Here is a 71,878-nt window from a genome sequence, read left to right as displayed (position 1 = left end):
TGAAAATTTGAACGAAAGACTTTAGAAAAGTGAAAAAAAAATCAAAAATTCTATGAAAATATTTTTTAAAATTAATTTAAAATTATTTTTTGAGTCAATTAAATAATTATATAGGTGCAGGGATTCCTCTTCTTATAAAAAAAAGAAAAAGGAAAAGAAAAAAAATTGTGATGCCTGCACTCTAAAGGTCAACTCAAGATCAAAATTGAGGACACGAGTTGCAAAGGCCAATGACCCTTGGTGCTTTGCTCTTGAACTTGGGACTTGGTTAATCGCTTTACCAAAATCAATTTAAGAGTAATTTGTTTCCAATTGGAATTGACAAAAAAAATCAAAAGGGGAATAAACGGATCCCACAAAAAAAATTACCAATTATATAACAATTCAATTCACCCAAGAGATTATCTAATGGAGATTAACGGCAAGCAATTTTTTCCCGCGCAAAGTCCAAGTGATGCAATTTGTTGGCCCAATTGAGAATCGCGCGCACAAGGAACACTGAACAAATGCACAAAATTTACATGCAATGAGGTTTTTCGGATGCTATATTATATTAAAATTAATTAATTAATAAGCTAAAGATGATTAGAACTATCTTATATTAAGTGTAATATGAGATAAGTTAATACGAACTAGAAAAAAAACGACAAAATTTGTCGACGAAAATTGGTCGCAAAAATTGCGAAATTGGCGGGAATCACTACGTGGATTCACTACTTCTGGGGCATGAGACTCTATTTCATTCAATACTTGCGTGAGTTCCCACGAAGACCTCTAGTTGGGCGCCAATAAAACATCTTTTTATTCCCTGACAAAGGCTGATACAATCTTTTTTTAGTCCCGGCAATTCCTTTTACGCGTAGCTCCGTTTTTCCTTCTCGGCTGGCAGGAACCTCCTTCTTCTTCTCCCTGGGTTGAAGCTGATCTTGGGCGCCAGTCCTCTCAGGACGTGGGAGTCTCCCTGATGGGGTTCTGTGGGCTTCTTCCTTCTGCCGATGGGGTCTTCTCCTCTGCTCTGGATTTCTGTGAAGACAAATAGACTTTAGTGAGGTTGTTCACTTGACTAGAGCTGGGACGAGACTGACCTGGACGATCACTTTCACTCTTCACCAAATCACAGAAACGGGACTTTTCACAAACATAGAACTGGTCGACATTCCCCTCTCGGGATAGATTGCAGACTGGAGACTTCAATTTAAATTTGTATTCCCCTCTTAAAAACGCACGTTACAAGTTCCCCCCATAAGTCGATCCAGTAACTTCAGTTTCAACCCAATCAATGTCTATTCTTCCCCTCTAGAGATCACTATTTTGGACATATCTTCAGATCGAAACCATCGATCCTTTTCATTTTTGGATATGTTTTAGATATAGCTAAGGCGAACATTTTGTCCTCAGACATCAATATCGTTCAGAAAATACTATTTGGAATGTAGGAGATAAGCTTTTAAACTTTTACAGCAGTGAATTTCAGCATAAAAAATTTAACCAAATAAACGGGAGGCAAAGCGTCCCAGGCTTGGCGAACCGCTCGAACACCAGAGAAAAAGCTTTGCCTTTATGCATTTTCGCAATTCTTCTGGTGCATATAAAATTATTGACGAATTTAATTTGTCTATAAATCACCACAAAACCGTCTTGAAGTTGAAAATTGTTCACGAAAAGGGTTTCAAAATTCAAGTTTTAAGTAATTAATTGACCAAATCGGGTGAAAATTAGACCTTTGACCTTTAAAAACTGACACTGACGATTTTTCCGGTAAAAGGTGTCAAAGGACGAAATCTTCAGCTGGACTACCTCTAATACATTTCCAAAAATGAGCGAAATCGCCAAGGCCAATTGTTTTCAAAGTTAAAAACATGTTTTTGGAGGGGATAAAGGGGTGGGGGTAATTTTGGTAAATTAGTTCGATAGAAAATGTTCACTCGTGGGGGTGGGGTCAGCGAAGGCTGGAAGTCAATATCTCTTACCGTTTGGTAACCAGGATCGAGATATGTTGATAAAACACGATTGTTAAAACTGTTCTTTCTTGACGTTTGAGCAGTTAAAATTGATCGAACGTGTGTAAAACTTCAAGATCTATCAGAAAAAACTACATTTCCACATTTCGTCTAAATCAGTTAAAAATACATACGGAATTTTTTCATTGGCCTTGAAAATTCCAAGTCGTATAATACAATGACAAAAAATGAAACTAATTTTCAAGCGCTCTTGCAGCAAAAAGAGAACAAATAAAAAAAACATTGAAAAAATTGAATTGAAATAATTACTTTTATTTATTTATTTTATTTTATTCTGTATTACTTTATTACTCTTACCAGGACCGAATTCGCGTGGGTTCCCAAGGATCTCTGGCACCAGATCTCCATATCTAATGTTTTATAAAAGCATGTAAATTTTGGTTTTTTTTTTAATCCAATGATTTCTCATTGAATTATCACACCTTCTTCCTAATTCCCCCAATTAGGGACTTGATAAACCCACGATTTTGAACGGATTTCTAACACTTCCTATCAAAATCTGGTAAGCTTTCAGATGTCTGACCCATTTTCCTGAGATTTGTCTTCAAAATTCCCCAGTATTTCTTAATCTTCCAGAGTGTAGCACGGGTTAAATATGTTTCCCATAGCATTGAAACCTTTGAAAAGATAAAGGTTGAGTTTCCGCAACCTTGTTTTAGCATTTTGACGCTGTTTGTCGGTCCAATGGGAACAGCATGAAGTTTGAAAGTTATCAAATCATTCCTCCTCTTGATTTTATGAACGAAGCTCCAATGTATTCAAATTTATTTGCCAACATTTTACAAGAAAAGATCGAATTGCTTCTCAAAAACCTCTTGCACTTTCTGTTACATCCTCTTGTCCTGAATATTAGAGGTTCGGCCACTTAGTCCTGGCTTCTCAGCAAAAGTCATAAAATTCTTGAACCGAATTATAATCTTTCAGATAGTGGTATGACACACCTTCCGGTTAATTTATCGATTTCAGCATTACTTACATTTGGACTCTTAAGATATCTGTCAACTTTCAATTCTCGCAAGGAAAGGATTTTGCGTTTTAGGACGATTCAAAAGCAGGATAAAAAAATATTTTGCTACTTGGGTAGATTAAAAAAAAAGCTTCGTGAAAAATTCACGTGAAAACATCTTCTGGTGGCTAAAAAAAAATATCAAGGACAGGTCTTTAGAGGAAAAGATTTTGTGGTTTAGGTCGATGTAAAAACAGGGTAAAAAAAAACAAAGATTTTGCTTCTTGGGTAAATTAAAGAAAAAAGCTTCGTGAAAAATTCACGTGAAAACATCTTCTGGTGGCTAAAAAAAATATCAAGGACAGGTCTTAGGAGGAAAAGATTTTGTGGTTTAGGTCGATGTAAAACAGGGTAAAAAAACAAAGATGCTTCTTGGGTAAATTAAAAAAAAAAGCTTCGTAAAAAATTTATATGAAAACGTCTTCTGGGGGCTAAAAAAAATATCAAGGACAGGTCTTACGAGGAAAGAATTTTGTGTTTTGTTTTAGGTCGACGTAAAGACAGGGTCAATTAAAAAAAAATTTGCTACTTGGGTAAATTAAAAAAAAGCTTCGTAAAAAATTTACGTGAAAACGTCTTCTGGGGGCTAAAAAAAGATATCAAGAACAGGTCTTAGGAGGAAAAGATTTTGTGATTTAGGTCGATGTAAAAACAGGGTAAAAAAAAATTAAAAAAAACAAAGATTTTGCTTCTTGGGTAAATTAAAAAAAAAAAGCTTCGTAAAAAATTTACGTGAAAACATCTTCTGGGGGCTAAAAAAAATTATCAAGGACAGGTCTTACGAGGAAAGAATTTTGCGTTTTGTTTTAGGTCGATGTAAAGACAGGGTAAAAAAACAAAGATGCTTCTTGGGTAAATTAAAAAAAAAGCTTCGTAAAAAATTTATATGAAAACGTCTTCTGGGGGCTAAAAAAAAATATCAAGGACAGGTCTTACGAGGAAAGAATTTTGTGTTTTGTTTTAGGTCGACGTAAAGACAGGGTCAATTAAAAAAAAATTTGCTACTTGGGTAAATTAAAAAAAAGGTTCGTAAAAAATTTACGTGAAAACGTCTTCTGGGGGCTAAAAAAAGATATCAAGAACAGGTCTTAGGAGGAAAAGATTTTGTGATTTAGGTCGATGTAAAAACAGGGTAAAAAAAAATTAAAAAAAAACAAAGATTTTGCTTCTTGGGTAAATTAAAAAAAAAGATTCGTGAAAAATTTACGTGAAAACATCTTCTGGGGGCTAAAAAAAATTATCAAGGACAGGTCTTACGAGGAAAGAATTTTGCGTTTTGTTTTAGGTCGACGTAAAGACAGGGTCAATTAAAAAAATATTTGGCTATTTGGGTAAATTAAAAAAAAAGCTTCGTGAAAAATTTACGTGAAAACATCTTCTGGTGGCTCAAAAAAAAATATCAAGGACAGGTCTTAGGAGGAAAAGATTTTGTGATTTAGGTCGATGTAAAAACAGGGTAAAAAAAATTTAAAAAAAACAAAGATTTTGCTTCTTGGGTAAATTAAAAACAAAACTTCGTAAAAAATTTTCTTGAAAACGTCTTGCGGGGGCTAGAAAAAAATTATCATTATTATATGTCTTAGGATGAAAGGACATTGTGTTTTAGGACGATGTAAAGACCGGGTCAAGAAAAATAAAAGAAAAATATTTTGCCACTTGGCTAAATTAAAAAAAAGCTTCGTAAAAAATTTACATGAAGATTTCTTTTGGGGGTTAAAAGAAATTTGTCAAGGACAGGTCTTAGGAGGAAAGGATTTTGCGTTTTAGGCCATTGTAAAAACAATTAAGTTGTAAAATCATTATCATTGTAACATCTTAATGCTCAAAATTTAATGTAAAGTTAAATTGTGGAAAGCCTTGTGTAATAGCACTGTAAAAGAATTAGAAATTAAGGCATTCTTTTTAAATATCTTGAAGTAAAGTGGAAAACAAAATTTCTCTAAAAGGGATAAGACAGATTTCAATTTTTATATTTAAGGTAACTCCGGTGACTCTATCCATGCCTTTATCACTGAAATGGGACCTTTTATATAATCAGAGCAGGAGTTCGTAGACAAACGAAATGCAGTACTATGTGTTCCTTACAAGAAGAAAAAGAGACTTCTTAAATATTTTATTTGAGTTTCAGTATAGAAATTGATTTGTTGACAATCGTACTTATTTTTCTTAATTTTTAATCAATTTAAAATCCATTGTACCACTTTTAAACAGCGCCCAATCTTTTTCTTATGTCTGAAAACATAAGAAAACATTAGGACATTTTTTGTTACTTTTTAGATCAATTTAAAAAGTGAGGAAAAAAAAGAAAATAAAATGTTTGGAACGTCCTATGTCCTCAAGAAATTTCCTTTGTGCTTAATAAGTAGATGTTAAAGATCAAATTGACGCTTGATTCTAATCAAGGTGGCCCCTTGCAGAATTCCACTTGATAGAGTTTCCATAGAATTACATTTTCAGTGCGCTCTAGACAATTTCCAGTGAATTTTGCTCTAAGCTAGAGTGTTTGTATTTTTGTAGGAAAAGCCTCTATCAGACAAATCATGTATTTATAGTGGTCGGAACGGGGGGTCATATAGTTAATAAGTAATCCTAAGTATCCTTTAAGATCAGCAAAAGACAATACTTCAATATTTTGTTAAGTTTTCTATAGATGAATTTTCAAGTTACCAACTCTAGGGTAAAATTTTGGCAAATTTTACTGACATTTCATGTTTGAGCCACCTTGCGGTGATTTTCCAAACTTGGTATGTTTACAAACATTGTAGTACAACTCATTACCTTTCCAATGAGCTATCATTAATTAACTTCTGATCACTAGAAGATGAATTATTAGCGAATATGTGAGTTGGCACATTGTTATTTCTTAAAGTTTTGAACTTACCAATTGTTTTTTTTTTAAATCTATTTCTTATCCGATCTCAATAAAATTTTGCAAAAACATTGTCTACTAAATAAGCAATATTCCACTAAAATATTGAGATAAAATACTCAGTAGTTTTCCGTAGAGAAATTTATTCCGGGCGAATTTATGAATTTTTGGTGATTTTCACTTTACCTAAAGTGGCCTTGGAGCACCTCTAAACAACGTCCGATATTTTTCATGTCTAAGAAGCATTTAATTGTCTCATCATATAGAACATTTTTCCGCCTGGGCCAAAAAGATATAAATTTTTTTTTTTTATTTTGAAACACCCTAATGTGTGTTCATCAATGAAAATAAATTGCTATGTGATGTTTTTGTTTAATAAATGAAGTATAGCACAGAGTCCTCTGATAATGTCTTTTTAATCTTCTTTTTAACTTTTAATCTAATTCTATAAAAAAAAATCAAAAAAATCTTGTATTATATTTTCCAAACGTTGAACAAATTTGAAAAATCCATTCCGATTACGAAGCGGCCATATGTTATTTTGTCTCCCAATCATCCGAATTACAAAGCGGGCACTGTATAGTTCAAATTTTAGAGGTGACAAATGTCAAAAATACCCCCAAGCTTTCGAATTTTTAAGACTACTACTGTACGCATTGAAATTATTGCAAATACACTAAATATCAAGTTCTTTTATGTATTGATATACCAAAATCTGTTAATAGTAGCCTATAAAATTATTATTAAAATTTATTGAAAAATAATTTTTTAGATTTTAAAAATTATTTGATCAAGTTATACCATTTAATTACGGAATAGTAATAAAGAACTGTCAAAATGTAGAATGTAGACTAGTCGGGTAATATTCCGAAAATTTCACCACCGTACTTTCACCACCCAAAAGTATACAAATCTAAATTTATTGATACTCTTTAATTTAGAATGGTGTGTACACAAAAATTAGTAATACACATTGATAAGAAAATGATAATTTTTTGAAACACGAATTTTTATCAAAATTCTTTTCAAGGTTTAAGCGCTCAACTGCTTGGGTGTATTCAATTGACACCATACTCGCTAATAACAAAAATTTACAGATTTCTAGAAAATTGGTATAAAAGTTAAAATTCTTTAGGATTTTTTCTTAATCTGATACTTTTGCGACACATCATTTTCATTTTAAAATGCAGTATGAATTTCATTCAAAATATTCTATTTTATTTTCGGTTATTTTGGTGAACTTTTTAATTTAAATTTTTCCCAAGGGCAACTCTGGCAACCCTGAATTTACTACGAGTGTATATTAGTCGTATCTGCTGATTTGTTCAAGCCAGTGATTTTGTGAATAAATGTGATAAAAAATGTCAGGGTCAGGAAGAAATTTAACATCCAAGTACAAGGATTTAAATTTTAAATTAATTGTCGACAATGGGGCTTATTTTGCCCTTTGCCTTAAATGTAAAAAAACTCAAGGAAATACGACACTTTCACGACTTAAGAATCATCGGGAGAGATGTGGTAAGGAAGATGAAAGGACGGAAAACGTTCCACAAGAGTCAGAGGAGGCACCTCTGCCTGAGGAAACCGTATCAACTTCTGATTTCCAAAGTGTGTCTCAAGATTCATCTATAACTGTAGTTAATGTACCTTCACAGGTAATTTAATAACGAATCTATATTTTAGAGGAATTTGAGAATTCTAATTTTTAAGTGTACATCTACGCAGTTAATTTTTAGTTCTAAGTCAGTGGTTTAATTTGTGCAATATTTCAGGTATCCGTTTCGTCTCAAACTTCATCAGCAGTGCAAACATCTAAACAAAAAGGAGGAACGAAGACAAAGACTCGTAAACTGGATAGTTTCATTGATACAATTTCCAAGGATGATGTCGACAAGATATGTCTAGCGGTTGCTAATTTAGTTTTCGAAACAAATTTAGCACTATCACTCGTTGAGAAACCATCATTTGTAAAATTCGTTCGACAAATAAGGCCAGCATTTGAAAAACATATTCTGTCGAGAAAAATGATATCCACTACTCTACTCGACTGAGTTTATGAAAAGAATATCGAAGTTTCTACAAGAGCATGTTCAAACAAATCAGCATTATTAATAGATTCCTGGAAAAATGCTTCCAACCTCAAAATACTGGCATGTCTGCTTCAAACCACTGAGGATAAAGCAGTATTTTTGGAAGCTTTTGACGTTACCACCGACGCAGAAACTGGAGATTTTCTGATGCAGCTGGTGCTTAAGGCCAAAGAGATAGCTCTAGAAAAATATAACAGCAATATATATTACGTGGTAACTGATAATGCCAGTAATATGGTGAAGATGGGAAGGGACGTTGCCCATGTCAAGTGGCATTCAACTTGCAATGCTCATTCCGCTAACCTCTTGGGAAAGGATTTAATGGATAAAGCAGTGACTAACGACGTGATGAAGATCCTGAAGGAGTTCAAAAATTCTGGATTGGAAGCTAAAATCGTAGAGAAAGGAGGTAAAAGATTAAAACTAATCTGTGAAACGAGATGGTGCTCTTAAAGAGACGCTTACAAATGCTTGATTAATAATCTGCAATATATGAAATCCACTTGCGCAGAAGTAAATAAGGTGCATCAAGACGTCGTTGCCCTTTTGTACAATCCTGATTTTATTCAGAAAGTACATAAATATTTGAGAATTTTTGACCCTGTCTGCGAGGTTATTAACCTGTGCCAAAAAAAATGATGTGTCGCTCGCAGATGCAGCTGACTTATGGTTGGGATTAAAGGCAAAGTTGCCACCAGAATCCGCTGATATTTGGAAAGCTCCATTGAAAAAAAGGAATGAAAAAGTACGAATTCATTTCATACATATGATTTTACGTATAAATTTATAAAAATTTCCTTAAATTTTAATTTGTTCTCATTTTGAAATTTTTTCAGGTGGTGAACGCTCTAATGCTCACGGCTCATTTTTTGCACCCTTGGCTGGAGTTGAAAGCCCTCAATAAAGAGCAAATGAAGACAGTTGATGCATACTTAGTAAAAATTTTGGTAAAATCATCTGATGGACTGCAGAGTCTCATTGACTATAAGGAAAAGAGAGGTCTCTTTGCAGACCTTTTTGAAAATAATGTTGGGAAACCAGACAATCCGCTTTTATTTTGGAAGACGTGCAAGACTGCCCATCCACAGATTGCTGATGTGGCTATAAAAATACTTAAAATCCCAGCAAGTACTGGGCAAATTGAAAGAGCATTTTCTCAATGGGGTTTTGTTCATGCGCCTGTGCGCAATAGATTAAATTTTGCGAGATCTAAAAAATTATCGCACATTTACTACTCAGCTGAAGTAAATGCGATTTTTGATAAAAACACATACGATGCCATTATGTGCTCCTCTGACTCGGACAGCGAGTAAAATTATATACAATAAAATTTGTTTGCGATTAGTGGAAAAATTGCATTTTTATGTCCCATTGTTTCATCTGATTTTATTAATAATATTAATAATTTTGTTTATATTTTTCGTTGACAGACAAAAAAATCAACATGTTCACGACTAAAAACAAGACGCAGTTCTTTTTAATTAGAAAAAAAGTAACGTTATTTTACCACAGAGAGAATGTTTTATATTAACAAAATCGTTAGATTACTTTACATAGGTTTTCAAAACGAAGTTCATGATTTTCCCAAGAATGTTACCTTGACATTTCATGCAAGCGATATCAATATTTATATTGCTTATATGAAATCTTTAAAGATTCAAAATTGCGTAATTTGCATTTTTTACATTTTTACATATTTTTTACATTTTTACATATTTTTTACACTTTTACATATTTTTTACATGTAAAATGTAAAAACATTTTTTACCATGTAAAAGCACAACCCTGCTGGGGACTAATCGGTGCTGTAGGTGGTGGTGGAGTAGGACTGTGGAGCACTATCTCAGCCACCCTCGGGAAGCATTCCTGCACATTAATTCCCGTGGTGAAGAGGTGCCGTAGAAATAATTCCTTTTGACTCCTCGTCAACACTGTACCGGCTAACACGGCGACCTCGATCTTTTTTATGATTGTGTACTGAAGGGGGTATATATCGCACCCCTTTAACAGGTTTATTAATTCCTGTACACTTTTTCCCTGCACAATTGCTCAATGCTTTTTCATCAATGCTTCAAATCAAAATCATCAATGCTTTTTCCTTTCACGTATATTTTCACTAGGTTTTTAAAAATCACGGCGTCACTTACAGTGTTTGCACTATTTACACTTGTCATTTTTAACTTTTTTTTAGATGTTTCACTTTCTGACTCACGAATAGAACTAGATAATTTTTCAACATCCAGTCTATTTAAATAACCAGGATATTTAATAACTATAGCCAGCCCATCGCTTTTTCTACATAAGAAAAATGTTGGATCTCCATGCAGTTATCGTATTAATAAATGAGCCATAGCTCATGGACTTTATGAAATATCATCCAGAATATACTCTCACTCAGGTATCATATAGAAATGGAAAATGTAATCTAAAACATTTTATGAAATAAAATTTTATTATAATTGAAGAGAATGTGATTTCTATCATATATCTGGTGGATGGTGTCAATTAGGAAGTCCAAAAGATCTATATTTCTCATTGTTTAAAAATGCATCCAAAAATTTGAAGCGCAGTTTCTCCACATCTCATTTTTACACATTCTTCGAATCTGCGAGAAAAGAGGTAAAAAAGTCATGGATAGATCGCAATGAATATTGAACTCCTGTAGCTTTTTTTACATCGTATATTTGTACGTCCTACGCGTATAATTTCGAATGTTGTTATTATCATAGTCATACATGCTTCCTGAACAGGGACAATGTATGTTCAGGAGATTCGACTGATACTATACAGAGTCGTTATGAGGCAAGTTTGACTCGATTGCAACGTATCGAAAATATAGGTTACAATTTGATTTCGACATCGGAATGTGATTTTCGAAGGTTTCTCAAATCAAATCCTGAATTAAATGCTACATTGAATAACCACCCTGAAATACTCGATACTGGATTTTATTTGAGAAGCGATGTATATGGAAGTAGAACAGAAGTATTTAAATTGTATGAAAAATGTGGTCCAGGGGATAAAATCTACTATTATGATTTTACATCATTCTACCCCTGGGCAAATAAATACTCTAAATACTTTGCTGGACATCCAACTATTGTGAAATCCCTCGAAAATGCAGAGGAAATATTGAAATATGATGTTGTGTCTAACCGGGCCATATCAGAAAAAAGCGCAATTCACTTTTATTACGGCGTGAGCCGGGCGAATTACCTGGAAATAGATTCCAATATAATTAATATATTGATCCCAGCTTCTGCGCCAAGTGCTATGCACTTCTTTCTTTCTTTCCCTGCTGGATAGGCGGCACCAAATAAATAACACGGTGTTGTGGGTGAGAAAAAGATCTTTTATTCACTTCAATTTGCACTTTAATTCACAGAGGTTAGATAGGGTGTGTTTTTGGTAGAGCGAAGAATGGTCAAGTGACATTTGCCTGGTTGTCATCGGATTTTCGGAAAGATGGCAAATGTGCTGCCATCTAACACCTCCCCCTCTTCGAAGGAGACGGCCCTGCGTCAGGGAAGCGATTGCTGAGCCTTGCTGGTCTGACGCGGGAGCGAAGACGACGATACACTGGAGTCAGTGCTTCAGGCCGTGGATGTCCTCGAGGTGGAATGTATGTTGGATCTGAGGGGCGCTCTGGAGTCGTCAACAAAGTGGTATCTTCATCATCCTGTTGGTCAGACAATTCAGGCTCTGAGTCTGACACTTCGATCACGTCAGGAGATGAATCACTTGTCCTCGATCCACCTGGCACTGGAGTTGCGTTCAGAGAAGACACTGGTGTAGATTTCGAAGGTTGTGTACCGGAAGGTTGTGCTGATGAGCGAGATGTCACAGTTGGTGCGAGGAATGGTGGTGGTGACCAAAAAGGTGATGGTGAAAGTGATGTCTGAGGAGATGATGAAAAGAGTGGCAGTGGCAAAGCTTGGGAAGTCGTCTCAGGTTTTCCTTCAGTGTAGCGACGTTTCAGCTGATTTGTGTGTGATCTGATGATGCCACCATCAGAAAGCCTCACGTTGTAGGATACAGATCCACGACGCTCGATGATCTTTCCGGGAACCCAATAAAACTTTCCACCTTGTACAAATTTCTTTGCGTACACTTCCTCCCCCCTCACAAAGCTCCTTGACTTCGTACCGTGACGTCTATTGTATTGCTCCTCCATCTTCTCGTTGCGGCGCACAGGTTCTTCAGGGCGATGTCTCAAGAGATCGAAAATTGTTCGAGTTTTTCGACCATACATCAATTCTGCAGGAGACTTCCCTTCTGGAGCGCTATCGTTAGGGGTAACACGATAGGTAGCCAGAAATCGTTGTAGGGATGACTCAATGGAGCCAGAAGAACTCTGCTTTTCCAATGCATGTTTTAGGGTGCCCACCAGTCTTTCGCATTGGCCGTTGCTTGCCGGTGAGTATGGACTAGTCCTGATGTGAGCAATACCATTCACTTCACAGAATTTCTGGAACTCTGAGTTGGTAAATTGGGTCCCATTGTCACTCACAAGCGTCTCCGGGATACCATGGCGCGCAAATATCTCCGTGAGCTTGGCAATGGTCAGTGAAGTGGTTGTAGAGGAGGTTTTGAAGATCTCTGGCCATTTCGAGTAAGAGTCCACCACAAGAAAAAAATTTTCGCCCTTGTATTTGGCATAGTCCATGTGTATGCGATGCCAAGGATACGATGAAAGTGGCCAGGAGGAAAGATGAGTTTTTACAGGGGTGCGGTCAGCTGTGGCACAATCGACGCAATTCCTAACCTTGTGTTCGATATCCGTGTCTATTCCAGGCCAGAATACGTAGCTACGAGCCAGAGCTTTCATCCGGGCCATGCCAGGATGGGCTTGGTGAAGTTGCACAAGGATCTTGGCTCGGAATTGGTCAGGCACAAGCAGCCGTTCCCTGTAAAATACAACATCTTTGATCAGAGACAAAGCATCTCGAATTCTATATAATTGTGATACTTCCCTTGTCTTGATCGATTTTGCTGAGTTTGGCCAACCTCCCTTGATGTACTTGATGACTTCCTGAAGCACGGGTGATGATTTTGTAGCTCTTTTTACCATGTTGAAGGTCACAGGGAGAACTGAGAGCGCTTCCTGCATCACAATGTCATCGTAGATCTCTTCAGCTTGAATCTCAGCGATTATAACCTCATCTGTTTGACGTTGTTGAGATGAAATCAGCCGTGAGAGTACATCAGCGTGGCCAAAACTCTCTGTAGAGATATACCGGATGGTAAAATTGTACCCAAGTAGCGTGAGAGCCCACCTCTGCAGACGATTTGCAGTGTGTACCGGTATTCCCTTTTTACTGCCGAAAATTGAGAGCAGGGGTTTATGGTCGGTGAGCAGTGTGAACTGCCGGCCAAAAACAAATCTATGGAACTTCTTGACTGCAAAGACAATGCCTAGGGCTTCCTTCTCGATTTGGCTATATCGACTTTCGGTGTCAGTGAGCCTTCTGGATGCGTGGTAAAATGCTTTGCGACTTCCATCAGGATACTCGTGATACGCAACACAGCCAATAGCATAAGAAGATGCATCCGATGCGATCAGGATAGGCATTTTCGGGTCATAGTGTGTCAAGAGAAGTTCAGAGCCCAAGATTTCCTTAAAACGTCGGAAGGAATCTTGACATGCCTTGCTCCATTTCCAAGATACTCCGTTTTTCAGTAGCCGATCGAGCGGAGCGCGAAGTTCACTCATCGATGGCACAAACTTTCCCCAAAACTGTAGGGCGCCCAGGTAACTTCTAAGTTCCTGAACATTTTGCGGAGGTGGCATCTGTCTAATGGCTTCTGTCTTGTCTGGGTCAGGGCGAAGACCATTTTTATCTGTTATGATACCAAGAAATTTTATTGACTCTGCAAAGAACTTACATTTTTCGAAGCGAACTTTGAAATTAAATTCCTCTAAACGTTTAAAAACTAATTTCAATGTTGCAAGGTGCTCTTCACTGTCTGCGGATGCCACGCAGATGTCGTCAAAATATGCCACCACTCCCGGAATCCCTTGGAGCATTCGCTCGACAATCTCCTGGAAAATTCCTGGGGCGCTGCGTATCCCTGGAGGCAGTCTGTTGAACTTGAAAAGTCCTCTTGGAGTATTGATCGTCAACAGATGGCTGGAAGCTTCGTCACAGGGTATTTGCAGGTAGGCGTCCGACAAGTCAATATGAGAGTAGACAGTCTTGTTAGCCAGTTGAGTAAAAAGACTGTCCGGATCTGGAATGGGGTGATTATTCATTTCCACTGCGTCGTTCAATCCAGTAGAGTAGTCACCACATATGCGAATAGAACCGTTAGGTTTCTTGGCTACCACAATCGGCGCAGCCCAGGCCGAATACTCCACAGGTGTGATGATGCCGGAGGCTTGGAGTCGTTGAAGCTCTTCATCAATTGTGGGCACAATGTGGAATGCCACGGGTCTTTTTGGGCGGAAAATTGGCACTGATTCAGGCTTTAAATGAATTATCGCCTTAGCCTTGGTGCAAATTCCAATCTTCTTATCGAAAACTGTTGGAAAAGAGGTTTGCAATTCTTTTACGGCGGCTGCAGTGTCAAAATCCTTTCGTACAAGATTGCAGTAAGCACTAGGTGCTTTATCCCATAGCCCAAAAGCCTCTATCCAATCAATCCCGAACAAATTGTCTCTGGTACTAGCAGATACGAGACATCTGAGAGAAATCTCTCGTCCCATGAAAGATTCACGACATTCAAACTCACCCAAGAGAGAGATGGGCTTAGATTGTGCGTCCTTCACGTTCAGGGATGCTGGTTCTAATGCAGGTTGCCCAAGACGTTCCCAGGTCGACTTCGAAATCACCGAGACATCTGCAGCACAGTCCAGCTGGAACTCTACCCGTTGTCCATTGAGGAACGGTGATAGGTATCGTCTTGAGTGTCGTTGTGAACCGAAGATAGCATTTGTATGTGCGGTTTGCTTCTTCTTCTTCTTCACAAACTTCTTCTTCTTCCCAGATTCCTGTAATTTATCATCCTTCTGTGTGGGTGGGCAATATCCAGACTTATGACCCACTCTGTTGCATTCCAGGCACTTGGAATTAGCATACGTACATTCCCTGACGAAATGCATAGCTCCACACAGGTAGCACGGGCGTGCAGGGCGATCTTTCTTGCCAGAAAGGGCGCTTTTGCGAACTGCATTGACAGTGGCGGGTGCCATGTCCAACCTGGCATCCTTCTTGACATTGCTCAAACGTCTTGCCTCATCGATGAGATAATCCACGTTTATTTTATCAGGTGCTTCAGTCTCAAGCTTAGCCAGTAGCTGTTCACGCACGAACAAATGCTTATCACTCTGTATACTAGTGCAGAAAATGAGTGCTTTAAAATGGTCTGGTGTGCACTCCGCAATCCGGAAATCCTCACAAATACTATTCACAATGCCCCCGTGAGTAGCCCAATCATCAGATTCATTCATCACGAGCTGGAGACATCGACGGCGGAGGCTGAACAGAGATTCTCCACGTCCAAAAAGCTTCGTGAGTCTCTCAACAGTTTCATTGTAAGACAATGAGGTTGGTTCACGTGGTCGGAGAATATTGGCATACCTCGTGTAGGCTTGGTTATCCAAACGCCGGAGAAGTAATCTCACACGTGCATCGTCATCTAGATTCCTTCCGTCCTCGAGAATCGTAGACTTATATCGCTGATACCAATTCTCAAAGGTAAGATTACTGTCTGGAGCATAAGTGAAGGCAGTAATCGACCTTGCAAGAGCATCGACAGATACCTCAGCAGGTGCACGTGGTGTTCCGGATGTGGACGGTGACGTAGTCACATTGGTGATCTTTGTCTCGATGAGTGCCTCGATTGCTTTAACAAATCCAGCAAAATCCGTGGGAGGAGTAGCCATCTCGTTCGCCAGATATTACGGCGTGAGCCGGGCGAATTACCTGGAAATAGATTCCAATATAATTAATATATTGATCCCAGCTTCTGCGCCAGATATTACGGCGTGAGCCGGGCGAATTACCTGGAAATAGATTCCAATATAATTAATATATTGATCCCAGCTTCTGCGCCAATTGCTATGCACTTCTTTCTTTCTTTCCCTGCTGGATAGGCGGCACCAAATAAATAACACGGTGTTGTGGGTGAGAAAAAGATCTTTTATTCACTTCAATTTGCACTTTAATTCACAGAGGTTAGATAGGGTGTGTTTTTGGTAGAGCGAAGAATGGTCAAGTGACATTTGCCTGGTTGTCATCGGATTTTCGGAAAGATGGCAAATGTGCTGCCATCTAACAACTTTCAATAAGCGACGATGTGTGGATAACTCTAACTCGTTACCGTTTGGTTATTAAATTACTTAATTTTAAAATTTTAAAATCTCATTTTTAAAAACGTTTCTTTTCTATAACAGTTTTATCTAAAATTATATTAATTTCTCAATTATTTTGTCATATCGTATATCCTAATTTCATTTTTAATACAATATTAGTTTTATTCAAAATAATTAATCTTATTATGCTAAGTTTGTATGTCATTTGTAAAAATCGATAAATACAATATGGTACAATAAAAAATAAATTTAAAAAAAATTAAAAGTTTTTTTGCCTAAATTTATAGATTGGTCTCTCATTAGGTTATTTAGGCTCTGGTAGATGCTTGTAATTTTAAGCATGAAGTCCTCTAATATTTTCTTCGAGTGGAATAAGAGTTGCAGATTTCTGTTGAGAAATGTTTAAGATGAAGATAAATGAACAACTCCAAGTCAGCTGAAATTGTAATCGTAGGAAAGAAAGTTTTATCCTTCATTGAAAGAATTTTGCATGGAAATTGGTTTTTTTTTGGTGTCTGCTCAATAATCGAGATCAGGTAAGAAAATTTACAGGATATAAAAGGTTTTCAGATATAATAACAGATCTTAAGAATCTCTTGCCATAATTAGACAACCCGTGCCATTAGAGTTCTCTAAATTGAAACAGTCTCTAACTCTTTGGAACAACTTTTAACTGCATCCAACCTCTTCTGCGCACGCTGCTAGGATATAACCCTGCAAACTTATTTTTTTGGGGTTACAAAATATTCAACCTTTGATGATACTTTTTCATAGCTATGCATGGGTGGTGATCATACCACTAAAATTGCGAAAAAAACGTCTGGCGTAAGTAAAATAAAGAGGCGCAAAATAGACTTCATTCAACTTAGATAAAAGATCATCCCAATGGAAGATCTCCCTTAAAAGGCTGGTAGAGTAAATTAATTTCTGGAAACATATCTGAAATTATATGAAAAGTACATTTTTCATTGTAAAAACATTTATCCTCTTTATCTAGAAGTCTTTAATAGCACTCAAAGGGAAGAAAAATTCCCACAGAAATTAAAATATTCCCACGACAATTAATTTATAGTCGCCCCCCATATGACATATTCCATGCCATTTTTGCAATAGGATGCATTCTTAAGTACGGGTCATATATCCAGAAGTTACCACGTGCCACTCTGAAACCCGAAACCCGAAACCCGAGATCTGTTTCTCGCACTGTTTTTCCCCACCAAGTGACGCGCGCAATTATTCCCACGGGGCATGTGTATGTGTATGAAAATGTATGCATGCATGGGAAATGTCTATATGGGATATCTATGCATGGGTGACGTCAGCCTGTGGACGATGCAACGGTTCACGATTCAGCGGGAACCCACCAACATGCCGCCGTGGCCGAGTGGTCTAAGCGGTGGTACATACTACGTTTAAGGCTTTAAGTACTGTCCGTTCAATCCCAGGTCTCGGCCAAAAAATTTTCACGTCGCGAAAAAATATTACGGAAATAGTTAATAACAGGAATAACAGAGGGCGCGCACAGAAAATAAGAACAGCGGTCGGTAATAAAAAATGACGGACAAAAATAAAAATGGCGGACAAAAAATAAAAAAATGGCGGACAGAAAATATAAATGGCGGACAGAAAATCAAAATGGTGGATGGGCATTCAAAATGACAAAGGGGCATTCAAAATGGCGGATGGCCATTCGAAATTCAAAATTGCAATCATAGATGGCGCTCCTATACCAACGGAAAATTTAAATTTAAATTTCCGCCCAGTGACGTCAGCCTCCCAGGGGGTGGGGGTGTGACGTCACCCCAAAATATTGCGTCATGCCTCCAGGGTGTGACGTAAGAAAATATGTGACGTCATCATATACGCGTGACGTCATCACCGGTTGACGTCACGCCGACTTGCGCGATGATGACGTCAGCGCGTGACGTCATCTACGCCAACTTGCGCGGTATATACTACTTGTAATATTCTTCAGGTTGATGGTAGGAATTCATAAGACGTGAAACTTGGTAACCGCAAAAATCAGAGCCAGGGCTTCACGTTCGATTTGACTGTAATTGCGCTCAGCTTTTGTCAATGAGCGACTCGCGTAGGCAATCACTTTCTCTGAATCATCCGGGAATTTGTGTGAAATTTGAGCTCCCAGAGCCTTGGATGATGCATCGGCTGATACTTCCACTGGTCTCTCCGGAAAATAATGAGTTAGGACGAGATCTGAGGATAAAATCTCCTTGAATCGATCGAAAGATTTTTGACAATATTGAGACCAATTCCACTTGGCATCTGACTTGAGAAGATCATCCATGGGAGATCTCAAGTGACTCATTTCCTTGATGAACTTGGAGTAGTAATTGATTGCTCCAAGGAACGACCTCAGTTCTCCAACATCTCTGGGTGGCAACATCTGAGATATGGCTTGAATTTTCTCAGGATCCGGACGACATCCTGTCTGGTCGATGATGTTGCCCAGAAACTTGATTTCTGGTAGGAAAAATTGACATTTCTCCAAGCGGATGTGGAAACCATAATCACGAAGTCTCGTGAGTACAGCTCTGAGTGTCTTCAGGTGAGATTCCTCACAGCGAGATGCAATGGCGATGTCATCGAAATAAACAGCTACACCGTCAATTCCTAGCACCATTTGCTCTACAATCTGTTGCAAAATACCTGGGGCAGCCTTCACTCCTGGGCATAGACGATTGAATTTGAAAAGCCCCTTGTGTGTGTGTATCGTGAGCATTTTCCGAGCATCATCATCCACCTTGATCTGTAGATAAGCATCAGATAAATCAATTTTACTGAATACTTGCCCAGACGTGAGTTTGTTGTAGACTTCAGTGGCTGATGGAATGAGATATTGACTTGGTTCCAAAACAGTGCCGCGGCTATCAAAATTTTGGAGGAGACAAGCCAAATTTTTGGTATGCCAACTGTTGTAGTGACCGATCGAGGCACCGCTTTCATGTCTTCATCGTTCGCAACATATTGTGAAGACAATGCCATAAGACATGCCCCGGTTGCTGTGAAGACACCAAGAGCTAATGGTCAAGTGGAGAGATACTTCTGGATTGTCACACCAGCCCTCAAAGCCATGATGCAAGGAGAAGATGGACACGATTGGGTAAAACATTTGAGAGCTGTTCAATGGGGGTTGAACAATATGAAAAATCGTTCTATGGGTCACACTCCCCAAAGACTCCTGTTGAATTATGAACCGCGCAATGTATTGGGTAACCAGTTACTCAATTGTATCCATGATGACGATGATGAAAGACAAAATGGGCAGAATCTTGAGGAGTTACGACAGGCTGTCAAGCTGAAGATGCAGGAAAATGAAGTAGCCAGGGCAAAAGATTATAATCGGTCACATTTACAGCCCACAAAGTATCGTGAGGGAGATTTGGTGTTAATTAAATGGGACTCCCCAGCTACAGGTTCTTCTAAGAAACTCGTTCCACGTTATAAAGGACCGTATATAGTGTCCAAGGTCTTGCCCGCTGATCGATACGAAGTGCAGGATACCCCGGCCACGCAACTGAGCCAAAAGTGGTTTTGTTCATTGTATCCAGTGGATAAGTTAAAACCATGGGGAACGAGAATCGAACTGGAAGAGGAAGTTATTGAAGATAATGATGATGAAATGGGAGTGGAAGTTACAGGAGAGCGATAAATTTGATGAGACTTTAAATTGAATTTTACCAATAAGATTTCGCGAAAAAAACTGAATTTCATATTAATTAAGACTCAAGACAACTAATGTTGGGTGAATTGTGGAAAAGCAAATTAAAAGAGAAAATAAATAAATAAATTCAAGAGGTCAAATTTGTCTGATATTTTATTCCATAACCACTTTAGATGATAACTAAGTGATTCATGGTGTGGATTTAAGATTGGATGTTCAGGTGAATTTGTAAGTAACGGGTCTAACCTAAGGTGTCATGAATCAGTATGTGCATGTGAGAGGCATGACTCGTTAAGGGACCAGGTAGGCCATTGTTGGAATTACACTGAATTACTATTCTATTGAGACATAGTCAATACTGAAACGAACACTGGCGGCAGGATTCAGGATCCTGACCTAGTGGACGTGAAGTGGAGTTGGGTCTCAGAAGGTTGTGTTGTAATAGTAAAGTGGTCATTTTGACATGCACTTCGGTGGCGGGATTCGAGCTCCCGACCTGAAGAGCGTGTACCAAAGATCAAACACCAGAAAACGTTGCCGGGGACGGCAACCTGGTCAGGAATGGCCGAATGTGGCACTATTTCCAAAAAAAGCCGCTCCTATAGAATTGCTCGCCTCTGCCCAACCAATGTTCTCCGAGCTATGTACTTCTCTTGTGTGGAGTCTAAGTTGCTGTATGGATTGCCATTCTGGGGTGGTACTTATGCAACTACACTTGCGCCCATACGCCGCGCACAAAGATTTGCTGTCCGTGCTATTCTGCAAAAGCGTAGGAGCGACTCACTCTGGCAGGGCTTCCTGGATCTCAGAATACTCCCTCTTAAATATTTATACACTTTTAAGACTTTAAAAATATTTTTTGGTCGAAACGGGTACTTCAGCTCGAGGGGTGGTCGGGAGTCTCGCCTGGGTTCGCAAATGCGGTTGCTTCTTCCGAGAAACGAGTTATTTAGACGTTCATTTCTATACCAGGTACCTGTCCTGTACAACAACCTCCCTAGAAATCTGAGATCCCACCATGCAAGCCACTTTTCCTTTTTCCCGCTCTTGAGGAAACATTTATGGCATACTTACGCATCCGAGCACTCTCAGGATTTCCCGGTTATTGTCCCGCCGCTCGCCACTCATGCTTCCTGTTTGTGGGGTGTTTCATAACTCAATTCAACTGTTGGGGTTCTTCTTTTCCGTTTCGCGTTCGCCTGGTCTATTTCTTACTGGACCGCTCTAGTGTGGGTTTTTTTCTGGGCCTTCTGCCTCTTTTTTACCCACCAATGTACAGGGCGAGCATGTACGAATTGGGTCATAGCTGTTATCCCTCTTCTCTCTTTTTTCTACCCCATGGGATACCCTATGGTCTGGGCCTCTGACTGTGGGCGGCGGAACGATCTCTGGGTGCCTTGGGGTTGTGATGCCTTCTTTGCCGAGGTGTTCTGTCCTGTCCTGTGCTGCCCTGTCTCTCTGTTCTCCTTACACTGCACTCCCTCCCCAAAATACAGTCACTATCCCCTATCTAATTTATTTTTATTTTTTATGTTTATTCTCATTCTCAGTGTCAGCAACACGTGCCTTTTAGGCCAAGCTGTCACTTATCCCTCATTATGCCTGCTCCTGTTGCCCTGATCCCGCGCAACAACTGCCACAATCTTCTACTTATAAATGTCATATTTGTAAACATATGTATTTGGCATATACGATCAGTGATTCAGTGGTTTCTGCCGTTTACCTGATGAGATCGGTAGTGAAGTCGGTCGGCAGCCGCACTAAGCATACTTGAGGAGAAATACATTGAAAAAAAAATATCCCCGCATTTCCCCTATTCACTTGAGAGTGAATAAAGATCCCGTTTCCCCTATAAATTTCCCTCTACTCTTTATATCGAGTGGCTGTACTACTGTGGAAAACCAGTTTGCACAGGTGGGAAACCTCTGTGTGACTGGACAGAGTAGAGCCGATCGTGGAAGAGATCGGGTGTTTTCCGCAGCAGTTCCGGCCCTGTCCACAAAATCCATCTCTAGATGTCCACACAAGAATTTCCGGGTATACTTGGTTGGTCGTAAATTTATAATATACACAGACCACAAACCTCTGACGTGGATTTTCAATATTAAAGATCCTACTTATCGAATTCTTAGATGGAGGATCAAGTTAGAATCAGATTTTGTATTTGAAATTAAATACAAAGCTGGGACTTCAATTCCAAATGCCGACACTTTAAGCAGAATACCACAGTATTCCGAAGATGTTAATATAATTTCGGCCACAACACGATCACAAACAAAGAAAAAATGCGAAGCTAACTTAGAGCTGTTTGATAATAGGAATGATATTATACTAAAAGCAATTAATAGAGAAGAATCGGTTTCTAATATCATTGAGGAAATTGAAAGTGAATCCTTATCTTATAATATCAAAGGCAATGTATTTCTTTTTATACCGGAATCTAGCAAACCAGAGGATTTTCCTACATTAGACTCATCTCAAGTTGAGCGTGTTGTTGAACATTCCCCTATTAATGCGATAACGAAACATCAAACTTAGAACACTCTTTATTTGTTCATGAAAACAAATCCTTTTCCACTCATGCAGCCACCACAGGTATTGAAATCTATGCAATCACTGCGTCTTTATTGTGAGAGCAAAAACATAAAAAGTCTTATTTTTTATAGAACTAATCTTTGCAATGGGAAATTTGAGTTTTCACTTATAAAAAAATTCTAAAATTTGGTTTTCGTGATTCTAATTTTGAACTTAAAATTTATCATAACAAGATTAGAAAAATTTTTGATCCGGAGGAATTCGAACATATTATTAAAGAACATCATATAGGCGGACACCGTGGGGTTACGACAACGTATCATCGTACAAAAGATAAATTTTTCTTTAAAAATATGAGACGTATTATATCGCGATACATTAATCGATGTGAAGTTTGTCAACGTAGTAAGATTTCCAAAAACACTAAAATGCCATTGTCTCTGACAACTACGTCAACGTCCCCATTTTATAAAATATCATTAGACATTGTGGGACCTCTGCAAACATCAATTTCCGGTAATAAATATATTTTGACCATGATGTGTGATCTAACAAAATACTTGGTAGCTGTACCTATACCCGATCAATCTGCTATAACAGTTGCCGATGCGTTACTTAGTCACTTCATATGTATTTTCGGCACACCAATATTTATTTGTACCGATCAGGGTACTAATTTCGTATCAGATATTTTTAAAAGAGAGATAGAGGTGACAAGAGTTACACGTGAATTGTTTAGCTCCTCAATTTTATTCCATAATTTGTGGTTTTTCGCGGCCAGTTTTGCTGAATTTTTGCTTGAAGTGTGCGTTAGTTCTCGCGGACTGATTGTGAGGCAACCTGTGTCGCCACCTGTGTATAATTGCATAATTTTGCAAATTATTTCTTGGGACTTTTGCGAATTTTTACATCTGAGGCAACGGTTTTTTTTCTATTGGAGTTCGATCTTGGTGTTAGTGTATCTCCGATACTGCTGGTGGAGATTGCTGGTGTATCAAGTGGAGTTGGAAGAGAGAGTACAAGTGAAGATTCTCATGGAGCACCTAGTGTGAGTGTGTGTGAAAAGCTCTGTAGCACAGTACCTGCCTGAAATTGTATGAGCATCCAGGCGGCACGGATAAGCAAATTTACTGCCTAGTGGCCTGTGGATACTGTTTGCTGGTGGAGGTGCTGATAAGCTTTGCCCCCGCCTCAAGGGTAATTTCCCCTATTAGCTCCTTAAATAGGACTTTTTCTGGCGCTGTTCTCTGTTGCAGTGTAGCTGAGGGCATCTGGGGCTGCCGGTGCGTCTGTGTGATTCAGAAGCTCCACACAGTACCTGCTGACAATATTTCGAGCACCTGAATCTAAGAAGAATTTCTGGTGGTTTCATTTGATCATGCCTGCGGCGGAGAAGTGTGGGCTTTGTGCGTCTGTGATCGATCGTCGGCATGGCTCGGGGCTTTTTTGTGCTGGAAAGTGTGGACGATGGTATCATGTGCGATGTGCTGATCCTCCGCTTGCACCGGGCTCTGAATTTGAAGTGCTTTTTGGGTCCTTACCATGGCATTGTAGGCTATGCATGGACAATAGTCACGACAACTCTTCAGCGGTGCGCAGTGTGTCTGCGTCTGGAGACCCTTCTTTGATAGAAACAAGGTCAGCCGACATAAGTCTCAATGCACTGTTTGCCCATCTATGCAAAGTCGAGAGTCTCTGTGAGGCTCTTGTTGAAGAGAAAAGTCGTCTTCGACAGCAGGTGTCGGAGTGCCTTGGGCTGAGGACCAGTGTTCGTGCGATGGAGTTTCGTCTCGACTCTGTTGGATCTTGGTCAATGACTCCTGGACCTTGTTCAAATCGCAATAAAGTTATCGAGGAATGACTGGAGTCTACGTGGCTGAATGACCGTGAACCTCATGGTGGGGATCGCCGTATTCTCTTAAATCATGCTGTTGCTCCCACTGATCCTAAACTGATTTCTGATGTCCCTGGTGAGGTTGGTGTCGTGTGTAGACCTGTGCCTTTTTTGGGAGTTACTGCGCCTCCGCTGATGGAATAGGTGAAGAGTGGTGCTCTCTCTGCGCAGTCTGGGCGTGATGAGAGTGATATTGCGCCTTTGCCTCAACCTGCACTGACGAAACGCAACTTGATTGACGGCGTGCCTCCACAACCATAGCAAGCTCATAAAAACGTGATGGTTGGTCGGGCGGTGTATACTGATGGGTTGCCTACTATACAAAAGTATCGATGGCTGATCCTGGCGCGTCTGTCGCGGGAGGTCACGGAGGATCAGTTGAGCATAGCTCTTTCAAAGCGCCTGTCATCTAAGCGTCGCCCGAAATGTATATGTTTGACGAAAAGGGCACCGGAGTCCAGAAAAAGTGCATCCTTCCGTGTTGCACTCACGGATCCGGAGTTTGAGGAGGCCAATTCTTCGGAGTTTTGGGAGGAGGGGATCTTAGTCAAGCCCTTCTTTTTTCATCCGGGGCGAAAGAAGCCGGGAGCCGCGGCGAATCTCGCTCCCTCAACAAATGATGCCGGTACCCCATCTGATGTCATTGCCGGATCCTCTGCCTAATGGATTTCAGCCTCGGAGAATCTCGTCGACTCGTCTGTAAATCTGTTTTCGGGGTCATCTCTTATTAATTCTCTTAACAGTAGTTTTTCTTCTAATAATTTACTTAATATTAATTTCAATGATCTCTCCTTAGTTTCTCAGGCTCATCTTGATGATGTAGCTGATGTTAGCTCAAACTCAATTTCCGTTTATCAGAAAAAACTCTCAAGCGATTCTCGTTTTTCCTGTGTTCTTGCACATATTAATGCACGAAGTGTTAGGCGTCACATTGACGAGATCCGTGCCCTTTTACATGGATTCTTCATTTCGGTGCTGTGTGTTTCCGAGACTTGGCTGGATTCTTCTGACTCCATGGAATCGGTTGGTGCTCGTGACTTTCAGTTCTTTAGATGTGATAGGTCTGGCCAAAAAAGGGGAGGTGGCGTTGGCATTTATGCTCGCAACTGCCTCAATTCTTCTCTGCTCTGCTCTGGTTCCATTGGTAAGTTGGAGTATATTGGCGTACGTGCGTCATCTCGTGGCGTAAGTGTCAGTATCTTCTCTTGCTACAATCCTCCACCAGTTACAAATCTTGTGGATTTTGAAAATCTTCTGGATTTAGTAACAACCTTTGACAACTTTATCATCTTAGGTGACTTTAATGTCAACCTTAATGTCACAACCTCTCTATCTAAAAATTTTATATCACTTTTATCTGCACATTCTCTATTTTACGTCCCATTTAATCCCACTCGTTTGGGATCTCTACTAGATCTAATAATTTTATCCTCTTGCGATTCGCAAAGAATATTTCAGCATCATCAGGCTCCTCTTCCTGGTATTTCTGACCATGACCTGATTTGTGCTTCATACAATCTGCGCTTGCCTAACCCTCCCAATACATATAAGATCATTGCAGATATCAAAAATTGCAATGGCTCTTTCGCTCGAGCTGTTGCTTCGGAGGTTTACTGGGGCGATGTGTTACATGCACCCACGGCCTCCGAGAGGGTAGAAAACTTCTCAAATTTAATTAATGATCTGTTTGAGAGAGTTGTGCCAAAGAAGCGCTCACTTATCCCCCCCTTATCGACTCCTTGGATTGATGACAGTATAGTGTCGTTAATTAAGCGCAGAGATGCCGCTTATAAAAGATGGAAACGCTCAGGTAGTACTGTGGATGAAAATGCATTCAAAAAACTGCGTAATAAGACCCGAAACCTTATCAAATCTCGCAAAAAGCATCATTTTGATAAGTGCCTGGACCCTAAGCTTCCATCGAAAACCCTTTGGAGTAATATTAAAAAGCTTGGTCTGCGATCTTCGGTATCATCCAGTGAGAGTAATTCATTTTCGGCTAACGAATTCTGCCAGTTTTTCTCATCCTGTGTTGCTGGTACTGTGATCTCTCCTTTTTTACCCCCCGCGCCCTGGGAGGGTTTTAGCTTCAGCTGCGTTTCCCATGATAACGTAGTATTCGCTATCTCACGTGTCAAGTCGAATGCTATGGGGTGTGATGGCTTTTCTCTTCAATTCATCAAAATTCTTCTCCCAGTAATCCTTTCAGTGCTCACAGATATTTTTAATTATATAATTACAACATCAAATTACCCTGATTCTTGGAAACGGGCTCTTGTAGTTCCTATTCCCAAAGTTACTAATCCCAAATCTCCTTCTGACTTCAGGCCCATCAGCCTTCTTCCTGTACTATCAAAGGCCTTTGAGTTTCTTCTTCATGAGCAGATCTCGCAATATTTAGATGAAAACAGGCTCCTCTGTGATTTCCAGTCAGGCTTTCGAAAGGGCCATAGTACTACGACTGCTCTTCTGAGAGTTACTCATGACATTGCGTCCTCGATAGATCGAAATCGCTTCGTGATTCTTGTTCTGCTGGACTTCACTAAGGCCTTTGATAGCCTTCCTCACAATCTCTTTTGCTATAAGTTATGTTCTCTTTTTAAGTTTTCTTCCTCTGCAGTGGCCCTTATTCAATCTTACTTCACTGGTAGGTCTCTTATCGTGAAGTATTGTGAGAATAGTTCCTCACCGTCTTTCTTAAATGAGGGTATTGGTCAAGGCTCAATACTTGGCCCACTGCTCTTCTCCCTCTTCATCAATGACCTACCCTCAGTATTACAGAATTTCTCTTTTCATCTTTACGCAGATGACCTTCAAATCTATGTTGAGGGTGAGCCCTCCAATTCCCTTCAGGCTTTTCGACTTATGAATATTAATCTTTCCAGAATTGAGCACTGAGCTTTATCAAATGGGTTGATTTTGAATCCTAAAAAGTCTCAAGCTATTGTGATTTCTAAAAAAGGAGTTTCCCTTGATTTTTATCCATTGCACCTTTACGGTGAAATTATTCCTTTTTCTGATCAGGTCAAAAACCTGGGCATAATCTTCAATGCAACTACCTCATGGTCTGATCAGGCCATCTCTATTTGCCGAAAGGTCAATTATTCTCTGTATACCCTCAGACGCTTCCGGGACATCACGCCCTATAACACTCGTTTGATCCTCGCGCGAGCGCTTCTTCTTCCTTTTTTTAATTACGGAGCAGAGCTATTTTTTGCGGCGGATAGTGACACAATTCGTCGCCTGACGGTTTCCTTTAATGATTGTGTCAGGTATATTTGCGGCATAAGTCGCCGAGATCACATCACTCCATATAGAAACGTTTTCATTGGATGTGATTTAACATCCCTTTTGAAAATGAGAGCTGTACTGTTCCTGTTTCATCTGTTGATTTCTGAATGTCCCGAGCACCTGTCGAGTCTTCTGGTTAGGGGGGGGGGGGGGGGGGGGGGGGGGGGCTCAGCCAGAGTTCGGGGACTGTTGGTGCCTAAAGTAACCGGTGAATGTCTTTACAGGACTGTGTTCGTTAAGGGCGTCACTTTTTTTAATAGTGTCCCGAATGACAAGCGCTCTTCTGCAGCTGCCATTCGAAATTTTTTTCAAGTTGAAGCCTGAGAAGCTTAGGAATTTTTCTTTACTTTTTTTTCTTTACTTTTTTTATCTTTTTATTTGTACTTAAATTTAAACTTCTAAATTTATTAACTTCTTCTCTTTTTAATAATTTTTTTTTATCTCATTTTTTTTCTTTTTTTTCTTTTTTTTCTTTCACAATTGTAAAAGGGTTGACCCTATTTTTGTGAATAAATAAATTATTATTATTATTATTATTATTAAAAGACTTTGCTCCCTGTTAAAAATTTCTAAGTTACAGTCTTCGGCATATCATCCAGAAACAAATGGGGCTATTGAAAGGTACCATCGTACTTTAGGGGACTATTTGAGATGTTTCATCAGACAAAATCCATCTGATTGCGATCTGTGGATTCCACGTGCTGTTGCAGCATACAATTCTGCAACTCATTCTTCACATGGATTCTCACCTCACGAATTAGTTTTTGGTACAAAATTTGAATTTCCTTCTATGATAGCTCATAAAGACGATCCCGTCTATACGTTTGATGATTATATATCAGATCTAAAATTTAGACTTTCCAAAATTCAAAATTTGGCGATTTCAAAATTGAATAATAGTAAATCAAAAACAAAAGAGAATTACGATCAAAATTTAAATCCAGTTCAATTCTCTGTTGGAGATAAAGTACTTCTACTTAACAAAACTCCACCAAAACCTAACGAAACTACTAAATTTTTAGAGAAATGGAAGGGTCCATATATTGTAACAGATATTATTTCACCTTACAATACGATTATATTGATCGGAAAAAAATGCAAAACAGTACACAATAATTTGTTAAAATTATTCATTGAATGAATTTATTTTTTTGACAGGTTTTCTGTTTATTTTTGCAATCTTGTTATTTATTACACCGTTGCAAGGCCAAAAACCATATGAGATAACTTCCCTCGCAGAGGACATCAATTCAAATGTGCAACGTCTAGGAAATCTTTATATCGTGCATTCTCAGTGGACTATCCTCTTATTTTTAGAGACACAACCATTATTGAAAGGACTTACACTAATAAAATCTCATATAAAAAGATTTCAAATGGTTTGCAATTTTTATAGAAATCAAGAAACTTTTAAGAAATCTAATGCATCAGAATTTGAGCGCTTACCTTGCACTAATAATATACCAAAATTAAAGTTACGAGAAATTCAATTAAATAAAACACACGATGTAATTTCTAAATTAATGTTACCCCATACGGAGAGAAAAAACGAGCGCTATTCGGAATCGTAGGAGACGCTGCTAAGTTTCTATTTGGAACTCTGACGGAAAGTGATCAAAAACATTATGACGATGCTTTTACTTTAATGCAAGATTCAAATAATAATTTAACGCGTAAATTTAATAATATTCCTCAAGTCACAGTGTTTACTTCCGGTTTTCTAATAACGCGTGTCCACTCGAAATACGTCAGTTAATGACCAAATGACTGTCATGACAAGCGCATTCGAAATAATACAAAGAAATTAAGAAAATATTAGTCAGATAATACATACCACCCTCACGGAACTTCAAAAAATTGATAAGGAATTTCAACTGCAACATCTTATTAACTGTTTAAATGAAATGTTGGAATTAATCTTACTAGATATGTAGGAATTGGAGCACGACCAGCTATAAATTATGTCTATTATTCAAACGTCTATATTGCGCAGAGTTCATCCGTTATTCCTTTCTCCGAAAACTCTTATAGATGAAATTGAATTGATAAGTCAAATTTTGCCCAAAGACCTTCATATTCCTTTTGATAAAGATATATTATTGACTTAAAAGTCTTCGCAAGTATCTTTTCTTACACGGGGTTCGAAAATTATTGGTATGATGAAACTACCATTATGCTCTACTTTAAATTTTAATTTATACACAATCGTACCGATTCCCTATACAGCTAAAAAGAAAAATTACTTAGTCAAGGTAAAATTCTCATACGTTGCTATTGACAGAACTCGTGATGACTATGTTGCATTTTCAGACTTAGATATGAGAAAGTGTACTAATATCGATAACAACATTCTGTGTTCATCCAAATTTATTTATAAAAGTACTCGAGAAACTTGTGAAACAGAAATAATTTTAAGGGATTCGGCAGAATTTTGCTCACACATATCAACTCAAGTTTCCAATGAAATTTGGATCGAGATTGACGACTACACATTTATTTTCATTTTAAAAGATGAGAAAAAGGCGTCTATTATTTGCGGTACAGAACTTTATCAAGAAACTTTAAAAGGGCGAGGTACTATAAAATTTATTGATTAGTGTCAGTTAAGTAGTAAATTCTTAACACTGCATACAGGAACCCGAAATAATTCTAAAATTTCACTGTCTTTGGAGCAATTCAATAAGAATTTTAAAAGTTTATCGAATGTGTCTAATCTACATAACAAAATTAATTCTGATATTGTATTAAGCAATAATAATAAGTTAAAAACATATTTTGAGAATTTGAAATTTTTCGAAATTGAAGAAAGACATGATGTTTTCAACACCCATAATATCCACCATTATATTAGTATTTATATATTATTAATGGGAATTGTAATTATAGTAATTGTCTATACTAACAAAAGCAGGATTATACAATTAATAAAGAAAAGAGACAATTCTATGTCTAATGTAAGCGAAATTGTTATACCGTCAGTTACCATTTAAGAATATAGTACATAAAAAAAAATAATAAAAATCAATAAATAAATAAATAAAAATAAAAGAAATTGCAAGATCAAAAATAGTTTATACTTATTAACATATCTATGTAATATATTTAAAAAAAAGTAATTATTGCAAGGTCAAATATATTAACATAATTTTATAAAATGTATTTTAAAAAAAAACAACAAAATAATTCTATATATGTACCTTAAAATTAAGGATGGAGGGATGTGGTGACTCATATTGTCACCCATAAATATTATATTGTATTGTCATCAATATTGGGGTTTATAAAAGTGATTTAGTGCGAAATAAAGGAGTTCTTCACACAAACTCAAGCATTTATATTCGTCCTCTACACGTAGTAGAATTTGGTTTCTCGCATTTGTCTTTCACGACTTTTTGTTTTCTATAGCAGTAATATAAAATCAAAATTATTATAATTATAAGTGCGATTATGCCTGAAGATTGATGTACTAAATGTGTTTCTACGAAATTTCCTCTCTTTTGAACTCTTTCAGATAAATACACGGTTTCTTTGAGAAGAGTTTGATTATGTTTATTTTCAATGTTAGAGGTTATCGTTAAGGGTTGTAATGCTTTTTCAGAATTATTTGTAAAATTTTTTAGACTTTAGTACTTCTAATTTTTCTATATCCGCTGATTTAGATATTAATGAATTAAGAAAATGTTCCGAAAATATATGGATACCATCATCATTTAATCTGCAACCTCTAGCTAGTTGGATTACACCCTTTTGTGGAAGTCCTAAATCTGTCATTTCTTTGTTTCCTTCACAACTTATTTTGTACTGTCGTGTTTTTAGAGAGTGCAAATAGAAATATATCATTTTTAAGATGAATCCATAGATCTATTTGGGGATTTGTAGGAGATAATGTACATTTTTCTGCTCTACTTTTTATGATAGAAAATTCACATGTGTCCACGGTTGAGGTTCTAAACATTTTGGTCGAGCAAATGAATGATTTATCTGCATTCTACAACTCGAAAATTTAAATGCGTCGATTAGTGCGTAAGAATCTCTTCTTTTATCAATCGCAATGTAAGGATATCTAATATCAACGATACTTAAGGTTGAATTGACTTTATGAAGAAGAGGTATAATCCGATAAAAGTTAAATTTTGGCTTTTTACATAAGGGAATTTTGATAAAAGAATTTATGCTTTGAATATTGCCAATTATTTTCAAATCCACAATTGCGTACAGTTGAGATATACTAGAAGGTGGTAAAGCTCTATCTTCAGGAAGACGAGTTTTTAGATTTGTGATTTCCTTTTCGAAAGTTTCGGGTTCTAAAAGGAGTGGATGGCATTTTCCTCCAACTGCGGTTTGTATTATTGTAACTGCGTTATCTGGATGAACTGGATTGCGTCTCATCTCGTAAGTTGAATCTATCCGACGGCTCGGGATCACGGTAGAAATTTACGTTGGAATTCGTTGCTCATGAGCGAGTTGAAAGTATATGTGGAAGTGGCATCATTTTTCCAGGCAGGATGTTGTTAAACAGGCGTAATAGTTCAAATGGCGTTTATAACTGCATTATCTTTCGCACGGTAATCCCATTACGATGATGGCTTCAGGGCTGCATTTTCTCAAAGGTTTTTCAGTAGTTTTTTTTTCACTGAATTCGCTAAATTTTAGGATCACTTTAGCTTGATATATATTTTTTCACTGTCACTGGCTGTGTGGTCTTTCATAGTACTTATAACTGATATTCGTCACAGTGTCTTTTACGGTTTCTGATGAGGCACATTTTATTTGGAGTTTTTAATTTTATCCTCTGGGATAGTAGGATGCAGAAACATTGCATCTCCCATCCCACTTCTGACACCAATGTAACCGTGTAACCAACCAACCGTTTCCTGGTCACGGCACCACTGAAGCGAAATGAAAAGTCGTGGTGAAGTTTTCGCGGTTTATTGAGTAGAACTGAACCAAATTACAATAGGTCGCGAACATTTTATAATGTCGCGACATTTCTTGTATAAAAATAACAATAACTTTAATATAAATAATGGGAAGAGAAAGACTAAAGGTGTCAAAGCAGGAAAAGTGCATTCTAAACGTTAAGCATTTTGGCACTTTTCCTGTTTTGCAACAATACATCTTGAAAATTTTAGTTGAGTTTTTCAGATGTTAATATATTTGATTTTCAGAACATATTTTTTACACAACAAAAGTGCAGAAATTTAATCATACACAGTTCTATATAAAAAATGTATTAGAGTTTTGTTAACAATTTAAACATAAAGAAGAAATTAAACTAAAAAAATTGTTAAAGAATAATTTTTCCTAAAAATATTTAATAATTTTAATTAACTATAAAGAAATCAAATATATCAAAATTTATTAAAGCATGCTTTTGACTTTCCAATTTAGGGTATAGCCTTAAAACAAATCTCTCATTTAGGGCAAATGAATCCTTTTATAGAGAAAGTATGCTTTCTCCCTGCAGATCGGGCAGGCCTTAGTTTTTGATGCACATAACTCACATGCCACGGCATGCCCACACTTATTATACACTACAGTGATTGAATTTGTGCAGCATAGTATGCATTTACTTGCACCTTCACTCGATGGGTTGCGAGGTATGTTAAAACAAAAAATTTCACTCAATCTATTTAAGTCCTCCATATTGCTGATACCTCAATGGTGGTCTCAATGGCGCAATAGGCAAGACCGTTGGTTCTTGGGCGGATGACATCTCTGGCTCGACTCTCACAGTTGTGAGTTCGAGTCCCGCCCGGTGCAAAGATCTGATTGTTTAGAAAAAGACATTTTCACTGTGATAATAACGTAATAAAAATGCACCGCCTCTGCCCATAAAACTCCGGGAGCATGGAAGAAGCATCCACATCACGGGGAAAGCGCTCCTGGGCGGTCTACACATGGACTTAGCGGATTCTTCCAACACGGGATACAACAGCAGCAATAAAACATAATTACATTGTGACAAGTATTCCGACACGATTAATAATAATAATTGCTGATACCTACTGTAAGGGTATACAACAGAACTTTTCTTTTCTGTCGTGCACTTAACACAATTTTACAAAGTTTTTTTTTTTTATCACAGCAGTTTGCAGGGGTCCTGCATCACAATCCTTTAATATTTTTATTGACTCACAGTGGTGGATTTATCTTGCATAATTAATTCCACCATCTCTTCAGTGGATATATTTTTCACGAATATCTTTCCGAGTTTTTTAAATTCGTTTTTATCTGTTTGGTTGTTATCCATTTCACGCGTGAATAAAGACTGATGAAGTATTTTTCCATCTTTCAGGATACAGAGGTATGGATTCAACTTGATACTGTGTGTATTATATAAGATCATTTGATGGACAATTACTTACTATATGAAGAAATGGTTAAACACATAAGTTATCTCTAATGCCAACGCGAGCATAATCTCAGATATCATATGAGAAATTAAACGAAAACTGAATAATTTTGTTTACATTGAGATATCTCATCTTATCAGGTGTGTCATTTCATTGTCTCTTCACTTCCATGTATTTAATAAATAATTATATTTTTATATATATTTTGTTAGAGAATTTCTTCTGCTATTATATTCTTCGTTGATTATGTGTAAATACTATTCCATTATACAAATTTAGAAATAAGCTTTTGGAATAGTATAACAAATCATTTTATAAGACGATGAATTAATTTTATAAATTGGTTTCCCCAGTTTTTTTTATCTAATAAGTACTAAGAATAAACTTAACTCATTGGAGTTTTTCAAATTTTCTGAATCGTAATAAACAATAATAAGAAAAGAAGGAAATCATTATTATTTTTCTCATGATCATATTTTTCCCCCCATCTACATATCTCACATTTTTTCTCACACACGTGAAATTAAGAAGATGGGGTCTGAGCGTTATGTGACCCTTTTTTTTTGGTGGATGCAAAAACTACTAATTCGTTGATTTTTCTATGCGTTACAATTTGCACATTATTGTATGTGTGGAGAATTACCTATAAATATATTGTGGTGTTATAAATCTGTCAGGGACTGTGTGTTTCTTGGGCTTCCTTCTACCGTTTGTGATATTCACGTACCTGTGGTAAAGAATAATTTCTCTGTGATAGGATTCTGTGATATCTAATACCCTCTTCTTCCTGCCCAGTTTACCTGGAAATATATATTCCTTTATTAAATATCTTCAACAGTGATCCGGAACGTAGGCGGCTGGATTTTCCAGAAGACGTTTCCTTGATTCCTGAGGCAGTGAAACACACTTTTCACGTTCACCAATTATTTATTTCCACCAATTTCTCCACTACTAGACTGAACACAGTTTAACTCTACGTCACTGTCGTTTTTCTGTATTTTTAATTTAATATTTTTATAATAATTTCACTAAATAAACTAATAACTTTTTCTCTCCTCACATCTCTTTGCAAAAATCAAGTCTCTTACGTAACTCACTAAAGATCCCGCTCATTCCCCTACTTTCTTTCCAGCTGATCTTTTTCACCACTTTTTCCTCCTTCTCTCTCCCTCCATGCATATTCAAAATCCAACCGTCTTTTGTCTCTTAAAATAAGAGGTCTTATAGAATGGAAATTCTATACATGCTCCCGGGGGAGATTGTGACTCTCACATGTTGGAAATTTGGCAACTTTAGTCACTGACCTGGTATAGGTGCCTGTCGGGGTTTTTATGTCAATAACTCTCACCTTCCCGTCCGCTCCAGTATGAACTCCAACAACTCTTCCTGTCGTCCATTTGGTGTTTCCTATGGAAGCATCGTGCAGAATTACAATGTCGTCCACCTTCAGGTTCACTTTCTCCGTGTGCCATTTTGAACGCTCTTGAAGTGTGTGCAAGTAGGATAGCCTCCACTTTCTCACAAAATCTTGTACAATCCGCTGACACAATTGCCATCTTGTCAAGTGGTTCATCCTCACGGATGCGAGATTTTCATCAGGCAGCTGAGTCGGTGGTGCCAAAAGCAAAAAATGACCCGGAGTCAATGGTTGTGGATCTCTGGGATCGTCCGACAGAATGGTGATCGGCCTACTATTCAACACGGCTTCGACCTGTGTGAGAATTGTATAAAATTCCTCATAATTTAGTCGTTGCTCGCCAATAACTTTCTTGAGATGAGTCTTTGCTGACTTCACTGCTGCTTCGACTAATCCGTTGAAGTGCGGAGAACGAGCCGGTTGAAAGTGCCAGGTGATGTTCTGGTTGATTGTTTGGTCTTGAATGGTTTGAGCTTCTTCTGCTAACAGACGTTGAAGTTCACGTGATGCTCCTAGGAAATTCCTTCCGTTATCTGAGAACACTTCTTTGCAAACTCCTCTACGTGAAGTGAATCGTCTGAAGCTGCTCATGAATGCTTCTGATTTGTTGACAGTGAGTGTAGCGACTGAAATGTCTTGTGACTCCTCGACTGCTGGTGGAACACTTTCCTTGCTTTCCCAAGCTAAATCACTCTCCTTTAACCAATGAGGGCCTTCCCAATACAATGATGAGTTATCCAACTCCATGGCTGTGGTTCCTCTTGAAATGAGGTCTGCCGGGTTTTCTTTTGTGGGAACGTGTCTCCAACATTCAACAGCTGTCAACTCTCTGATCGTTGTCACTCTATTTTTGGTAAAAACGTCTTGTTTGTTTGAAGCGGATGCAATTTGCGCAAGAACTACCTTGGCGTCTACCCAACAATAAACCTTGCTGATTTTCAGACTTTTTGCGACCTTTGCTAACAGTTTGGCCCCAAGTGTTGCTGCACAAAGTTCTAGCTTCGGGATTGTCTTAGTTTTGATTGGCGCAACTTTCGACTTCGCCGTCAACATCAGACTTGAAATTCGTCCTGAGACATCCTTGGTGACATGGTACACTGCGGCTCCGTAGGCTAGGTTGGAGGCATCCGAGAACATGTGGAGCTGCTCTTCACAAACATTTTCGTTTTTCGATGTCCATCGAGATATTCTCATAGACGGAATGTGTTGTAGTGAGGCAATAAATTTTTTCCACTCTCGCAAAATATCTCCCTCAACCTCGGTATCCCAGTCAATCTCATTCTTCCAAAGATTCTGCAAGATTAATTTCGCGTTGATTGTGATGGGGGCTAGTAGTCCTAGCGGATCATAAATCCTTGCCACCACTCTCAGGATATTTCTCTTGGTTGGAACTAAATTCTCGACCATTGTATCGACTTGAAATGAAAAGGTGTCGTTTGACGGATTCCACATCAATCCTAGCGATTTCACGCAGCCATCAGAGATTGAGACTTCCTTTGCCTCTGTGTTGCTTTCTTGCAATGTTTGAAGTACTGTCGGAGAGTTGGATTGCCACTTGGATAGCTTCATTTGAGCTTTGCCGAGAAGACTAATGAGATCTTTCTGCACCTCGATCGCTTCCTTTGTGGTCTCCACTGACAATAGACAGTCATCCACGTAAAAATTGTTCCGAAGAACTTCTGCTGCTCGTGGGTAACTTTCTCCTTCATCTTCTGCAAGTTTGATCAACGTCTTTGTGGCAAGATAGGGTGACGCAGCATTGCCAAAACACAAGGTCTTGAACCTGTAGTCCATGATTGGTTCACTTGGTGATGTTCGCCAAAGAAAACGTTGCAAATCTCTGTGATCCTCATTGAGTTGTACCTGCAAATACATTTTGACAATGTCACAGGATAGTGCAATCGGGAATCGTCTAAATCTCCACAAGATCTCTATCAACTCCGGTTGAACGACAGGCCCCACTTTGATAACATCGTTGAGACTTATGCCGGTCTCAGAAACAGATCCGCAGTTGAAAACGATCCTGACTTTGGTAGATGACGCGTTTTCTCGAACAACACAGTGATGTGTCATGTAATATGACTTAGCTTGAAGCTTCATCAGAGGCACTCTCTCTATGATTCCCAAACTCAGATACTCTTCAAAGATATTAGAGTACTCCTTGTATAGTTCAGGATTCTGTGAGAGCCTTCTCTCTAGGAAGTTCAGTTGCCTTGAAGCTCGCTTTCGGTTAGATCCGAGTTCACCGAAGTTTCCCTTCAAAGGTAGACGAACATTGTACTGACCGTTTTCCGATCTTTTTGTCGTACTTGAATATAATTCTTCCACTTCCCTATACTCGACCGTTTGTGGACATTCTTCTGAGAGTTCTTCGAGTTCCCAGAATTTCCTGAGGGTCTCATCGATGGTTTTCAGGGATATTGTGTGGCAAACGGGGGGAGTGTCTGCTGATTGTGCGCCATTAGGCTGCCATTTTCCGCAAACTACCCAACCGAAGACGGTATTTCTGAGTGATGGAATTCCTGGGCCCATTTTGTAAACTTCGTCCAGCATAATTTCGTCTTCGTGTGCTGCTCCGATGAGTAGGTCAATTGGCCTAGACACATGCCACTCTGAGTCAGCGAGCACGAATCCCGTGGGAACCCTTACATCCCGAGGGTTTATCTGAGATGTAGGCAAATTGGTGGAGATCTTTTGTGAAACCTGACATTGCAAAGAAATTTGCGTTCCTTCCTGAGGGATGAGGATTGCATTCACTTGATGCTTGAGGCTGCTTACTTGTCCTTGAAATCCTTCAACTTGAGTGTAAGGGGACTTTTGCAACTTCAATCTCAATCTCTGGCACAATTCGGTTGTCATCACAGAAATCTCGGATCCAAAATCCAAAAGGGCGCGACACACATGGACATTTTGTTGGGAATCCAGAATTCTTACACATGCTGTCTTCAAAATAGAGCGATGAATCTCACCATTGGCACTCTTGTTTGACGGAAGAAAGCTACTCAGCACGGCTGGCTTCTTCTGATCCTCGGAAACTGATTGAGGATTGTCTTGAGTAACCTTTGACGGGGGGTTGGAGAGAGCATCGTGAACCCAATAATTATGAGACTTATTGCAATGCTTGCAAGGAGGATAAGGGCATTAGTCTACAGCATGCTGGGATCTACTTTCTGATATACAATTCATGCAAAGATTTAAATTGTTAACAGTTTCGAGCCTTTTGGCTGCAGGAAATGACTTGAATTTACCGCATTTCCACAACTTATGTGCGGATTTCTTGCAAACGATACATGACTCATGCTTTTGACTTGAATTTTCTTTAGAGATCGTGAGGGACTTTACATTTTTTTGTTTTTGAATTTGAACTTTTGAACCTGAACTGTTTACATTACTAGTGTACGTGGATGGACATAAATCTAAAGCTTTACAACGTTTATTTAGAAATACCTTAAACTCGTCCCATGTTGGCACGTCTGACTGCTCCTGCGACCATAGCATCTGTGTCTCGTGATCGAGTTTGCTCAGGACTTCGTAGATGATCCACGGATCTCGAGTGTTGACCTTCAAAGCGTCCATTGCGTTGATAGTCGTCGTGGAGACATCGTAGATATTCCTGAGATCATCGACGATAGGATTCTTCAGAGTAGGTAGGCTCTTGATGCGTTCGATGTGACCGTTTATGACCTTTTTCTTGCACTCAAATCGGTTTGTGATGGTTTCCCACGCTATGTCGTAGCTTTCATCACACATGTCGAGATGATCAATGGCGTCAAAGGCCTTTCCTGTCAACTTCGTCTTGAGATGGTGAAGCTTTTGCGTTTTTGACAGTTTCTTGTTGCTGTCCACCAGATTGATGAACATCTCTTTGAATGAACGCCACTGCGCATGCTCTCCGTTGAATGTGGGGATTTTCACTGGTTCGAGTTTCGAATACTTGGAATTCTCACTACCATCCATACGCTCTACGAGTTTTGAGAAGCCATCGAGAAGTTTGTCAATTCGTTCATCTTCAATGACGATTGAATGGAAAAGATCTTTCTTTGCAGATTCATTGACCTTGATATTGACAATTAATTCTGTCAGTTTCTCTTCTGCTTCATCAATTTCCAGTAAGAAATCATTTTGCTCCTCAATTTCCCTTTCGCGCTCTTCTTCTGATTCAGCTTGGTTAATGATGTCATCCTGTACCCTATTGTATCGAACCTTGATTCTGTCACAAATCTCCAAATTCGTCTCAAGGTACGCTCGAGCACCGTCTCTACTCAACAGACTTTCATCTTCATGGTAGCGGGATATGGCTGTCCTTACACTGGTAAGTTGCCCTTTATATGCGCTTCGACTCTTGATATTCGCCATCTTTGGAGCTGCTTCTTTGTCCTCTACTTCGTGGAGTTCCTTTTCAATTCTGCTGGATACCCAGTGAATGGCCAAAGATTTTCTGCAGATATCCAAGATTTTTCTACAAGGCAATTGTCTTCAGAGTGCGAATGTCAACAGGCGAAACTGCGAGGTTCTCGTGGCTGATGCCGTGTGACTGAAGCCTCCTCGTTGGTGTCTCTTTTCCTTCGAAGGACCACTGATGTGGAGAGTTACCTATAAATATATTGTGGTGTTATAAATCTGTCAGGGACTGTGTGTTTCTTGGGCTTCCTTCTACCGTTTGTGATATTCACGTACCTGTGGTAAACAATAATTTCTCTGTGATAGGATTCTGTGATACCTAATACCCTCTTCTTCCTGCCCAGTTTACCTGGAAATATATATTCCTTTAGTAAATGTCTTCAACAGTGATCCGGAACGTAGGCGGCTGGATTTTCCAGAAGACGTTTCCTCGATGACCGCCAAATGCCCTTCACCAAATCCACTGAGGCAGTGAAACACACTTTTCACCTTCACCAATTATTTTACTTACAAGTATTCTCCTCTTAGATTTAACTGAACACGTTTAACTCTACGTCACGTAAATTTTTCTGTAGTTTGAACTAATATTTAATTTATAATTCACAGAATAAACTTATAACTTTCTCTCCTCACGTCTCTTTGCAAAATCAAGTCTTACGTAATGCCCATACTCGTTCCCGCTTATTCCCCTACTTTCTTTCCAGCTGATCTTTTTCACCACTTTTCCCTTCTTCTCTCTCCCACCATACATGTTCAAAATCCAACCGTCTTTTGTCTCTTATTTTTAAGAGATCTCCAATCAATGGAAATTCTATACAGTGTTCATAACGAAAAAAAGCACAAAGTCTTTCAAGGGTTCCAAAGAAGCTTACAGATGTTGAGTTTACTCCAAAGGAATGAACTTCGCATAAATTTAAGGAATGGTTTGTGCATGGAAGAAACATTACCTTGGTGTTTATTTCCAAAATTTTTCTCTGAACTCCACCATGAACACCTGACATTGTTGCAGCATTGTCGTATCCTTGGGCTCTGCAGGATTAGATAGATAGATAGATTCATTCTGGGGGCAGCAAGCGGCGTCCATCCATACACCTTCAGCTCCAGCCTCAGCTTCAGCCGCTCCATCCTCCTTGTGCACGATGTCCTCGCCGACTCGCCAGCTGCATCCAGGCCTCCATTTGGGCCCCTTATGCATCCCCTTTTAAGGTTATCCCTTACGGGTTTTGTGTATTGAGCCAGCCAGTCCTTCGGATAAATTCCATTAGACAAGCCGGCTTCAATTTTGGTAGATCATTCCAGTCGAGCACCACTTTTCCAAGTAGCGCTCGTCTGGTGTTGTAAAGGCTGGGACAGTCACATACGTAATGTAGGACCGTTTCCTCAGCGTTGTTACAACCTCTGCAGATTGGATTACACTCAACACCCAATCTGTTGAGGTGTTTGTTTAGACAGTGTCCAGTGAGAAGATCAGCAAATCGCCGCGCTTTGCAGCGGTTACTGCTCACCAGGTACTCCGTCCTTTTCCTGTCCACAAGTGGCATGAACAGTCTGGACACGCGACAGTTGCCTGTAGCCGCCCAGACCGCTTGATGTTGTGCGAGTAAATCCTCCCCAATGATGGTTTTCTTCATTTGGGGCGACACTCCCACGGCAGGCTCGGGACCGATGAATACGGTCTTCGCTCCTGCCACTGCGAGGCGGTCAGCCTCTTCATTACCCGCAATACCACAGTGCCCAGGTACCAGTAATATTCATATAAGATTAAAACTCGAGGTGTTGTGTTCAGCTTGATATCTTTAATTCAACTAACTCCCGTCAGTCCATACAAACATCATTCTATAATTATGGCAGAGCCATCTATATGTTACATCTCCCTTCTTAAACAAATTAACTCCATCCTCCTCCTTCCCCTCCATACAATAGATATTCGAAATAAAATATAATTCAAAATAATGTTTTAAAGTGAATAATGTGAGAAAAAAAATTAAGAATTAAAGATCCAATCTCACTGGCCTACGAATAGGTCTTCCAAAACGGGATCGTGGTGTTCCCGGAGGTGGTGATTGGTGTTGAGGAGACGCTGCAACCCGCTCAGGTGTGGTACGATCAGGAACAATGTCAATCAGGCAACTGTTGTCAGGCTCTGAGACGATAGAAGCCTCTACTTTGGTAGGATGAATAAACTTCGAATTTCTTCGTATTGTCTTGCCATCATCGAGACCTACTAAGTAGGATCTCTCTGTGCACTTCTCCTTGATCCTACCAAACTTCCAGTTCCCAGATGACTCCTTTACTCGAACTCGATCACCCACACACAAAGGCTTATGCTTCTTCGCAGTGACCCCTCTGTCTGAGTTTATCTTCTGTTTCTCTCTTGCCTTCAACAGCACTTCGCTTTGCTGTTCCAATTGTGGGGAACTAAATCGCTCAAATGAGATAGGGTTTCTCAATTTTCTCCCACAAATCCTTTCTCCGACGGACTTGAGACCATTTCCCGGTGTTATCCTGGACATAAGAAGTGCCAAACGTATATCCTGTTTGTCAGCAATGCACTTCTTAATCATTTTCTTGGCTGTTTGTACATATCTTTCAGCCAAGCCATTTGAACGGGGAAAATATGGACTCGATATGATGTGCTCAAACCCCCAATCTGCGGAAAACTGCCTGAACTCACGAGATGCATATTGCGGTCCTCCATCTGAATGAACTTGTTCTGGTATACCCCAATCCGAAAACTTCTCCTTAAGAAAAGTTATGACTGCCTCTGATGAAGTGGTCCTGAGCTTCTTAAAATCGAAATACCCGCTGAAAGAATCAGCCAGGAGTACATATTCATCTCCATTAAGACTGAATAGATCTGTTGACACGATCTGAAACGGTGCTTTGGGAATTTCTTTCATCTTGAGTTCTTCTCTGGGTGGCAAATTTTGATGTTTTTCGCATACTGAACATCTATTGACCATCTCACAGATTTCTTCATTCATCTTGGGCCAATAAACAAACTCTCTCGCTCTTCTCAAGCACGATTGAATGCCCCAATGTCCATTGTGAATGTTCTTAAGAACATTTTTTCGTTCTGATGGTGGCACCACGCATCTATCACCTTTGAATATTAACCCCTCTGCCATAGAAATTTCATCTCTGTGCGTGAAGTAGGGTCGGATAATTGCTGGGACTTCCTTTTGACTTCCTGGCCAACCTTTGAGGATAAATTTTTTCAAGGTTTGCATTTCTTTGTCAGCATCTGTAGCTTTCGTGAATCGCTCCTTTGCTCCCCCGTGCAGACAAAGAGTAAGTAATACTTCGCATTGCTCCTCAGAATTACCGTCACCTGAACCTTCTGAGTCCCTGCTTAAAGCATCTGCTAGCGGTATATCTTTGCCACGCTTATAGACAATAGTGGGATTGTAGGGTTTTACATCAAATAGAATTCTGCGAAGACGTGGAGGTGCTTGGGTAAGTGTTTTCTTAAAAATGCTCTCAAGGGGTTTGTGATCAGTTTCAATCACAATTTTCTTGCCCCAAATCATGTCATGAAATTTTGCACAAGCATACCTGATCGCTGCAGCCTCCTTTTCAATCTGGGGCCAATTTTGCTCACTAGAGGTGAGGGATTTAGACGCATATGCTACTGGATGTCCGTTCTGCATTAACACTCCTCCAAAAGCTTTAGACGAACTGTCGACGGAAAGTGTCACATCTTCCTTGACGTCATAAAATTGAAGCACCGGAGCATTGACCAAGGCCTCGATAATTTTGTGATACGCTTGTTCATGTTGAATTTCCCAGTGCCACGCTGTACCTTTCTTGAGAAGCTCTCGCAAAGGACTAGTTATTTGAGACAGGTTTGGTACAAATTTCCCCAAATAAGTGACAGCGCCCAAAAGCCTCTGCAATGCCTCTTTGTCCTTTGGAATTCTCAAGTTTTTTATTGCCTCAACTTTTTCAGGATCGACCTCCAACCCCTTTTCAGTAAAAACATGACCCAGAAATTTAATTTTTGACTGATTAAACTCACACTTTTCCTTATTCAATTTGAGCCCATTGTTTGAAAGAATCTGAACTACCTTTTCTGTGATCTCAGCCAGCTTTTCCGGTGTCTCTGCATGAATCAACACGTCATCCATCGAAACTTCAACACCTTCCAGGTGTCCAAGCATACCTTCCATGATTTGTTGATATATCTCGGGCGCAGAGGCAAGACCAAATGGAAGACGCAAGCATTCATATCTTCCCCAAGGAGTTGTGAAGGTGAGAATCTTTGATGTCTTTTCGGACACTTTTAGCTGCCAGAAACACTTTGTACAATCCAACTTCGTGAATCTCTTGCTTCCGGATATTCTGGCTACAATTTCATCAAGAGTTCTTAGTGGAAAATGCCTTCGTTTGATATTCTTATTGACATCCGTTAAATCTATGCAAACTCTGTACTTGCCGTTTTTCCGTACTATCACAAGTGGAGATACCATCTCTCTGGGCTCTGTGCAGGGTTGGATTACCTTCATGTGGACCATTTTGTCAATTTCTGCCTTCACGTCGTCACGAGCTGAGTGAGGAATTGTTCTGGGCTTATGAATCTGCCACTTGGGATTGTCACATAAATCGACGTCGTAAACGAAATCTTTCACACATCCCAATCCTTGAAAAATGTCTTCTCTCACTGAACTCACTCTCTGGATAATTTTAGCTCTGGTTGATGTATCTCCGTCAATCACAGGGGTACAGTCTTTGTTTATCACTTGAAACACAACTTTAATAGGTTTCCCTCTGACAAGACACTGTAACCTCACTTTTCCAACAACGTCAATACTACCGCCATCATATGAAATAAGCCTTTTCACTCCAGTTTTTGTCACTTTTTCCACTCCCAAGCGCTTCAAGATCTTCATCGGCAGCACACAACATTCTGCTCCGGTATCAATTTTTACCCTGAATTTTTTGTTTTGATACTGGAGCTCTTCGGTCCAATCACTGGAATGTTTGCCCGTGACAGAGAAAATTTTCAATTCTTCCACTTCAGCTTCATCAGATGATTCATCTTCGTCCTCTTCATCCTCCTGGGAAACCTTCTGCACTTTGCGACGAGATCTACAAGCCTCTTTGACATGTCCCCTGTAACCACAATTAGGACATTTCTTGTTAAATGCTGGGCATTTTCTCGGTCCATGCTTCGTGAGACAACGACTTCAATCGAATACATCTTGAGTTTTTGACTTTGCTTTACTCTTGGCAGATTTAGAATCCCCTGACTTTTCGACAGCAGCGATTTCATTTTCTGTTTTTTCAGAATTCATCTTTTTCATCTGTCGACTGGCCTGCTCATACGCCTGGCAAACTTTTATAGTCTCATTCAAACTGGGATTGTCAGCCGCAAGTAGTTTCTCTTTAAGTCTCTCTGAACTCAATCCTGAAACAATTTTGTCTCGAATGAGTCTGTCAACTACGCCAGCTGCGTAATTGCATTTCTTTATCTGAACACGTACTCGTACCAAGAAGTCGTGAAATTTTTCATCAGGATTTTGTCTCATGAGAAAGAATTGGTAAGACTCATAGATCTCGTTGCATTTCGGACTGAAATATTCTCTGAACTTTTTCAGTATGACATCCATGTCTCCCTTCTCTGACTCGGACAAATTGAAAGACTCGAAAATATCTGTCACCTCGGGGCCTATTACAGTCATTAGGACTGCTGCTTGCACTTCCTTTGGGGACTTTTTAAGCTGGATAGCTTTGCAGTACCATGAAAACAAATTTTCCCAGTGTTTCCAGGTTATGTGCATCTCCATATCAGGTTCCACTTTCAAAGGATCAGGCTGCTTCACCCCAGGATTCATTGGGCTTGCTGAACTTTCTGTATCGTCTTTCGACATCTTTTAATCACTTAACTTCTGACACCAAGTAATATTCATATAAGATTAAAACACGAGGTGTTGTGTTCAGCTTGATATCTTTAATTCAACTAACTCCCGTCAGTCCATACAAACATCATTCTATAATTATGGCAGAGCCATCTATATGTTACAGTACCCAATGTAGACAGTTCTCACGGGTAAGTGAGACCGCTTCTAACATTTTCCGGCACTCGAGCACTAGCGAAGAGCGGGAGTTGTTTCCTGATATGGAAAGTAAAGCAGCTCTGCTGTCAGAGAATATGTTTATTTTCCTGTCAAAAACATCAGACTCAGTCAGGCTTCGAATCCCAATTAGGATTGCTGTAACCTCAGCCTGGAATACAGTAGTATACCGGCCGAGTGGCACAGACCCGCCAAGTCCGAGTTCTGGACAGTGGTACCCGGCTCCAGAGGAGCCGTCCACCCGCGAGCCGTCTGTGAAGAGGGCAACCGCACCGGGTTCATTGATGACCCCTTCCCGGTCTCTCCACTCAGCTCTCGTGTGTAGTATAGCTTTTACATTCTTTTGAGGCAGTCTTTCCTCAAGGTGGAAATCATCCCTCATTAGAAGGTCAGGGTGCCTTCTTGCCAATGAATCCATGATTCTAACATGTCCCACTGGGTGGCACCCAACCTTCCACGTTCCTGCTGAACGCAGTCTTAGTGCTGCCTTACCCGCCTCAGCCTTTATATAAAGCGGAAGCGAAGGCAAGCTTCACAAGACCTCCAACGCAGCGGTAGGTGCTGTTCGTATGGATCCTGTGGTTGCAATACAGGCTAATCTCTGAAGCCGCTGTAGCGCTAGAGCTGAATTTTTGTATTCAACTCTTGGCCACCATACTACAGCTCCATACGAGATCAGCGGTCTAACTATGGTTTGATACATCCATAATGTAATTTTCGGCGACAGACCCCAAGATCTGCCGAGTAAACGTCGACATGAGAAGAACGATCTAGTTGCCGATGTGATACGGTCTTCCAGATGTTTCTTCCATGTGAGTCTTTGGTCAAGTAGCACACCAAGGTATTTTACTTCTTTCTGTGGAGTAAGTTTTTTCCTAAAGAATTTGGGTGCCCTATGCCCCTCCAGATTGTACTTCTTCGTAAAGGCGATGAGAGCAGTCTTTTCGGGATTAACCTTAAGACCGCGGGAACAACACCAGCCTTCAACGATGCTTAATGCCCTCTGCATAAGATCACACAGTGTAGATAGAAATTTCCCCCGTATGACAATGCAGACATCATCAGCGTAACCTTGTGTATAAAAGTTCGCTGAGTTAAGTTGCACTAGCAAGCTATCAACCACCATGGACCATAGAAGGGGAGACAGTACACCTCCCTGAGGGCAGCCGCTGCTCACAGCTGCCGACAGTTGTGCGCCGTGTACCTCCGCTTCCACAATGCGGTTTCCAACTAGACTAGTGGTAAATCTTTCTAGGGTTTGACCTAGTTTAAACTCTCTCATCGCTCGAGCCAGAACCGTAGAGTTGACCTTATCGAAGGCTCCCTCAATGTCCAGGAAAGCAACGAGAGCAATTTCTTTGTCGCTAAGCGATTTCTCGATACGGCTTACCAATTGATGGAGAGCCGATTCTGTTGACTTTCCTCTTTGATAGGCATGTTGCATAGGACTTAACGGATTCTTCACAAGAATCCGACTCCTAATATACCTATCACAGAGTTTCTCCAGGGTTTTTAGCAAGAACGATGTCAGACTAATAGGTCTGAAGGACTTGGGGTCCTCGTAATTGCTTTTACCTGGTTTTGGAATAAATACTACTCGCGCTCGCCTCCAAGTATGCGGTACATACCCGATGGCAAGACACGCCCTAAAAAGGTTCACAAGCGGCACGGTAATGGTCTCTGCAGCCTGTTGGAGCAAAGCCGGAAAAATGCCATCCGTACCTGCTGTCTTGTATGGTGAAAAGCTGCTGATTGCCCATGTGACACTTTCAGATGTGACAATCTCAGAAGCCTTTCCCCAATCACGTTGGTTCTCCGAATATAGCTCCGGTCGTATAGGTGCACTTTCCGTACTATCAATCTGACAGTTCGGAAAGTGTGTTTCAAGCAACAGACGCGTGACTTGATCCGCAGAATCTGTGTGGACTCCGCTGGGTGCTCTCAACACGCCTAGCCGTTCTGAGGGATCCTTGGATAGAAGCTTCTTAATCCTGGCCGCTTCTTTCACAGCCATGATTTGTCCACAAAATTCTCTCCAATTTTCCCTTTTCCATTTTCTCAATGCTTTTTTGTATTCCCTTTTACGAGCGGCCGCTTCTTTCCAGTCGCGATCCAGCATCGTATTTTGGGCTCTGTTAACAGATTTTCTTGTTCTCTGTTTTAATAGGCAGAGTTCCCTAGGCAAAGGTCTGCCTTTATTGTTATTTAAATTTGTTGAGAGTGGACAAGCCTTTTCGTACGCCGAGAGCAAAGCCGAATTCAGTTTTTCAACCGAGTCTTCAATGCTTACAGCGTCCCTAGGCAATTGCCCATCTCCTCGCCAGTCCTCAGAAAGGGATTGATTAAATACTAACCAGTTCGTTTTCCGAGGATTGCGGAATGATTTCGGACTGTTGGTTGGGGCCGAAATGTCGAAATAAATCCTCCTATGATCAGACATAGTCAGACAATCCGACACGTGCCAACCAGTAGTTAGCTCAGCCGCGAGTCTCGTACCGAGTGTAATGTCAATGACCTCTTTCCTACGTCTGTCGACATAAGTGGGATTGTCACCAACATTTATAATTTCGAGTTGATTCGTGCAGATAAATCCCAGGAGAGACTCCCCACGTGCATTGACGCCAGTGCTACCCCATGCTATGTGATGAGCATTAGCATCAGCCCCCACGAGAAGCTCCCATGAGTTCCTCTCACACGCCGCAACCAGATCCGCTAACTCACGAGACGGAGGCGGGTCAGTTGCGTCGTATGGCAAATAGGCCGAGGCTAAGACCAGCTCCCGTCTTCCAAGAGCAGTCTCTACCTCTACCTTCACTGCCACTAAGTCTCCAGTGGAGAATTGAGAAAGGAACATAGCATTGATGTCTTTAGAGACATAAACGCATGCCCTGACCTTGTTATTTCCACGGTTACTAAAGTATAGATTTCCGCGTCTGTTATCAACCCCTTTAACCTTATTACGAACCATCCCGGGTTCTTGGAACAGTCCGATACAAGCTTCCATCACCGCCAGCTTCTCATCCATGCATGACATGGCTGCGCGGCAGTGGTGCAAATTAGCTTGAATGCAGCTTATTTTATTCCTAACTGTGACAGCTGCACCATTCACAGTAGGTGTAGATGGGGAATTAATTTGACCACCGCTGGGATATTCCCCATTTATCCCGACGGTGGGTTCCTCAGAATTATTTAAGCCCCTGCCTTGCGGCGCTGAGTTCTGGGAGCTATTATTATTTAAATTGGCCATAAAGCCCAAAAATTCCTGTTTGGTATACTCACTGCGAATTTCATTGTCGCTAGTTTGCCGCCCCCGAGATGCCTCATGTTTCAAACGTGTTTCATGCACCATCAATGTTTCACGGGTGTCTTGGGTGGTGGGAAGAAAAACACCGAGAGGTATGCAATTGGGTGCGGGCCGAAGTCTCTACCAGAGGCAGAGTATCAGCCAACACACTCTCAAAGCAACGGCACAATTCATTCCACCACACATTTTTCACTCTTCACTCTGGTTTGGCGAAAGAGGAATTTCACGATTTTACGCACATGAAACATTCGCGAGGGCAAGCAATCGCTCACCAAAAGTGCGCCGCGATAGTGCAAGTGCACTCACACACAGCTCTCACCTGAAGCTTGCGAAAAACCCGCGACAATTCACAAATTTTCACAGAGAGCACATTTTCACGTCTCACTTGAGCAACTCCCAAAACAGGTTCTCTCTGCAGGATTAAATATTCAATAAAAATATAAAGACGACTAAACAGTCGCCTTTTAACAGACAAATCGATAGAATGATAACTTCATTTCAACATAAAATATTGAGCATGGAAATTAAAATCACCTATTGTGAGATTGATTGTAAAAGTAATCACCTCCCTGAAGCTGGCCGAAGGCCAGCCGAAGGTTTGTGTCTTGGCTAAGGCCTATTCTGCCGAATGACATTCGGTTGAATAGGTCTTTTCCCCTCCGTCAGCAGATTGAATAGGCATTTTCACCTCCGGGTTTGAATTCAAAAATAACGGAAAAAAATCATCGGTTTGGGATGTGTAGGAACGGGAAAAAACTATTAATAAAAATTCAATAATCAATAAAATATGTTGTTTATCTTATATTATTTCCTACTTGGTTGTGCTCCACATTAGTGGGGCACATTTTTTTATATTCGGCTAGGATTCGGCTGGCTTCAGCCGGCTATATATAAAACTGAAATGAGCCGAATACTACCCGACACCCATTATTTTCTGTCCAACACATAATTTAATTATTCTAATGCTTCTTTCTGCACAAAATAGCATTAGAATAATTTCTTTTGATTATTTACAACGTTTTTTTGTCTTGGTGCACGTGATTAAATAATTTTTTCCCATTCTGTTTGTCTTCGGCTGAGAAATTGATCAAATCGAAATCGATTATCCGAATGCTTGTGTCTCGAGTGCACCGACACCCGAGTGGAAAAGTTTTGAAAAAAAAATGTACTAATGCTTTTTCTTACACAAAATAGCATTAGAATAATTTTTTGAATAATAAGAAACACGGATTTGACCTAGATCCTGCTCCTCCTTTATTACTCGGACAACGTTTCGGAGCTTGTTGGCCCCTTCCTCAGTTATGCAAAGTAATGGGTGGGAAATAGGGTCTGGATACAAAATAACTACGTATATACACACTACTGGACGATAATTGCATGCTGGTGGTCAGTCGCATTCTGACCACCAGCATGCAATTATCGTCCAGTAGTGTGTATATACGTAGTTATTTTGTGTCCAGACCCTATTTCCCACCCATTACTTTGCATACCTGAGGAAGTGGCCAACTAGCTCCGAAACGTTGTTCGAGTAATAAAGGAGGAGAAGGATCTAGGTCAAATCCGTGTTTCTTATTATTCAAAAAATAAAAAATAAAAAAAATTAATCTACTGACCGATCATCTAATAGCATTAGAATAATTTCTTTTAATTATTTAGAACGTTTTCTGTCTTCGTGCACGTGATTAAATTATTTTTCCCCATTCTGTTTGTCTTCGGCTGAGAAATTGATCCCAACGACAATCGATTATCCGAATGCTTGTGTCTCGGGTGCACCGACAACCGAGTAGAAAAATTTTGCAAAAATAATTATTCTAAAGCTTTTTCTTACACAAAATAGCATTAGAATAATTTCTTTTATTTATTTACAACGTTTTCTGTCTTCGTGCACGTGATTAAATTATTTTTCCCCATTCTGTTTGTCTTCGGCTGGGATTTTGTTCCCAACGACAATCGATTATCCGAATGCTTGTGTCTCGGGTGCACCGACAGCTGAGTGCAAAAGTTTTGAAAAAAAAATTATTCTAAATGCTTTTTCTTGCACAAAATAGCATTAGAATAATTTCTTTTGATTATTTACAACGTTTTCCGTTTTTGTGCATGGTATTAAATTATTTTTTTCCATTCCATTTATCGTCGGCTGAGAATTCGTTAAGTCGATGTTTAGAACTGACAGCATTTTCTAAATTCGCAAAAAGTGTTAGTGTTGCCATATGAGGATGCTGTTTGCCGGGATGTCAATCACGTGATGCCTGCTGCCAGAGGTAAGTCGATGGAATTTTCTTTTTCTTTTTTTCTTAAATTATTGCCCAGTACTTCATTTTTACATCTCTAAAATGATATGAAAATGAAGGACTGGACATAATTTATGTCCTTTGATAATAGGTATTGAATTGAATGGTGATTTGGGACAGTAAATTATAAAACTAAAAATCGTATTATTTTTTTTATTAGACATTTTGAAGTTTTGTTGCTCTAATTCTCTAGTAACAGCTATAGTCTTAAGTCTACACAAATATGAAAAAAACTTAGTGAGAACGAAGATATCGTTTTTAACACATTCCTTACCATGGTATTATACATCATACGCAAATTGAGTGATTTTAGATGATTTATTTCTATGCAATTTTTATCCGAATTGCTGTCGAGAAAGAATTTTTAGTTACTTTAGTCCTTCAGTTACTTGGGAAAAATAACCCGACAGATATTAAAATACATTTTGTTGTTCTTTTCTCGCTTCGCGGAGGTTTATGCAAAAGTTTTGCTCAAAATGGTTGATGGAAAATTTGACATTCCGTCTGATTGTGGAAGTGGAAGTGATTTATTGATTCAAAATTTCGGGTTTATATACAAATAATTTTGCTAACTAATCCATTTTAATTGTGGGAAAATTATTTTAAAAAAGTGCATGATGAGCAAAGAGAAGAGAAAAACAAATGGCTCAAGTAGCCGTGCGCGTCATAGAGGAAAGCCCGTGCAGTGTCAATTGTCATTGCACCGCAAGGGGCTAATAAATTCGTCGTTGCACCGCAAGGGGCTAACAAATTCTCTTCTCTTTGCTCACTAGCATATTGTTCATGTATGAACATCCTGGCCGGGGGCAGTATGAGCTGGTTCAGAAATCCGCAGCTTTTCAAACTTCTCGGCCAGTGTTTCCTTTGGTTTGTGGCATTTGCTCCAGAGCCTTCTCCACTGCTTCCGGGATATCCAACAAAGTAGAACAATGATGAGCAAGACGGATCCACTGCTCACGGCTGGATGGGTTATAACTTCTCCGTATGTTGGTGGTTCGGGCACTTCCACATTTTTGGCTTGGTGGAATAAGTTCTGCCCATTGATGATTGGCTTCGGATCAATTATAGCGATCTTTCTGAGTCCGGAAGACTCTACGACTGCAAACTCTAAAGGCTTAATGTATGTAGCAGAAGCCTTCATATGGTGTTCTATCGTTGAATGAAGGGTTTGCCTCTTGGTTTTGATAACGCAGCCTTCTTTAATCCGGAGAATTCCAGCATTCTTCAGCAGCTTCTCTTCTCGATGCCCCTTACAGATGACTGCAACAGACGTAGGTTGTGAAGCAATGAACAGCCACGTGTTTTCCATTGCTAACCTCTTCCACAACGTCCCCTCTAAGCGTACGGCTATCATCTCACATTTGGTTTTTCTTCTGGTCCATGTTGTGCAAGAGACTTAGTCTACAGTAGTATTTCCCGGAACCGATAGGAGAACAATGATTGTTGCTTGATCAGCTTTTGTGTGTCTTCCTGTCTTTCCTTGAGTTGATTAATGCTTGCATATACTTGATCATTAACTCCAAAGAGATATGTCACTGCTTGGCCAAGTAATCCACGTTTTTTGCGTACACCTTGTTTTTCTGATATACGGTTGATTTCCTCAAGTAAATAAATCCTCTTATGTTCGAGGTGATTGATGTTATGTGTGCAAGTAGTATCAGCGTCCGACACGGCTTCGCTTGCCGTTTTGCAGGCCAATGACATCTTGTTCCAGATTGTGTTGATTAGTTCCTGATCTCTTTGAAAATCAGCTGTTGTGTATGTGATTTCCACTTGAAGATTCCCACGTTGTAGACGTGCAATCCCCATCTTCTCAATGTAAATTCCCGGTTCTGGAATAAAAACTTCGATGTTGGGTTTGTCTGGGTTGTTAGACGTAGCTAAAATAGTGCTGAACAGCATGTAAAACATAAGTACTGCATGAAGTATAGTTGTAGCCCATGTGCAAGGGGCAATTCTTGTCTTCTTCTTTGAGTTAAAAACCATTGAAGATGTCTTTTTTCTCCTAAGCCTCTTTGACTTTTTGATATTGGCTGGAGCATCTGTCGAGTTGGCCTTTGCAGTTTCAGATCCTGAAGGTAAATCCTTGTTACGAGTAGAAAGATCGGAATCTTGATCATGGACGTTCGTAGATAATTGGCAGAGCTTATGGACTGGCCGATCCTTCTCATATCCTCTGAACTTCCCGGTCGCCACTTGGATTATTCCATCTGGACCCGAGTGTGATTTTACATCAATTTTAGAGAATCCCCCAAAGTGGAGTCTTGCGGGCGGGCGGACCTCTAAAGCATTTCTATCAGCGGCCCGTTGTTCTGCAGTCACATAAGTTGCCTTCTTGGGTGTGTCGTCATTTATATCCCAAGGTTGGTCTAGTTTTCGATTCGATTTGATAACAGAGATCATGCTTATTACTCGTGGAGAGTCTGGTGTTGTCGATGTTTTCCCAATCAAGGTCCACCCAAGTTTGGTATTTTGCATAGTGAGGTGTCCGTCTTTGACTTTCCTCAAGTCATTCTCCACGATGTATGTGTACACGTCAGCCCCTAAAAGTAGATCAATTGGGCCGGGCGTCATGTAAGTCGTATCAGCAAGAATTTTGTTGTCGTGATTATCTTCGCTTTGTAGTTGTATTGCCTTTTTGGCAAGGAATTGGTGATTTTCGGTAGCACGAAGGCGGAAATCTCCATCGCAAAAGATGACGGAAATCTTGGACCCATAGTAAGCTGGACTTTGTAACGGGATGAGCCAGCTGTTGTTTCTCCTATTCCAGAGATTGTAGTGTTGATTCTGTTCTTTCTAAGTTGAAGACTCTGAGCGGCATCTTCGGTGATAAAACTTGCTTGTGATCCAGGATCTACAAGAGCTCTCAGTAACTCCGTCCGCCCAGATGTTGATTTCACTTTCACGAGCGCTGTCGCTAACATGACAGTGTGTTCCTTGCGGATTGCAAGGGATTTGACCTCTTCGTCATTTGATGTGTCTGTGTCGGAAGCAGTTTCGTTTGTATTATTGGATTGCTCATTCTCCTCTGCCTCCTTCTTAAAGTGGAGAAGAGTGTGGTGTGGTTTTTGGCATTCGTAGCATGTTTTCTTGCTGAAGCATTTCTCATCGCGCTTATGCATGAGGCAATTTACGCAGAGTCCTAGTTTGTCAGCCATTTTCTTCCGGTTGAATGTATTCAGTTCTATGAACTTTTTACATTTAGTTATTGAGTGTTCCTTTTTGCACATACCACAAGATTGGACTGTAGAATAGAAGGTCTTCTTGTTGGTGGTATTTGCAGCCTTCTCTGGTTTAGCAGACTTCTTGGCGTTATTTAACAAATTGTGATGCCGCTTCATTAAAAAACCGAGTAATTCTTTTAATGTTGGCATTATTTTTGCGGAGTCCAAACTTTCATCAAAGAGACGCTGTGTTTCGCTGTCCAGCTTTTTCATGGCGATGTGCACTATGATGGCGTTCCATTCATTGGTTTTGTAGCCCATGTTAGCTAGTCCAGTTAGACATTCCCGAATGGCACCATGAAGAGATGAAAGGTCCTCTGCTACGCGATGCTCCAACATTTTATGGTCGACAACGATGTCCAAGTAAGAAGTAATAATGCGTCGGGGATTCTTGTAGCGTTCCTCCAGTATCTCTAGAGCGGCGATGTAGTTCGTGTCGCTAAGCCGAAGTGTTGGAACCAAGGTTGCAGCCTCCCCCTCCAAGTAAGAGAGAAGATATTGAAATTTGGTCACGTTCCTCAGATTATAGTTGTCGTGTATGACGCTTTTGAAGACATCATAGAACTTATACCAATCCTTATAAATTCCGTTAAACTTTGGAATTTGAACTGGTGGGAGTTTTTGCAAATGGGTTTTTTGCCAAGCCGGGAGATGGTCTTGTTGTCCACCATATTGCTCGTAAGGTGGCAGATATTGCCCTGGATTGTAGATTGATGTGACTGGCTGTACACCATATCGTCGGTTGCCTCAGCAACTGTGCTAACTGCATTTTGACAACTTTTCAGGAGACCATTTTTTTACTTTAATCACATTTTAATAAAAATCAAACCCCGAATGAGTTATTTCATATTACAAATATCAAAAGACCATCAAGTAATCTGTCTATTAATGCAAAGAAATTGGAAAAAAGTGGATTTTTTCCACTAAAAATTAAGCATTTCCTAAAAGAATACACAATATGCAATTGTGCTAACTAACATCGTTGTTCAAAAGTCTATCTGCAATGTATGGAATTTTTGCAGATAGCACAATTGTTTATCACAGTCAAAACCTAACAAGGAAAGAATTTTCTTTTTTTTTATTCTATTGACTCCGTGTAGTGCAACATTTTATTGTCATTTAAAATTTATTGCAAAATTTATCTTTCGAGTGTGTTTTCTTTTTATCAACACTATTTTGCTCTCATGGATCTCTGCAAAGTCTACAAACGGTTCCTCCTAAAAGTGTTACGTTAATCTGAAAGTGAAATATTTAGGAAATAAACGATCTCTGATATATAATGAAGAAAGGGGATACTTTCAAAAAGCTTAAGGATCACATGAGAATAAGCATGGAAAAAGGAAATTGGCACTAGATATGTGACAGGAATTTATAAAATTGTTCTGGCCATATTGAAAAAAAATATGGCAATTAAAAGTTCTAAATGATTATATTAAAAGAATACTTGATTATGAGATATCAATTTTATTTCTGACTTTTCATTTTGTTTATTTTATCCATTTTCAATTTCTGCACGTAGTATCATCATTTTTTTTTCTTTTGAAAATTCATACAAACAGAAAAATGAAAAATTCTTAAACAGAAATACCCAGGAATTTAATTTCAAATCCCATTCAATGAATGCCAATGCCCTAATTCTAAATCCTTGATCATTTAGTTTTAGTTGCAGTTTGCAAATCTGTAGACATTTTTTCATTTTCCAGCTAATGCTGAACATAAGTTGCCGGTGTCTAAGAGCTAGGGATTCTAGTCCATTTCTCTCACTCAAAGCTTCTAAACTTAAACGTCTCGCGGATTCACGTCCAATTTAAGTTCCCAGGTTCTCAAATAAGTTAAGTTCCCAGGTTCTCAAATAAGTTAAGTTCCCAGGTCCTAGTTCATAAATTTAGAGTCAAAATTTTTCTGTGTGTATGAAAATTTTATTTTCCTTCTCCGTTAGCTGTTATTATATTACATTCCAGCTTTCCTGTACTTTATGCGTCGATTTTGGACCCATGATTCTGGACGAGATCTCTTTTTTACACGCTATGTCAAGATTTTCTAAAATAAAAATACTGAAAAAGATCATAAACAACAGAATGTGATTAGAAATTAAAAAAACGCCTGTTTTATTGAAAATTTAATAATAAAAAATCATAGTCATATTCTTACATTCGGTTAATAAAACATCTGCTGTGAAAATGTCTGCTCCAGGGTGACTATTCAGAAAATTTTGTGATCTATCGTTTGAAATATGTGGCTCATTTTTGACTTCAGGCTGATCAAATGAACTCTGTTCACTCGTGAACATCTCTTGCGAATTATCGACTACATGAATGAGAGTATGAGGAGATGAATCTGGTTCATCCTGATTATTAACATTATTAATCGTATCGGGATATGTTTATTACAATTCAGCCAGGTTATCGTATACCCCGTGTTGGAAGAATCTCCCGATCGTAGAGCGCCCAAGAACGCCTTCCCCGCAATGTAGATACTTCTTCCATTCTTGCATTCTTTTGGACGTGGATCATCTGCTTTATGATTTTTCTTCCTGCGTAACATTTTTCCTGTTTTTTTTCTCACAAAATCCTAATTTAGTAAGTAAATTAATAAGCATTTTTACAAAGAAACAAATGAAACGAAAACTTACAATTCCAAAATCACTAATTTGCTTTCTCCTGCACAACAATCGCGAAAAACTCAATCACAAATCGCAAAAGTTTACCTTGTTTTGATGGAGAGTCGTGATGGATAGAAATGACAAACTGCAAATAGAACAGTTGCTGACAAAAAAAATTGCGCCTTTTTTCAGTGTATTTTTATGCTAACTGCAGAAAAATTGGTAGATAGCGCAGTTGCAGAGAAATTTTTGTGACTATAGTACAGTTAGAACATTTTCACGGAAAAATATCTCTGTATAGAGAAAATTCCAAACTTTTTAAATAACGTAGTTTAATAGAGAAAATTCAGTAATATCAAAATATGCAAAAACCTGAAAATCGCAAAAATGCAGTTAGCACAGTTGCTGAGGCAACCGACGATATGAAGCCGAAGATGGCCAGGTATTGACGTTTCCCAAAAATGGAGGGTTGTTCGGAAAATTGTTCACCCCTGTTGTTGTAGAAGGTAGATTTCAAGTTGGCGTAGTTGTGTTGAGCAGATGCTCAGTCGTGGTGATGGGTTGATTCCATCTGGGACTAGTAGTAGTAACTGCGTTGTTGCTGGTTGTCGCAACCTTGTCGTATTGACGTGGAATTGTCCCAGTGTACACGGCCTGTGTAACTGCTGGTGTTATTGTTGTTGGGATGAAGATGACGTCAGATGAAGATTCAGACGTCACTGTCACACTTTCCATAGTACTGGAAAGTTTCGATGGTCGAAGTAACCCCGCATCTGTTGGTGGAGTATCGTCCGACTCTGAGTTAGAGTCTTTCTCAAACTCAGGGCAGTTTTTGATTTTTTGCATAAAATCCTCATAAACCGTTTTGGTTTCTTGGTATAAATTATGCAGGATATAAGGATGACTCCCCGGGAGCTGAGATGTGAGAGTCGCATTATTGGTCACGAACTGCCTCCAATATGAGTTGAGCTCCTTAACCTTGTTTTCAAGGTAAGGCGCTTTCCATTTGCTAGGGCCATCCTTCTTGAAGTTCGTCCGCAGCCTTTCGATGGTCTTGGCGATGCTCTCCTGCTCCTTTAGAATGGTGCTGGTTTCTATTGCTGTTTGGATTTGAAATATTTCTTCAAACCAAAGGCTTGATGTCTCGATGGGAACACGATGATTGTGGAAGTGATTTATTGATTCAAAATTTTGGGTTTATATACAAATAATTTTGCTAATTAATCCATTTTAATTGTGGGAAAATTATTTTAAAAAAGTGCATGATGAGCAAAGAGAAGAGAAAAACAAATGGCTCAAGTAGCCGTGCGCGTCATAGAGGAAAGCCCGTGCAGTGTCAATTGTCATTGCACCGCAAGGGGCTAATAAATTCGTCGTTGCACCGCAAGGGGCTAACAAATTCTCTTCTCTTTGCTCACTAGCATATTGTTCATGTATGAACAGATATGTTTTGGAGGTAGTCCAGCTAAACATTTTATCCTGCGACACCTATTACCGGAAAAATCGCCATCTTGAATTATTCAAGGTCTAAGGTCAACTACCCTAGAGGGCATAATTTTCAACGGATTTGGACAAATTTGAACTTTTTTGAAATATCTTTTTATTCTGAACCCGGCTGTATCGGTCATAATCGGTCATGGATCGGAAAAGTAACGCTAATAGATTTATTTTAAAAGTACTGTTTTTCGCACATTTTCAGTTTTTTGACCCATATAAAATTAAAATGGTAAGAGATATAAACTTCCGGTCTTCGATAACCCCTCCTCAAATGACATTATCTCGAACTCAACCCCTTTAGTTTTTTCCCCCTCCTTCTTCGTGCAGTCCCTATCCATCAAAAATAGGTCAAAAATGAGGTTTTTCGAACTTTACAAAAAATTGGCCCTGGCAATTTCATTCATTTTTGAAAATGTTTTGGAGGTAGTCCAGCTGAAAATTTTGTCCTTAAACACCCATCACCGGAAAAATCGCCATCTAGAATTATTAAAAGTCAAAGCTTAATTTTCACCCGATTTGTTAATACATTAATAAAAAGGTTAATTATTTTTTGAAACTCTTCTTGAACAATTTTCAACTTCAAGATGGTTTTGTGTTGATTTATAGACAAATTTAATTCGACAATAATTTTCCATACATCAGAAAAACTTGCGAAAAGGCAGAGCTCTTTCTCGGGAGTTAGAGCAGCTTGCAAAGTCTCAGACGCTTTTTGAAAAAGGCGATTTTCTAACATTTCTTTCAATTTAAAATCTCAATCAAACTCAACTGACTAACCATTACAATTTTCTTTTCTCAGATGATGAAGTGGAAGTATTAAGGTAAAAACTACAATAAAATTTGTATAATTTGTTCAAAATTCGAAAAAAAAATAGGTGCGGTTATGGTTTTGTCTCGCACTGTATTAGAGGCCACGTACTCTGTTTGACTTAGTACCCGACCTTTAACCAATTGCTTTGTGTACTTAAGAGTCTATTCTTTTTTGTGTTAATTCATAATTAAAAAAATGGGAAAGCGCCGCCGCCGAATTAAAATTTTGGAACCATCGCCGCTCAATTTTATTTTTCAAACCGTCACCATCGCCAAAATTAGCCGCCGCCAAATGTTATTTTGTTCCTTCTTCTGTCCCGAAATATTTCTCAGATGTCTTATATTCATATCATCCCAAGATTTTCAGTGTTTTTAGTTAATATCTTCAAATTTTAGAATTAAGTATACAAAGGGTTTCACAGTAACGTCATTCATGAAAATTTGGAACGAAATTACCAAAGAACTTCTAAAAAGGAATTTCCGAAGATTTTATACTGAAAAATTATTTTATTGAAGTCACAGGAAACGTCGGGCAAAGGAAAGGATTTGTCTGAGGATTTTCTGGTGATGTGTCAAATGACGTTTTTTATAGGGCTCTCTCTGAAAAAGAATTTGCTAGAAAGAGAGAGCTGAAATTCTCTATTGATTTTCAATGTGTTCGGACAAACTATTTTTTATAAATAGTGTATTAGGTGATAGATACTAATTAGTTTTAACAATAGTGAAAATTTCGTGACGGTGTTATTTCGAAAAATGGTAAGTTTTATTATAACTCAATTCGAGTCGGGGTTTCTCTGAGAGAATTTTAAATCCAGGGTCAAATTGGGTAAATATGGATAGAGAATTTTTAATATGAGTTCCCTGGGTTCCCTGAAAAACGTATGAGTTCCCCGGGTTCCCTGAAAAAATGTATGGGTTCCCCGTGAGTTCCCTGAAAAATGTATGAGTTCCCCGTGAGTTTCCTGAAAAATGTATGGGTTCCCCGGGTTCCCTGAGAGTTCCCTGAAAAATATATGGGTTCCCCGTGTTCCCTGAAAAAATGTATGGGTTCCCCGGGTTCCCTGAGAGTTCCCTGAAAAATATATGGCTTCCCCGAGTTCCCTGAAAAATGTATGGGTTCCCGAGTTCCCTGAAAAATGTATGGGTTCCCCGGGTTCCCTGAGAGTTCCCTGAAAAATATATGGGTTCCCCGAGTTCCCTGAAAAAAATGTATGGGTTCCCCGGGTTCCCTGAAAAAATGTATGGGTTCCCCGGGTTTCCCGAGAGTTCTCCGGGTTCCCCGTGAGTTCCCCGGGTTTCCCATGAGTTCCCCGGGTTCCCCGTGGGTTCCCTGGTCAGATTGGCTCGAGGTCCCCGAAATGAGTTACCCCTTGGCGTATGCGAAATATTGAATTCCGTCAATTCAGCACATACGCGATCATTTCTCCAAGTACAGCCATAGCTCTGCCAAATAAAATTAGTTCGATAGTAAGACTCTTTAAGGACACTACTAAATCAGGTCGAGCTCCACAATCCATTGATCAAAATTAATTCAATAGAATATGTGGATTATTATGACGACTGGAATTATCAGAACAAAGCAAAAAGCATTACAAAATGGATAATACACAAAATAAAAAAAAAGAAATAAAATACAAAAAAATGAGCATGTAATCTGCTGTAATTCTGGATAAATCGCATGACATCGCAGAGAAAGCCTGGGTAGCCTTAGTAATCCCTCGGCTAGCTACAGGACAAAAGTACATAAATAATGCACCTGCTGAAAGTCCGAATGAAAACTGGAGACGATCTTTAATAATTCCTTATCTCGACTCCCTGGCTTTTTCTTTAGGCGTAAGGTTTTCAGAAGAAAACACTCCCGCTTTCGCATTATCCCATATACATCCCTCTTACATACTCTCCTCTAAGAATTTAGAGACAAATATGAAAATTTCTCAAGATTTTTATGAACTGGGGGACATTGCAGCAGAAATGGAGTTGTGGGGTAACCTGTGGAAAAGGAAAGGTATGTCAAATGATAAGTCAAAAGATATAGAAGTGGCCTCATTGTTGGAGGAGGCCAACGTGTTTTATCCTACAACAAGGCACGCTTTATTGATTTTATGCGCCCTTCCACCGACCACAGCATCTGTTGACAGGTCTTTCAGTACCCTTCGAAGGGTCAAAACCTGGCTGCGAAGCACAATGGGACAGGAGAGATTGTCGGGATTGTGTCTGATGAGTGTTCATCGCAATTTATTGAAAGAAAAGCGAGAGTGGGTAACAGCGGAAGTTCTGGAAAAACTTGCTGCAAACCCCAGAAAATTGTTAATAATATAACATATCCATATGCAACATCTATTCCTGAAACCTAATGAGCAAAGTTTCCAACAATAGTTAACTCATCCAATTATGTTCATGAGGTACTGAGATATACCACTCCAAACTTTCGACCTCTTCCAATGACAGAATATATGTGCTCATCTAATATGTTAAAATAAAGAGATGGCAAAGCGTCCCAGCTTTGCGCAATGCTCGAACTCACGAGATAGAGCTCACCGTGAATTAGCTTTTTGCATAATCTTTTGGAATAACTGATCTATCAGAGATCAAATCGATTTATAAATCACAAAAGCATTTCAAAATCAAAAACTCGATACTTAACCGAACCATTACTGATGAAGACCGATGCAACCGGGTTCGACATTGCAGTACCTTTCCAAAAAATCCAAATTAACCAAATCGGTTGAAAAATGAGCCTTCCAAAGTGGTTGAACTTTGACCTTCAATAATTTAAAATGGCGAATTTTCCGGCCATAGGTATGTTTGGCCGAAATGTTCGCCAGGGCCAGCTCTAAAACATATCCAAAAATCATTGAAAAAGCTTTGGCCAATTTTTTGCAAAATTGGAAAAACCTCATTTTTTTTACCTATTTTTAAGGGATAGCGAACGTACGAAAGGGGAGGGGGGAAAGTAAAGAGGTTGGGTACGAGATAATGTCATTTGAGGTGGGGGCATCGAAGACCGGAAGTTGATACCTCTTACCGTTTGAATTTTATATGGGCCAAACGAATGAACAAGTGAGAAAAACAGTTTTTTTTTAAAACAGAGATATTACCGTTACTTTCCCGATCCATCACCGATTATGACCGATGCAGCCGAGTTCAACATTTCAGTACTTTTCCAAAAAATTCAAATTTAACCAAATTGGTTGAAAAATGAGCCTTCTAAAGTGGTTGAACTTTGACCTTCAATATTTCAAAATGGCGAATTTTCCGGTCATAGGTATGTTTGGGCGAAATATTCACCAGGGCCAGCTCTAAAACATATCCAAAAATCATTGATAAAGCTTGGGCCAATTTTTTGCAAAATTGGAGAAACCTAAATTTTTACCTATTTTTAGGGCATACGGAACGTACGAAAGGGGAGGGGGAAAAGTAAAGAGATTGGGTACGAGATAATGTCATTTAAGAAGGGGTCACCGAAGACCGGAAGTCGATATCTCTTACCGTTTAAGCTGCAGAGCAGTGCAAAGTTGAAAAAGAAGTCGATTATATAACTTCTCTTTTGAGTTCGAGCAGTAATATAAGAGAAACCTCGGTTGGTTCAGCCGCTTCTCTTTGAACAGAGTGATCGCTATTTCGAAGTGGTAACTTGATAAGCATTGCTGCAATTCAGCGATATCTGGAAGTATTTCAGCCCTTGCTGTTTTTTCGCTTATAAGAGATCGAGCCTTTTTTGCTATTGCCATTTTAACATGCGCCCAATACATTCTTACTATTATGTTTTCGCCAAACACATTCTGAAATCCTTTTCCAATTGTGTGTGCAGCATCGGTAACTATAACTTTTAGTGCTTTATGCTTCGAAACACAAACTCATAATCATCAGTGGTCTCTGAAGTACACATTGCAAATGCAATAAAGTGAAAGTGATTTTTGTTATCTGAAGTACCGACTACTATGAGAGGAAATCCGTGGTAGACAATTTTGTATGTTGAGTCTGCTTGAAGAAAATCAGTTAGGTGAGATTCTTAACAATCTCACCTACTATAATTGTAAACGCAAGTAAAGACTTGGAGTTCTTGGTCGGTTGAACTGATTTATTGCCAAAAATCGATCACCTTTTATACACAAATTTTGCTTACACTAACAATTTGATTATTGAGGGGAAATTGGAAATATTGGGAAAATTGTGGGGAAATCTTAGATATTGCCGGAATTTATACTATTTACATTCATATAAACTAGCCGTTAATTAATATCACAATATATATTTTGATCTTATGCCTTATGCTTCATTTCTTGATCTTGCAATATAAAACTTATTACTACTAAATTTTATTATACTCTTAATACATATGATATTATATAGTATTACATTCATAGTATAATATCTTAATAATTCTAATATCTGTTCATCTACTGAACATCTTGGGGGGGGTCGGGAGGAGTTGATAGACTCAGGATAATTATTTATATTTTGTTGGATAATGAGCTGGCGTGATAGATATTCTGTGGGGACACTTCCGGTAATCGCCAGTGGAAATTTATTCACCTCAATAAGAAAAACAAATTTTCTGTCTTGCCCAGAGCTTTCGGTCCGGATGTGCACCTTCTTCAGTGGTCGACTAGACTATGTTTTTTGAATTCCTGAAGTTCGTTATTCTTGAAATATTGGAGGATCATCACCAGCAGTAATCACTTGGGAAGGTTTTACTAATAGATAATTAGTTTTCTTGCTACTTTTCTAAAATTTTCTTTCTGCAAATTGTGGTTTTGATGTGATGTAATTAGGCGCTTTTGTCAGAAAGCGCCTAATTAAATCACCTAATTAAATCGCCTAATCACCTAATTAAATCGCCTAATCACCTAATTAAATCGCCTAATTAAATCACATCAAAACCACAATTTGCAGAAAGAAAATTTTAGAAAAGTAGCAAGAAAACTAATTATCTATTAGTAAAACCTTCCCAAGTGATTACTGCTGGTGATGATCCTCCAATATTTCAAGAATAACGAACTTCAGGAATTCAAAAAACATAGTCTAGTTGACCACTGAAGAAGGTCCACATCCGGACCGAAAGCTCTGAGCAAGACAGAAAATTTGTTTTTCTTCTTGAGGTGAATAAATTTCCACTGGCGATTACCGGAAGTGCCCCCACAGAATATTTATATTTTCATCGTACAACTGAATTGTAGGAATCGCTCTCGATACTCTGATCTGTGAAATTGGTTATGGCTGTGGCTCATTAGTCTTAGTTTCTACATTTTGGTTTTGAGATTCTGAGTGATTACGTTTTATTGCCTTTTGCCAAACGTGTCTCGTTTTCCATATGATTGTGATAATCGCGAGAATGAGCAAGGTAGTAGTAATCGAGAAAGCAGGATGTTTAGTTACTTTAAGCAATGTAAGACCAGTTGTTGTTGGTGTTGTGACCCAGCAAGCAAATCAAACCACAGGATCCACTCCTTGTCCTAGTGGACACATCAAACATCAGGACACAATCCTTGATCTAGCGAACACATCAAACCACAGGACGCAAGTCTTGATGGAAACACACTACACTTTGGCGATTGAACACTTTATTCAGCTGAACTCCACAACTCCCCCTACAGAACTGAACAATCTTTCTAATCCAATTCCCCTTTTTATAATCTTTGCTTTATTTCTAGAATGATCTCATTACTCATGCGACATTTCTTCCTATTTCACCATTTCTTCGAATCCCTCAAGAGATCGCATAAATTCTCCCTCCACATTTGGAATGCGCTTGACCCATTAGGCGTCCAGCTAAAAGTTTTTAGGCAATTCAACCAACAACCATAAACATGTCATTTTTTTATTAGCCTCCAAATGCGCAAAGAGCATTATCCGGCATGATCAGGAAATGAGATCATAGCCTCCGAGGGAATAAGAAAAAATCATATTTAGAGCATTATTGTGAAAAGAAAGAAGAATATAGATTGAATGAAATGTAACCCTGAAGGGGTTACAGCATTATGAAATGTAACCCTGGAGGGGTTACAACATTATGAAATGTAACCCTGAAGGGGTTACAACATTCCTTTCCCCTTAGAAGAAGGAGGCTGTGGCTAGAAAAGGGAAGTTTTTTTGGTCCAAGAAAAGAAATGTCGCGAATGTTAGTAAGTACAAATTCATCTTTGATATTATTACTCTTAATATTTTCTTATACATATATATATTTGGTTATAAAGAATGTAAAAACAACTATTCAATATTTTCCCTTGATATTTCTTCTTCATTAATATTTGATTCTTCTCTAATACATTTGAGGTAGATGTTTTACATTTATCATAATCCTTATTCTTTTAGATATACATGTATATTTATATATATATATATATATATATATTTTGTTAGACGAAAAGCCACGATAAGCGTAAAATCCCTCTGCTGTGGCTTACCCATAGAGTTTCTACCATAACGGTATGTCCCACACGAGCATAGCGTGCACCTCGAGGCGAGATATTCGCTCATTGCTCGGCCAGTCACTCAGTATGTGACGAGTGCCCAGGCAGTGCAGTGGAGTCTGAGGGTCGTTCCTCAGGTGCTCGTGAACTTAAGCCTCGATCTCACTGATTTCGGTTAACAAATCAGAAGAATGGGATCGCAACCTAGCCCGCGTGAGTGTAGTGAATCACGTGATAGTGAAAAGTGAGTGAAAAAGCCGGAAAATTGGGTAAAATGAGCTTGAAACGCCGGCGTGTGCGAGAGAATGTTCAGGAACATTCTCCAATTCTTGGAAAAGAAGCACACAAAGGCCGGTTTTCAAAGGAATTTTTGCCCAAAGTACGGCGGAAAAGTGCTGGGAAAGTGCTTGAGAGGGCTCGAAGAGGGGCTCAGATGCGCCCCAGAGAAGCCCAAGTGCATCCCATGTGAGAAAAGTGCAAGAAAAGCCGTGGAAAGACGGTGGAAGCAGAGCGTCGCAGCTGAAGGAGAGAAAGAGAGCATCTCTTCGGGGGATTTTCATCGAGGAAAATCCGCGAAAGCAGCGATCATCGGCATTCGTGATCGGTGGAAATAGGTAAAAGAATATTAAGGGGAAATTGTTGTATTAATTTTTCCCTGAAAAGCCGCATTTTCCATGATTTTTCCCCATGAAATTGAATGCATTTTTGTGTGAATGGCCGGCCATGTGAGTGTGAATGAGAGTGAGAGAGAGGCGTTTTACAGTTCTCTTTCCAGAATGTTCCAGCTACAGCGTGTGCAAAACAAGTTGCTGCTGGTGAGTGCACACATTTATTTTATTTGTATTTATTGAGTGAAATGCTGAGTGAGGCTCGAAGAGAATGCACTGAGAGAAAATTGTGCCGCAAAATGCTGCGAGAAAAAAAGGCAGAATTTTTAAGAATTTATTTGCGAGTTTCAGCATTTCACGGCCTCCTCAAATATTCTGAGAATTAAAAAAATAAATTTCGCAGTTGAATTAAATTGATTAGAAATCAAGAGTGTTGTTGTTGCGGAAAAATAATAGAAACACTCAGAAAAATCGATGCAACTTTATAACACTGAGAAAAATCAGATTTTTGCGAATGTTATTTTCAAAGAATTGTAAATAAATTGTGAGTGTTTGTTGTCGCAGTAAAGCAAAAGAAAACACTCAGAAAAATTAATTTTAATACAATAAGCAGAAAAAAATAATCAAAAAAAAAATTTTATTGAATTCAATTTAAAATGAATTATTAATTGGTTATGCTTCTTGCTTAAATTAAGCATAAGTACATCACGGAGAAATCGATGATACGCGAATGAAAATTTGAAAGCCATTTATAGAAATAAATAAAACGAAATTAATTGCACTAGAGAAAGAAAATATATTGATTTCAGATAAACTTTAGTTAAATTATAATTTTAGGCGGAGATCTTAATGATAACTTAATTTAATTGGCCGCCTAATGAATTTAACTGAAAGAATTTGAATCAGAGAAAATTTGTTTAAGTTTTCAGCTGAATTCCAGAACTTGTTCTTTATGCTCTAGTCGAAGAAAATTTGAAGGGAAATATTTTGTGATATTTCTTTATTCTATTTAAAACTGTTGCAGATTGATAATTAGGCCATGATGATTAATATTCCTGGTTGTCTTGGGTAAATTGTCCTTCCCAAGTTCTTGAAAACAAGTTCCTGGTAAAGTTTTTAAGATGACAGAACTTTGGAGATTGTCCTTTTACAGATTTAAAAAAGGGAGGTGATCTTTGACGTGTTTTGTCCCCTGCTAACCAAGAAAAGGTGCCGAAATGATATCGAACCTTGTTCAGACTAAACTTGGAAATCTTTGAGTTTGAACCTGAGCCTTACTTATCTGAGCAGTTACTAAAATTATTCAGAATAAATTCTGAAGATGTCTGGGTTCCACAAAAGAGTCATTTTGTTTCTTTCTGGTTCAAAAGTGGTTTCTAGTCTCTTTCTAGTTATTTATGAAACAGATAGTTGTGCTAGAATTATCTCATTTCTGTCACCTAGACCTTTCAAGGTGTTGCTTAATTAGTGCGTGGGTTTGTCTGCTCGGTCAGACAGATAATTCATGGCAATGATGGGTCTTCGGAAGGAATCTTTTTGCCTCCACAGAAATTTAGAAAATGGTTGCCATTGTCCACAACATGAACCCAGAAACCTGAAGTTGAAATCTAGAACATGCAGAGTTATAATGGCTCCTCTAATTTATTAAAATGATGTGAGTCAGCTTCCCGATGAATAGATTGAGTTATACTTCCAGGTTCTAGATTTTATTGTCGCAGATTTCAGATGACATGAACTATGTTAAAAATAGTTGTTGTAGCTGAATGTCTTATGGGGTCCAAAATCAAAACCGGTATTTGAGTTTAAAACGTATCCCTAAGAAATGAGATTCAGTCTCGGTAAAGTTAGTGGTTGGTGTTTCAAAGGCTTTGATGTTGAAAGCCGTATTTCACCCCGATTATAGATTAGTCCTTTGGCTTTCAAACTTAAGGAAGACCCCGAAGACCACAAAGTTGGTGAATATGATTTTCACTACTTTGAGAAATTTCCCTGCAATTGATCCATGTGTGAGGATTGCCCTGATGCAGTAATAGTCATAGATTCTCAGAACTGCTCTGTTTTTCAAGAGGCCATATGTTCGATTTCAATCATGCAGATGGCAACTTGATGTTCTGTTACGACAATTCGAATCCCTATTATCAATTGTTGACACTTATCGTCCTGAAAAGATGGACATTTGGGCCAATGGTTGGGAGGGTAGAATTACAAGGTAATGCATAGACATCAAGTGGTTATAGAAAGATAAAGTTTTGTTAATCTGCCCAAGTTCGAGAAATTGTTGTGTTGCCGTTTACCCAGTTGCGAGTATTATAAGCTCAAAGAAATCTGAGAAGTACCAAAGTGTTCGAGTTACGAGTGAGCTAGTGATCTTTTGCTAGACTTGATGACATAATTTGCCATTATTTAGACTTGTGGTCTAGAAATTCACATCTGTGTTTCAGATTGAAGCTTCTGTAAAGTCTGAGTTGGTTTGCTCCAGAATCATGACCCATAGTTAGCGAAGCAAATATTAAACGGTGATCAGGAATAGATACGCAGATAGGAAATAAGGGGAATTAGAAAAAGTTCCATTAAAATTGATTGAATTGAGATTTGTGTTGAAGTGGATTTCATCAATTGAGTACAGATCGTTCTCTGGTCTTGAACCATGCAGTTCTTAACCGATCAGAATAGAAGATAGATCGGGTTACAGCATATTCTAAAAGTAAATATCCAGAGTTCCAGAAGAAGTTCCACGATTTTGAGATTTAAGGTTTGATTGTCCAGAAAAGGTCCAGTTATTGCTATAAGAATTATTTAAGTGTATTTTGAATATGTTGGTTGCTGTTAGACTTTCCTGATCGATATACTCGAACGATTGGAAGAGAGTTTTGTGGTCGAGTGTGTAATTCCAGAAAATGCAGAATAATCTAGGATATTCTTCAGAGGCATTAGTCAGACAGTGATTGGAATAGTACAATTTGACATACATCTCAGTGTTGACCCTGAATGTCGTACTTGCAGTTCTAGTTATAGGCAGATGGTAATCCTGTGACAAATTGAATGTCGAAAACTGGTTCCTGTTTACAAGTTGAAAAACTGATCTGAAAATGTTTGTAGACGTAAGAGGTCTACTTTAAAGCCCTATTGCAGTAAAAATGAATTCGTGTAGGTTGTATTCTCCATTGTTCTCCGAGGAATAAGATGGACAACGAATGATCGTGGGGTTGTGTATTTCAGAGTACCACCAAGTTCCAGTTTAATTGTAACCTTGACACTGTTCCATTTTCGAGACCTCACTGGAAATGTTGCCCATAGGGATAACTTAAGATATTTTAGTTTGAATATGGCACTGCATTAAAGAAAATAATGGGAGGAGTCTGAAAACTAAAATAGAGAGAAGTTATTTATGCGTGTTCTTCAGTCTAACTGACTGTCTGCTGACGTGAAAGCTGTGCCCTGGTACAGATGATCTGAGATATTTTAGTTTTGATTCATCTTTGTGGCAAGGCAAACAGTCACAGAAGTTGGTGAACTAAAATCGGTTATGGTTATCTGTGGTTATCTTCCAGTTCTTATCCAGATTATGAAGTCCATTTGTGAGTATTAAAATGGCTTAGAGTTGATGATTAAATTCATCGAAATACAAATCAATAGCGAGAAGGGTTTTGATACAGGAAAAGAACATGGTTGTAGTTCAAAGAGAAGTGAAGTTTCAAAGTAATTCCTTTTCGCTGACCTATGGAATAATTGAAGTTCTGGTTAAGTACCAGTGAATGGTTGCTTTTCAGTTAACTCTGGCTGTTCCCCATTAATTGTTCTCTTTGGAGTGAAAAAACGATCGGACACAGATGAGAAGTACTTTATGTTTCGGTTTGGCTCTATGACAAGCTAAAAAGTTGTAGTAGTCAAGAAACCAAAGTATGGATGGGTTATCTGTGGTAGTATTTTTAGAATACGAATCTTCTGTCAAATCTTCTCTAATTTTGAATTTCATTGATGGGAACAACAGTTGCTTTCTTCAGTTGGTAATTCATTTGAATGAATGGTTAAGGCGAATCCTAGTGAAGAAAGTAGTAGTCTAGTTGATTTCCTTAAGAAAGGTCAATGAATTGTTTACGCAAGAGTTACCCGTCTTTGCGGAGAAAAGAAGGCTGTTCCAAGGCTATTTGAAATTATTTAAAATAATGAATTTGCTAAATGCAGACGAATTAAGAACTATATGCCCAAGAGGTGAAACTAGACAAGGTCAGAATGTCTAGGTGTTTTATTAAGGCAAAAACGAATTTCTGATTAAACATGAGTAACATGAGACTATGAGGTGATAATATGCTTACTTGAAGGTCTCGGCCTTAAAGTTAAATTAGATTGCAGTAAAATCGCAGTTGGGCAGATCTAAGGATCGGTTTCGAGTTTTCGTTCCAGATGCTGACTGACCGCTCGTTACTCCCATCTAGATGACATAACATCGTACGGATGGTAGAGCGGTAGCAGTTAGAGCGTAGTCAGGTATCGTATGGTGGCCACCGAACCGAACAGAAACACCGGATCCGAAGGAAGTCTAGACTACATGTTCCAGAGGACGTCCAACAAAATTGCGCAAGTGTCGAGCAAGTCACCTAAAGAAGCTCGATGGTGGATTCTGGTTAGAATTCACGGTCTATGCCAATCACAGTGATTTGGTGAGCGTCACGAGAATTTAGTTCGTTTCTCTCACGTACTATCATGCGAAAGATTGGTATAGATGGTTCCTCCTCGATACCCCCCCGGGTATAATAAAGAGGTGGACGCACTGGTTGTCTCATTGCATTGCGCAATGTCTGCCAGTGGATACATGTCTAGCGGCCTAATCCTTTACCCTTGCATTCTCCTAACACCGAGGACGGTGATTCATCAGGAATGGCCGATTGTTAGACGAAAAGCCACGATAAGCGTAAAATCCCTCTGCTGTGGCTTACCCATAGAGTTTCTACCATAACGGTATGTCCCACACGAGCATAGCGTGCACCTCGAGGCGAGATATTCGCTCATTGCTCGGCCAGTCACTCAGTATGTGACGAGTGCCCAGGCAGTGCAGTGGAGTCTGAGGGTCGTTCCTCAGGTGCTCGTGAACTTAAGCCTCGATCTCACTGATTTCGGTTAACAATTGAATATTAATCTAATACTATCTACATCGATATATGTTACTGTGCTGTCACACTAG

At 39.1% G+C, this 71,878-nt stretch overlaps 2 protein-coding genes across 2 annotated transcripts; both read right to left on the bottom strand.

The window, feature by feature from the left end:
• Window positions 1–11,323: 11,323 nt before the first annotated feature.
• Window positions 11,324–15,956, bottom strand: LOC129808627 (uncharacterized protein K02A2.6-like). The gene has a single exon (XM_055858415.1). It carries the CDS (start codon window positions 15,869–15,871, stop codon window positions 11,471–11,473), a length of 4,401 nt encoding a protein of 1,466 aa, XP_055714390.1. The 5' UTR covers window positions 15,872–15,956; the 3' UTR covers window positions 11,324–11,470.
• Window positions 15,957–40,831: 24,875 nt separating this feature from the next.
• On the bottom strand, window positions 40,832–45,746 carry LOC129808470 (uncharacterized). The gene is made up of 4 exons (XM_055858250.1): window positions 45,091–45,746; window positions 41,894–44,988; window positions 41,095–41,584; window positions 40,832–41,036 (listed from the first exon to the last, which is right to left on the bottom strand). Exons 1-4 carry the CDS (start codon window positions 45,744–45,746, stop codon window positions 40,832–40,834), a joined length of 4,446 nt encoding a protein of 1,481 aa, XP_055714225.1.
• Between the last annotated feature and the right edge of the window lie 26,132 nt (window positions 45,747–71,878).

The sequence above is a fragment of the Phlebotomus papatasi genome, chromosome 4, assembly GCF_024763615.1.
Source record: "Phlebotomus papatasi isolate M1 chromosome 4, Ppap_2.1, whole genome shotgun sequence".
Classification (NCBI taxonomy): Eukaryota; Metazoa; Arthropoda; class Insecta; order Diptera; family Psychodidae; genus Phlebotomus; species Phlebotomus papatasi.
The sequence above is the reverse complement of the archived record's forward strand: the minus strand, read 5'-3'. Positions and strand labels throughout refer to the sequence as shown.

Coding starts and splice junctions, on each gene's coding strand:
- LOC129808627 (XM_055858415.1), bottom strand. CDS start 15,871: ATGGCTACTCCTCCCACGGATTTTGCTGGATTTGTTAAAGCAATCGAG.
- LOC129808470 (XM_055858250.1), bottom strand. CDS start 45,746: ATGTCGAAAGACGATACAGAAAGTTCAGCAAGCCCAATGAATCCTGGG. Junction 44,989..45,090: donor TCTGCCAAGAGTAAAGCAAA/GTCAAAAACTCA, acceptor TTGTGGTTACAG/GGGACATGTCAAAGAGGCTT. Junction 41,585..41,893: donor CCGTTTTGGAAGACCTATTC/GTAGGCCAGTGA, acceptor CGGGTAATGAAG/AGGCTGACCGCCTCGCAGTG.